The following is a 72,089-nucleotide window of genomic DNA, read 5'->3' on the forward strand; positions in this document are numbered from 1 at the left end:
AAATACCAGAGGCTCCAAATACAGATCACAAACATACAGTCATGTGCATGATCGGGACTGGCGTCCAAAGAATTTGGTTTCTTTCACACACCTTTTGTCATTTATCTTCAGACTGGCAACATGGACAACACCGCAAAACTGTTTTAAGTAGCTTGACGTGAAGAATTTTCTTGACTAGTCTTCTCCTCGGTTTATACTAAAGGAACAGATGCATGTAATGTATATTATCATATGTACAGTGGCATATTAGTTCAACCCCTACAGCATCTGAATCATGCAATTCTGTGGACTTTTACTATGTATGTGATTCAGAGATCCATCAAATGTTCATCAGATGAAGTTTAGCTTCAAAAAAAAGCATCGCTGCTCAGGTTTAACAGCAATCCATCACTCTCCGGCTGATGCTTCTCCAACGCAAAGTCAAAGTCAAACACAAAACCAATGCGTTTAATTGGTGTTACATAGACGAGACTACACCAACAACAACAGTAGAGAAGTGTCTTTGACAGCAGTCAAGTAAATGTGTTTTGATAATATTCCTGTTAAGTTCTTAATGAAGGCTTAATGAAGGTTCAAAATGTCCAGTATTTAAAATGCTTTAATATAAATATAACATTCCTATATATATATATATATATATATATATATATATATATAAATGAACACACCCTTATGTACAACGCAGATCGTGTCTTGTTCGGACACAACAAGTTCTTTTCTTCTCTGAGAGACAAAAGCAGGTGCATCACTGAGCAAAGATAGCACACTTACGTTAGCAGTGTGTTCAGCAGTCAGTGAAGCTGCTCGGGCCTGTCAGAAACAATAACACAAATACTAGAATGAGCATGAAAGACATATCTCTGACACTGTGAAAAATATGTCAGACTTTAGCCAACTGTCTTCATTCACAAGACTATAAAAAAAAAAGGCTGAACTGTAGGGGGGAAAATTCATAAAAATTGATAAGGGACTGGTTATTTCCATTATCCTTTAAGTGTTTTAACCAAAACAAAATTATTACTGCTAAATCTTTCAGAAATTGAGTTCATTTATCTTGTAAATGCACAAAATGTGTCACTTATAGATTAATTCTCTCAGAACAAATCATGTTATCATAATTTTACTTCATATTAAATTAGCTTAAACAATGTTAGAAAGCAGGATGTAAATAGCCGAAGATGATGTGTTTTCGTTGTAAGCCTCTTCTGGATGTTGTAAGAACGATCAAAGATTGCCAAATATCCTGATTATGCAAATTAGGGAATCTTTGCAATAAGAGACCAAAACTGTTTTGGGAGGGATGATGCAACTGGAGTTCAACTATAGAAAGACAAATATTATCTTTCAAACGTCATGTGTGGCTTTTTGATTGAAAACAACTTGAAAGGTTAATAAATTAATAAATAAATAAATACAAATAAAACATCCAAACTACACTGACAGATGTTTTGGCTCAACTTTGCTATTTCAAAGATAAATAACACAATTAATTTCAAATCCATCCACATGAAGTCAGAAAGTATTAATATTACAGACTAGAGAAACTAGAGATACTGGCAGGTAACAGTGAAGAGACTGGGTCATGCTTTCTTCCCATGAAGATTCACATTATGAAGTTTCTTGCGTCCAGGAAATGACTCAGCACTGATGGAACACAGTGATTGTAAAGCTTGGATTAACGCCACGAAACCTGGAGACACACCTCAGTGAAATTCACATACTTGATTCTCCACTGATCTGTGTCTGATTAAAATAGAAATAAAGTGTGTCCACACCTGCAGACGTCTTCACTGACTCATTTGAAACTAATAGTCGCCAGATAATAGAATTATATAATTCCTTTGACAATTAATATGAAAAGATATCTTCAGTTTTATATGCAATTCAATTTAATTATATGTTCCATAATGTATTCATTTTAGGTTACGTCATTTTTAGAGTACATGCAATATACAGCTTTTACTGAATACTTTCATTAAGTATTGTGATATACAAAAAAATCATTTGAAAATCTGACAGCAGAAGAAAAAAACAACAAAAACATTGTGCAAATCTTTACTTAAAGCTTTTATATATAATTGGTGCTGGGCAGATTATTTACATGTCGGGTGAATTGCCCTAAAGTGGGATACTGTCTAATGTGGGACACTTAAGGTTTGGTGTTTGCGCCTCACAAATGTACATTCATAAATGAGGGTTGAGGAATCATCAAACTGTGTGGACACCACCCAAAGGTCAGGAGTTTTGACAAACTTGATATGAAGGAGTATAAATTCATTTTAAACAAAACAATCCTGCTACTTGTTGTCCTAGTGTGCTTATTATATGTTTGTCCATGTATTTTATATTTTAATCACATTTCCTGCTGTCCCACTTTAGGAAATATGGTTTGTAAAGTGGGACAGTATGATTAGCCTAATGTAGGACAGTACTTCAGTCACTCAAAAATGTGTGGAGGGGCATGGTTGATGGGGCAAATATGATGATTTACAGGGTTTTAGTGTTATTATGTAGTATTAGAATGGTTATCTGATGTTCTATGTGAACACCATTCTAAGCTTAGAACTGCTGAAAGGGTGTGGTGCAAGTCCAAAAATACTACTGTCCTTAATGTGTATCAGTCACTCCTATCTTCCTTATCTGCTAATGTCTCCACTGCTAAAATTACATACTACCATAACAAAATTAACCATTTGTCTAACTCTCGCATGCTTTTTAAAACATTTTCCTCACTTCTTTGTCCCCCTCCTCCCCCTCCTGCTTCATCTCTGATAGCTGGAGACTTTGCCAAGTTTTTCATTAATAAAATTAAACACATTAGTGCATAATTTCCACACCACAATCAGTCAAGCTCATATCACCAGCAAACATACACTCATTTACATCCTTATCTTCACTCTCTGAGGCAGAAGTCTCAAAACTCATCCTTTCTAATCACCCTACTACTTGCCCGCTTGATCCTATTCCATCTCATCTCCTTCAAGCCATTTCTACTGGAGTTATACCTGCACTCATTAACACATCCCTTCACAATGGTGACCACAATGGTCATCATTTAGACATGCTCGTATAACTCCACTACTTAAGAAACCCACCCTCAACCCATCTCTTTTAGAGAACTACAGACCAGTTTCCCTTCTTCCTTTCATTGCAAAAACACCTGAACGAGCTGTGTTCAACCAAGTCTTTGCATTTCTCACACACAACAACCTCCTGGACAACAACCAATCTGGCTTCAGAAGTGGACATTCAACTGAGACGGCCTTGCTCTCAGTTACTGAAGCCCTGAGACTAGCAAGAGCAGCTTCAAAATCCTCGGTACTCATCTTACTGGACCTGTCTGCTGCTTTGAAACTGTTAATCACCAGATTCTCCTGTCCACCCTCAGAAAGAAGGGCATCTCTGGAACCGCACTCCTGTGGGTTAAATCCTACCTCTCTGACAGATCCTTCAGTGTGTCTTGGAGGGGTGATGTTTCTAAGTCACAACACTTTGCTACTGGGGTTCCTCAAGGCTCAGTACCTGGACCACTTCTCTTCTCCATCTACATGACATCTTTAGGATCTGTCATTCAGAAGCATGACTTTTCTTACCACTGCTACACTGATGACACCCAACTCTACTGCTCATTCGAACCAGATAACCCGACGGTAGCTGCTCGCATTTCAGCCTGTCTGAGTGACATTTCTAGCTGGATGAATGACCATCACCTTCAGCTTAACCTTACAAAGACAGAACTCCTGGTGATTTCAGCTCACCCATTGCTTCATCACAACTTCTCTATACAACTGGGTTCATCAACCATTACTCCCTCGAGGACAGCCAGAAACCTAGGAGTTGTGATGGATCATCAGTTAAGCTTCACAGACCACATTGCTACAACGACCCGGTCCTGCAGATTTGCCTTATACAACATTAGGAAGATTAGACCCTTCCTGTCAGAGCAAGCAACCCAACTTCTGATCCAAGCTCTTGTTCTCTCCAGACTGGACTATTGTAATGCTCTCCTGGCTCTTCCTGCATGCACTGTCAAGCCTCTGCAATTGATCCAGAATGCAGCAGTGAGGGTTGTCTTCAATGAGCCAAAAAAGCTCACGTAACTCCTCTCCTCATCAGGTTACACTGACTACCAGTAGCTGCTCGCATCAAATTCAAGCTTTGGATAAAGGTGTCTGCTAAAATTATTAAATGCAATTGTTGTATTGTGAAGAATTTATGGAAATATGTACAGTAAGCATAATAACCTACATAATGAATACATTATGTGTAAAAACTTCAGGTTAGTGTTATCAAATATTGGAAATGAAAATGTTTAATGACTATAAATGAAAAAAAAAAAAAAATAATAAAATAAAAACATCTCATTAACGTCTTATTTCATAGAAGGTCACACCTTTTCTTGTCAGTGCTGATCATGTGATCACTCAAACTTGTTCATGATTGAAGAAACGTCTTCTAGTTACTTGCACCTGGTTTCTGGGTTTGATTGCACTTACATGCATTTCAAAAAATGTGACTGACCCGGTCTAATGACAGTATTCCATAACTTCAGTGACTCGTCTCTAATTTGGGTCAGAAAATTCCCAGAACATGAATGCGACAAAAGTACTTTATTTTTGCATTCAAGAGCACTGGACTGTGATGCACTCAAAACAGGTTTCAGGTCAAGTATATGCTCATACAGTACCTTTGAGATCCACATTTTATGTTGGATTAAAAATAAATATTTTACATGAAAGAGTTTTCAGTTTATTTGTATAGCACTATTTACGATACAATTCATTTCCATGCAACTTTATAGAGAATTAAGTTTCTACATTATTTAGTAGTAGCTTATAAGTGGTGACTGTCAGTTTGTGCACATATGACAGAAATTTTCTGAAAAATGAATACAAGACGTAGTCAGCCAGATGATGAACACTATTAACAGCAATTATTATATGATGCAGTCACACATGTAGCAATATCTGTTAGTTCTGTTTGTTGATTCAGGGTTAGCATTATCTGAGGTCTTCTGAGGGTCAGCATCATCTCTTCTCAGGTGTCCTTATTCCATGTTGTCTTTGCTTTGTGTGTTTGTGTTAAAGCTTTTATAGTTCAATGGAAAATAGTTTGCCACACCTTTATGAAAAAATAAATAAATAAAAATCGTGCAAATTTGCATGCTTGTTTTTTGCCTATGTGTGTGTGTCTATATATATATATATATATATATATATATATATATATATATATATATATATATATATATATAAGGGCCGGGACTCAATTAAAAAAAAATTATCTAATTAATTAGAGGCTTTGTAATTAATTAATCGAAATTAATCGCATTTTAATCGCATATAAATATTTGACCTGAGAACAGTGAGAAGTTTTTTTTTTTTCACATGGATTTATAGTATACCATTGAATAATGACTGAATACATAAGCTTAAGCAACAAAATATTGTTTATTTTTGTTCAACCAAGTCTAGCAGACCAGTGCAATTTTTGACATTAAGTGTAGCAATAGCATATTTAGAAACAATTTAGAAATAGTACATTTCAGAAATTCAGGAAGCTTATAGGTGCTGGAACCTTCTGTAAAGTGTTTTTTTTTTTAAGTAAAACACAATACTGTCAATTACATTCAGAACATTGGAAACACTGACTATTAGAACATCCCATAACATACTAAGCCCAACTCTCAATAACCTTGGTCAAAACAATAAAGAGTTCAACATAAACTGTTGCACGAACAAAATAATACATAGTTCAACATAAAGTGTAAAGTCCACGCTAGCTGCTATATGTTTTGCGTTGAGGTGACACTTGAGGCTCGATGTGCTGTGGTGATATGCGAACGCTAGTTGGTGCTCCAGTATAATCGGTCCGCCGAAACTCATCCAGTGAGAAACGTTCCGCGGTGCAAAAATACGTTATTAAAAATGCGGGATTTTGTTTCTGTAATTAATTAATCTTAGTTAACGCGTTATTTTTTGTGTAATTAATTAATCTCAATTAACGCGTTAAAGTCCCGGCCATAATATATATATATATATATATATATATATATATATATATATATATATATATATATATATATATATATATATATATACATACAAATAAATAAATAAAAGCCTACTAAAAAAAAAAAAAAAAAAAAAGAATGCCATCTTTAATCTGGCACCATTTATTATTAAAAACATAATGTTCTTACAATAAAATAGTTAATTTAATTGGTAGTTGAAGTGTTAATAAGGAAAACAATTACAACATTACATTTAACCATCACCATGATCAAAGAAAAGAATGTTTATATTAAATTAAATTAAAAGCCAAACAGTAAAGACGCATTAGTGAGAAATACAGTCACAATGCAGTCTCTGCTGTAATGTCATGATCTTAGACAAGAGATCAGTTTATAAACTGCTGGAAATACAGGAATAGTTGGTCAAACCTCATCACTCAACGATATCACCGCACCCTTCTCACTAACCAGAATATCTCATTTCAGGGATGTTCAACACCCTGATTTCCTGGAAATAAGTAACAAGAAAAAAAAAATTAATTAATAAACTGATTTAAAAAAATAATAAGGTAGAAATTCAATCTTGAATTTATTGGCTTCGTTCGGACAGACACGTTCTTGTGTTCACAAAACGAGTGGACTGAGAACAACAGAAGATGTTTGAAATGCCGACTATTCATTGTAAACTATTTATTTTATTTTATTAACTTTACACAATGTCTTTTATAACCAGGTGAGACAAAGGACACAAACATCAGTCTGCATGAGTATATGAACCACAAACCACATAAACACAAAAGACCTGCCCTGTGGGAAGGAGCCTAAATTTAGATCGGACCGACTGAACGACCCACAGAGGAGGGAAATAAACTACTATTCACTTCTACAAAGATCTGATCGGATGAGAACAAAACAGAATACAACTCAATACATATATGTGTGCGTATAACACACACGCACACGCACACACATTTCTCCATCTTCCTCATTTAACTGCTTCAACTCGTTCCATTCACTCCAACCTGAGAAATAAAACCCATTTCTGCGAACTCAAAAAAGCTTCAAAAATATTTTCCACAGGGCTCATTTATCCCATCAAACAATCTATCAGCACCTTAAAATGTGTGAATTAACAAGCAATCGAGGACTAAACTGACATGTTAACACACATCTCCATTATCCAGAGGGTTTCTTTCACTGGACCTAAACACATCTGTTTCTGCTGTTTGAACTTCAGAGTTTATCTGCTTCGATATCTTACAATATCAAAAAAAAAAAAAACATAATTTTATACATACATATATATATATATATATATATACATTTTTAAATAAAACAATTGCTATTTGAACAATTAGACGTTCTTGCACCATAAATGTGGCAATAATTGTTTTTAATGAATTATAAAGAATTCCAAGCACCACAAAACTGCTCGTCCCTACAGCCATAAACAGAGAGAAAGTGCTTTATTTTTTTGTCAAAAACAGGGTTTTCTAACATTTGAATACAATAATGTATTCATAACTATCAAATATGATATAAATGGCATAATAAAACAAAATGCTGAATAGATATTATAAGATATATAATGAAAACATTGGTCCGCTGGAGTTGACTATGTTTTAAAGATCTATGGAAACAAGGCCTAAGTGAAAGCAATGTGCATCATTTAATGATTTAATGATTTTATGTTTTAATCATTCCCATGATTATTCCAGGATCCTTAAAAGTAAAATGTAAAAAAAAAAAAAAAGAAACATCCAAAGCCATCACCATTATTGATAAAAGAATGTAACTCAAAATACAGTATTAAAGGGGGAAACAAGTATTTCAGGTAGTTGTGACATATTAGAGTTAAATGTCTATACGTAGAGGATTTTTGTATTTATATTTTGTATTGTATAATCACTAAATAAATTGGACAATAATGTCAACAGAAACTTATTTTACCGACCTCAGCGCATGGTGTAAATGAGTCTCATTCTCATGTGATGATTATCCATTATGACATGCAGGCATTTCTAGATGTGTAGCCTACACAACTATATCATTTTACATTGTAATCCTTTGTAATTATATATATGTTTTTCATATTTGGCATGCTTGTGTGCTGCGGTGTGTAATAAGCAGCGTGCATGCTTTGTGGAGCCGCCTATACTAACGCGTGCTTTAAATAACAAAGAAAATTTTTTTTTTGATATCTAATATATAAAATTTCAGTATCTAAATCCAGACTAGACCAGGTTTGAGTTGGTCTATGGCCCAGTCTATTTCAAGTTCTTCAACATATCAACATGCCAACAATGCACCTGAACACACCTCTGTGTAGCCCAGCACACCCATGGGTGCACAAACGTGCAGGACGGGGGACATGAGAACTAATAAAAACACTTGAGCCAGATGTATGATGTAAATGTATGCATGAAAAAAAAAGTCTTTAAAGATTTGCATTATAACTAAAATCTACAGTTGCACATAGTTGAAGTCATTTTGCAATAAATATACAAAAAAAAAAAAACAACAACGGAAAAGGAGAGCTACTGTATATTGCGATGCGCTGGGAGTTTGATGAATTATTATGTATGGACTAATGCATGTCACTAGGCTGAAAATCCAGTGTGCATTTGATGTGGTTTTTAACAAAAGGATTAGTACAGCATTATGGTGTTCTGGGATGGATAATTAGCTATTCAGCAGTCCGGTTTCCCTTTATTGAGGTTTCAAACCATGAGCTTTTGAATCACAAACCAGAATGTTCAGTCAGAAACCTTTCAAGTGAAGATGATTTAAAGGGACAGAGTTTCTGCATCGCTCCAGTCCGTCCTACTGAACAAACACTTAAAGGTGCTGTAGGGGACTTTTGTAAAAAGATATTTTTTACATATTTATTAAACCTGTCATCATGTCCTGACAGTAGAATATGAGACAGATAATCTGTGAAAAAAATCAAGCTCCTCTGGCTCCTCCCAGTGTCCTATTGCCATTTGCAGAAACTCCATCGCTCTCGGTAAGAAACAACCAATCAGAGCTGCGGTCCATAACTTTGTTTGTGTTCAAAATGTAGAAAAATGTATATAATAAGCGAGTACACCATGAATCAATTTTCCAAACCGTGTTTTTGGCTTGTCCTGAATCACTAGGGTACACCTATAATAAGTGTTTATATTCGGACTATTTTAGATTGCTTCGGGGGTACCACGGCGGAGTAACCCAGTACCTTTGTGATTCTTCATAGACATAAACAGAGAGAAGTAGTTCCGGCTACGATGTTCTTCCGCAAGACGCAAGCACTTCTGTTTATTAACCGCTAGAGCGTCAAAAGTTCCCTACCGCAGCTTTAAAGGAACACGCCACTATTTCTGAAAATAAACTCATTTCCCAACTCTCCTAGAGTTAAACAGTTGAGTGTTCCTTTAAGAGGCCAACAGTGACACCAACAGCAACCGCTTTTATTACAGAAAACATGAAACACTAACTGGTTAAACCGGAAGATCCACTCAGGAGGCTGTGTGAATGCTGGGTGGAACATGGGCTTGGAGTTGATATGTTTTTCTTTTCTTTTCTTTTCTTTTCTTTTCTTTTTAAATTCTGAATTAATTTAACCAAAGGTCTTTATTAAAATACTTAGTAAACATGAACACGTAACACTATGCAAAACTTAAAGGTAAAGTGGAAATACCGGCTCAAATCTCAATTAATTATATTAATTATAATTATTATAATTATATATAATATATAAGTATAGTAATGGCTCCTGAATATTAATTAGGCTATATAGGTAACTTTAGGTCATATTGTGGGACAGGAAACTGGGACCCTCAATAATCTCAGGGAAAGAATGGTGTAAAAACGCCTTTAAAAGAAGTTAACTTCTGACAAATTTAATAATGTTATGGTTTCATATTCAGTCTTGAGAATGCAATTATTTTTGTTCTGTTGACAGTACTAGTTTTGTAGACACAAATAAAAGCAAGGTCAATAAATGTTTGTACGTGTTCATATCTCCTTCTCTGCATTGATACATATATTCCTCTTTCAACTTCCTCATAAATGATTCAAGTTTAGTGACACAAAACACACCAAACACGATGCAATCTCAACAGATAATGCTCACCTTGCTATGATTGTGACTGTCTTCTCTTTAAATTATTTTCCAAAAGAAAACAAACAAACAAACAGACAAACACATTAATACAAACACATAACACTGCGTTCTTCAATATTCTTAAAACATTTAAAAGCAGCTGTTACATTCACAGTATCTCCGCTGAAAACAAACAAACAAAAACAAAAAAAAGATGCAATAGAAGTCTTCTTAAAGGTGCAGTGTGTACATTTTAGCGGCACACTCTAGTGGTGAGGTCGCAAATTGCAGCCAGCGGCTCAGCCCCCGCTTTCCTCATCTCTTAGAGAATCTACGGTGGCCGACGCAGATAAAGATGTCATTGGTCAAGACAGAGAGCAATTAGATTCCTTTACACAAGTTAAATCAAAGAATTATATTTAATTAAATATGCAATCCATCGATGGAATTGTGAATGTTAAAGTACTTGTTCATCATTGTGTCAGTGTTTTATTCACAATAACAACACGCAAGTCACGAAACGCGCTGTGTAGAGCAGTTTGTCCCTTCATGGCTACCGTAGAAACATGGTGGTGACTTCCATTTAAAGGGACCCACTGTGTATGTAGATAAAAATAGCTCAATCTAAAGTAATAGAAACATAACGGTTCATTAAGTTCTTTATACACGTCTGAAAAGTTTTTTGGGGGGAAGTTTTCATGGTTTATAGGGTTAAATGTACACTTGATCAGCAATGTTTTTCATTCACCCACACCGCATTTTTTTTTTTTTTTTTTTCTTATTGTTTTATTAAAATATCTCCATGAACATAATCATCAATTCATTGCTGTATTGCACAACATAATGTCAAGACATGAAAGACTGTGTGAGTGTGTAACAGCTTTAGGGTTGTTAATGTGCAAAATAAGAGCATACATAAAAAAAAAAACATTTCTTCCAAAGCGTAAAATCTCCTAGGACATAAAAGTAATTAGTCTGTGGCTTCACTCTCAGCATATGCAGAATAGAATTGTGAATAACAATGTGTAGAGTAGGATAGAAGTATGTGAGCTACAAACCAGCTTGTTTATTACACATAGCCTACATTTATGCATTTAGCAGATGCTTTTATCCAATGCTACTTACAGTTCATTCAGGCTATACATTTTTTTTTTTTTTATCAGTATGTGCATTCCCTGAGAATTGAACCCATGACCTTTTGCACTGCTGATGCAATGCTCTACCACTCTTCTTTATGAATACGACTATACAAAATAATAAAATATAATAAGAAATACCAGTCTGCAACATCAAGCAATATCACAAGTTATTAAACTATTAAAATAACTGGACGTGAATGAACCCAAACACGTTCAAATTACAAATGGCAGCGGACAATGTTACAAAAAAAAAAAAGGCAGATTAAAATAATTTTGAAGACTATACTGTTCTCAGGTTGTACAGCCATCGTGATGGGAACCACACAGTAAAACACAACAGGAATTGAGGTTCAAATGGGAAAACATTATCTGAAGAATCTTATAGATCATCAGAGATCTCATTACATGAGAACTCAATCCAGTTATGGTGAAGTTGTAAGATGCGTTCACACTGACAGTGATTTGAATCAACAAAGCAGCTGGACTTCATTTGATCTCAAGAGTAGAAACCTGCTGAGAATCGCCATTCCACTTTATGCAAATGAGCAGGAAAGCACTGCCGCGACAGCCAATGGGAGTGCAGACAGCTGAACCAAAACTTTGACATCTACTAGATGTTTCCGCTGGCGTCGAGCAGCTGTTCTCTGATGGAGTTGAGCTCCGCTAAACCTTCGTGGAGATGTTTGGCCAGACCCCGCACCTCAGCCGTCACCTCCTTCTTACAGCCCTTCTTCACCTCCTTCAAGTCTTTAGTGAAGTACTTGTCTATTCCTTTCTGCAGACTGGCTAACTTGGCCAGTGTGTTGCGAATTATTTCTTCAGCCTGATCTACTGGGCCATCAACTAAGCTAATGGTCTGGAGTGCGCGGCGTACCTCCCAGTCTCCGGTGTAGTAGTTGTTTCGTCGCAGAAGTGGATGAGAGCGCAGTCGACAGAGACCTTCAATGATGAACAGCAAACAGCGCTGCATTTCCACCAGCTGCGCCTCGTAGTCCATGATGATGAGCTCAATCTTCTTACGGTCCTGCAGAAATATGTTTAAAATATGTATTTATATGAGAACACATAATAGTAAGTTCACATTAATTGATGTTATTTAATGCATTAAGTGTTAATGATTTATTAATCTTTGTAAAAAAAATAAAAACATAAAAAATATTAACAGCGTTTACATTTTGGCATTTAGTTCAAGTGGCAATGCATTGGTCAAAGGCCATGGGTTCAATGCCCTGGCAATGCAGGAACTAGTAAAGTGTATTTACTGGATAAAATGCACAAATGTGCATGTAAATATATTTCTGTACTAAGAAATATGAAGATATATAGTTGAATCTTTCACATTTAAACAATAATAATAATGATAATACAAAAAGCATTGCCAGTTTGGGTCAAATTGGCCTCGGGTTTATTGCAGTTTTGCAATGCAACGTTTTTGATCAAAATAAATTAATAAATAAAGGTGTTCATGGTTTCTGCAGGTTTGAAAGATTTTAAGACCTTTATAAGAGCTAAGAAATTATTATTTTTTGTCTTACAGAGAAAATATCAGTTATTTTTCAAAAGAAAGTGAGATTGTGATTAAAACATGAAAAAATATCTGCCAACAGAGACAGAAAAATATAAACTTAATTCAAAGGGAAACAATTTATGATTCCTCGCTGTCTTCAACATAATCTCACTTAATTTTTTTTTTATACATTTATCAGAAAACAAGACTTCATATGTTCCTGTTGCATCTCAAGTAAATGCATCTTGATTTAAGGATGTTTAGATATATTTATTGGGTAACACGTCCAAATTGTTGAGGAATACATTAATTGTTGTGCAGTTTGTGTATCATTTAATTCCATAACTGTATGAATTCAAGACTTTCTGCACGTAATAAGACCTTTTAAAGTCTTATTTTGTGGAAGAGGAAATCAAGACTTTCTAAGACCTCATTAAGTCCCACATAAACCCTGATCCAGCTCAGCCTACTGTTACTTTTACTTCAAACTAAAATTAAACTGCAAAACTCAGCAATTATACAGTACCTTTTAATGCTGACAACCATGTCATGAGATAGAAAGAAGTTTGCACGATAGTGTTCCAATAAGCCATGTTAAAACTACTATTTAACTATTTAATTGTGTAATATATGGATGATTATTTAACCCAACCGCTGGGCCAAAACATCCCAATCGCTGGGTTTATCCACAGTTTATCCAGCGCTGGGTTGCATTTAACCCAGCATTCTTTAGAGTGTTGTAAAAAAGATTGAAAAGGATTAAATGGATAAGTGCAAGCATTTTCTTCTTTTGTGATCTGATAAATAAATAAAATGAGCCTAACGTGGCTTTAGAATAGCTTCACGTTGCCTAATTAAGCGCTGGGCATACGCACGTGCATGTTGTTGATGGTGTCTGAGATGGAGGCCGAAGCGGCTGTGATGCCGCCCGCTGTAGCCACGCCGAGGCCGATGGCCGAGATGATGACGGACACCCCGAAGGTGACAGGAATCAGCGCCAGCCCCGCGATAGCTGTGGCTCCTCCCACCGCGGTGGTCGTTCCTCCCGTGATGTTGGCGATTTTAGTGCGGTGGTGGAAGTTGCTGAGGTCGTCGGCGATGCCGTATAAGATCAGCACGTGCTGGTAGAGCAGCTCGGCGCGCTCCATGAACAGCTTCAGATACACACGGAGACTGCGGTGGACCTTATCAGCGACCGCTTTAAACGATCTGACAGGAGACAGACACAGACTTCATGAGTGTTTGACTCCTGGAGCACCAGATCATCCGATGGTGGATCAAAGTATACAAATCAAATGAGAATAAACTTGATTCAAAGGCCAAAACAAGATTGGCAGACATTTTTAGCTATTATAACAATACAATTATATATATATATATATATATATATATATATATATATATATATATATATATATATATAAAATCTACTTATTCATCAAAAAGAGAGAGATTTACTTTCCCTTTGCATTAGATTTTTTTTTTTTTTCATGAGCATAAAATCAATTTCTCAGAGGATAAGACTTCTTATCTTTGAATATTTTTATGTTTTAGTTTCTCAAGTCATTATAAATCTACTTTATGTAAACTGACTATTTGTTTGATTTATTTTTTTCAGCATGTAGATCACTGATGAAGTCTTACACGGTCTCTTCTTCTTTAGATCTGATCGTCTCAGGGGTTATTTCATCCCAGTCTGAAAACAGGAAGATTGACTGTTAAACGAGTCTGATCTGATTTGTGTGTGTGTGTGTGTGTGTGTGTGTGGTGAATTAGTGGATGATTGAATGCACTCACAGTCCACTGTGTTCCACCACTCCATCAGACTGTCAGTGTCCTGCCAATGAAACACACATGTATGACACCAGACTCAACATCACATCGACACACAAGGAATGGAAGGGACTCAGATACATAAACATCATCTACAGACAGAGTAAAGTAATCATGATGAGGTATGTCCGGTCTGACTGACCCCTTCATCCTCCTCTTCCTCCTGCGGCTGCTCTTCCTCCTGAGCTCTCAGTCGTCTCATGTCCATCTGAGCTGATATCCACTCAGCCTTACAGAGAAAAGACATCACGTTTAACCCATGGCATCAACAGTAAACGCAGTCTTGGTGAACAGAGACACTTGTGAACGGTGATGTACTGTGTGTACCTTGGCAGCTTCAGACAGGTGAAAGTCTCCAGACGTGGCTCCTGGAGGATCCAGAAACTCTTCAGGAAACACCTTCATGTCTTTAGTCTATTAAAACAGGGTATATTTCTATGAGATGATGACATTGTGAATGGTTTGATTGTGGATTGAGATGAACGCACACTCACCTGTGGCTCTCTGCGATGTGTGTCAGTCTCTCGAGGTTTCTGGGGTTTGTTATCCTGCGCGAGAGGAAACTTCAGCGTTAAACGTGTTTGTGTGAACGCCAGCGAAAGCATGATAATGAAGTGATGGAGTTACCGGTTCGTATTCCTCCCAGCCTTCGTCCTCCGCCTTGAACAGATCTGCTCCCTTCGCAGGGAACTCGTGGTCCTCAAAGCTCTGCAGACATCAGTAACAATATCATCTCAATCTCAATCTGACGATCAAACTGAGTTCAGAAGAAGCAGTCGCTCACCTTCGAGTCTCGATGGGACAGAAGAGGAGGCACTTTCAGAAGAGGAGGCTTCTTCATCTGAAACATGTACACATTTAGTTACAGGAAAGGGACTACAATCAACACAAATCCGCTGCAGAAAGAAGTCCATCACCTCTGAAGCGTCACGATCTTTGCTCTGCTTGATCTCAGGGGTTTCAGCACTCTAGAAAACACAGACATCAGTGATCTCGGTCAGCTGTGTGTTAACTAAGAAATATCAATTACTGCTACTGTAGATCATTTCATATTCAATAGATGGTCAGGATATTTTAAATAATCGAAGCAGTCTGAAGCAAAGTTTACAAAACGATGAAAATGTCAAGAACAAAAAAAAAGTGAGTGTGCGGTAAAACTAAAATGAAAAAGTTTATGAATGAAACTTTTAATTGTAAATGTCTCTTTCTCTCGGCTCGGAGTTTGACGGTTTACCTTTAATTGTCTGCGAGGAATGCGAGGGACTTTAAACTTCAGCGATTTCTTCTGCACAGACAGTGAATAAAGCAAATTAAAATGCAATTAAAATCATCAGAGCGATCATAAGAGCATAAACTCACCGGTCGACACTCTGTCATCTCCTGATGTTTCTCAAAGCTGTCTGACCGACTGAAGACATCTGAGGATTTATGGACATCTGTCTCCAGATCAGACGGCTGGAAAAAAAAATATGATAAACATATAAACACCCTTAGAATGAGCAGAACTGCTGGATTTCTGAGTCTTGTTTCTGTGGTATGTTTAATCATCATTACCTTTGAATCCCATGATGCAGGACTCATAAAGCCGTTAGAATATGAACTCTAGAAAAGACACATCAGTCATATAAGCAATAATCTCACCAGAAGTGAGCAGAATATGAGACTGTGTGAGAATAACGCTTCTGAACCTGAGCGTTGTTGGGTGAATAACTCCGTCCAGCTTCAGTTTTCAGTACTGTGTCTTCCTGAAAACAGATGTATTAGATGATATCAGTGAACAGACACACAAACCAAAGCATGCTCTCATGAAGAAGTCTTCTTTACCTTCAACCCGTGAGCTGTGTGACCAAACGCTCCCTTCAGATCATCAAACCCGTCATCATCCTAAAGCACAGTTAATGTTAAACATTCGGACACAAAGAGGAGGATCGATCTACACGATGATGAAGATCTACACGACTCGGACAAACCTTCAGATGTTGAGGAGGAGTGAATCCATGAGCTCCCTTCAGCTCAGAGTCATCACTGTCCTGTAACACACACACACACACACACACACACATCTACTGTAACACACACACACATCTACTGTACACTATACTGACGTGATCAACAGCAATGTTTGCCTAAATAAACATAAAAAAGATGATGCTTGACATCTGCTTCACTTAAAACATGCATTAAAATTAAATAATGATAGTAATAGTAACAGCAAACATGCATTTACAACATCCTGGAACACACAGTTCAGAATCCGTTTATTGAAATGTTATGATATTTTTGTTTGTTTTTAAAGACTGCATTCATAGTTTGACAATATATAATAAAAACTAATACAAAACTATAAAACAAACAGAAACAAAATGTGTTTATATAAATAAAATAAATAACATTTAATTTAAAGAATTAATAAAATAAAAAAATATCAATGATTGTAAAATAACCACGGAAGAGGATTATGGCCAAGCAACTTTTCTCACATTTTGAGAAAAAAATAAATAAATAAAAAAACATTTTCAAGAAACAAAGTAGAGATGTTAAGATAAAATATTTGAGGAAAAAAGTTTAACCCTCATGTGGTGTTCGGGTCAATTTGACCCGGAGAAGATTTTCTTTTTCCCGAAAATAATAGTTAATGTTATCCCTTTGGACTGAAACTTAGTGACTTTGTTCCCAAAGGGTATAACTAAAATAAAAAAAAAATTGGGAAATTTTCTTACTTTTTCGTGGGGGTTTTGTTACCTTGTTACACTTGTGGTGTTCCCGGTCAAAAATGACCGGCCTATAAAAAATAGCTCATAAATCACTCATTATACCATATTTTCACCCAATCTTGGATTCAATCTTTTTGTCAACTTGTTCTCTTTCAATTAGGACTGGTTTTATATTTCTGTTCGCATCTGATTAATCGTGGGCCTCATTTATCTGAGAGTAGGCATCTCATTTTTTGAGTAAAAAACAAATAATTTATGAGTAAATTTGGAAATATGTAAAAAAATTATGAAAAAAATGGCTACTGTTGATCACACTAGTCTACTCTAATGTTTCACCAGGAATTTTGTTTTGAAACTTTTGTTTTGTAAAAAATATGGCACATAGTCACACTTGTGGTGTTCCCGGTCAAAAATGACCGGCCTATATAAAATAGCTTAGAAATCACTCATTATACTATATTTTCACCCAATCTTGGATTCAATCTTTTTGTCAACTTGTTCTCTTTCAATTAGGACTGGTTTTATATTTCTGTTTGCATCTGATTAATCGTGGGCCTCATTTATCTGAGAGTAGGCATGGTCAAAAATGGTCACAATGGCCGACCATTGAAAGTGAATGGGAGAGACTGAAAATAACAGAACAATTTAGTTTTCAGGAGCATGTTCATTATTTTCATGTACACATATGAGCATATGTGCTTGCAAATATCGAGCCCTTGGACCTGTGCATGTATCGATACATTTATACACACGCTACCCAGACACACACACGTTAAAACACACAAACTTTTTTGAGTATTACACAAGGAAAACCTTCAGGAGGAGGCTGTTCCTAGAAGAGCTGGGGAAATCCATGGTGACCCACCTGATACAGAGGCGCCAAGATATACCCAGAGCACTGCCCTCTGCTACATTGGTGAGAGACATACAAACACCAGAACCAGGTCCTTCAGCTGGCACAGGCAAAGGAGAGAAACAAAAGAGATGCACTTTGTGTGCCCCAAAAGATGTGAAAACAGGCACTGTCTGTTTCAAATGCAGAGTGCACATTTGCAAGGCACATACATTATACTGTTGTCAGTCATGTGCATAAGTGACACAAAATGACCAATTGCAAGTTACCTTAAAAATGCTTTTGTTAGTCACTTGCATGAGTTCACACAGAGACCGTCACAGTTTCTTATTTTGGTTAGTTAATAATTTGGAAAACTGAAAGAAAACGAACAGTGTTTGATTTGTGTTCTCTATATGACAGCGTTAATGTGTTTATTTTTTGTATGTCACAATGGTCAGATTTGTCAGGGAACAGCACAAGTGTTACTGTGCACCCCTTTTCTGAAAAATTAAAGCATTTCAAAATACAAGCCCTGTGTTTTGTAATCTTCTCCATTCACTTTCAATGGCCGGCCATTTTTGACCGGGAACATCACAAGTGTGACTTTGTGCCATTTTGTACAAAATAAAAGCATTTCAAAAAAAAATCCTGGTTAAACATTAAAGTAGGCTAGTGTGATCAACAGATGAAACTTTTTTTCACCTTTTTCACAATATTGACAAAATTATTAACAAATAATGCTTTTTTCACTCAAAAACTGAGGTGCATAAGCTCGGATAAATTACTCCTACAATTAAATAGTTTGAAAATTAAATGCAAAACCAGTCCTAATTGAAAGATAACAAGTTGACAAAAAGATTGAATCCAAGATTGGGTGAAAATATGGTATAATGAGTGATTTCTAAGCTATTTTTTATAGGCCGGTCATTTTTGACCGGGAACACCACAAGTGTGACTTTGTGCCATATTTTTTACAAAACAAAAGTTTCAAAACAAAATTCCTGGTGAAACATTAGAGTAGACTAGTGTGATCAACAGTAGCCATTTTTTTCATAATTGTTTTTCATATTTCCAAATTTACTCATAAATTATTTGCTTTTTACTCAAAAAATGAGATGCCTACTCTCAGATAAATGAGGCCCACGATTAATCAGATGCGAACAGAAATATAAAACCAGTCCTAATTGAAAGAGAACAAGTTGACAAAAAGATTGAATCCAAGATTGGGTGAAAATATGGTATAATGAGTGATTTATGAGCTATTTTTTATGGGCCGGTCATTTTTGACCGGGAACACCACAGGTGTTATTGGGTTTTGAACACCACATGAGGGTTAAATAAAATATTGAGAATAAACTCTTTAAATTATTGAACATTTAAAGAAAATAAAATTTTCATTTTCTCAAAATTTACCTTTTTTTTTTTTTAAACATGACTAAAATTTTATGAGTTTAATCTGAACACTTTATTTCAACTTTTTTTTCTTGCAATTTAAAGAGTTTTTTTTTTTTTTTTTTTACAACTTTAACCTCAGGATGGTTTTATTTAAAATGTATTCATTTATTTTCTAATCAATTTCTGTAAACAACTCTGCCACATTTTACACTAAAAAATAAAATAAAGCGTATCCAGTAAATATTAAACAAATAATACTCTGTTTAGAAAATCATTCTACCTTGAGATGTTGTGTTTCCTCCTTTCTTTCATGATTAGCCTTGTCAACCTATTAGCAGATAAACAACAACAACACAATTACTATATGTAAAATATAATGTAAGCTTAATAATTATACTAACACACCAAGTGTTATAACAGAGAGAAAGCATCCGGTCTCACCTTAGATAAACCGATGACAAAGCCTCTGTGAGGAACAAACTTAACTCGCACTTTCTTTCTCTGTTTCTGGAAAACATATCACAATAACACTAACAGTGAGTAAAATAATGATTTATGATAAACGAAAGACAGAGCAGGAAGATCTCGACCTGTGCGTCAGTCTCTGTGTTTCTCTCTTCATCCTCCAGATGTGTGTCCACCTCTGGCATCTACAGCAGAACATGATGAAGATATCAGCGTGTGGAAAAAACATTAGTATTCTACAAAGGTAGAGTAAAGTAATCTATCACACGCGTGATTCACTTCAAAACTACTTTGATTGATTGAGTGTTCTGAAGCTGTTGAATAGAAACACACTGAGGCCATCTGCTGGACACAGACCTGCACTGACAACATCCATCACCATGCATTTCTACTCGTTTTGATTGTTTTACCTGTCAGCATTAGTATACAGCTTTGGATAAATTTGTCTGCTAAATGGCTAAATGTGTATGTGTGTGTGTGTGTGTGTATGTGTGTGTCAATTACATCAAAACTTCATGAATTTGGTAAAACTGTAGAAACACAGTTAAATACTCAGCTTTGGTAAAAGATGTACAATTCTGAATAAGAAAGAGTTACGGAATGATTTCATTGGGTTTATTTTTTACACAACAGATTCATTTATTGTAGATTTAATTTAAATTTCCAGATTTGTCAGCTGTAGACAAGAAATATGAATTGAACTGCTCTGATTTCCAGTATTTCTATGATGTGAAAGGTCTCAGCGTGTTGTTTTGATGGGTTTGGAAGGAATGCTTTGACTCATGACCACATGAGCTGATAACTCTTATCAGACACGCTCTTAATGCAGGAGTGTGTGTGTGTGTGTGTGTGTGTGTGTGTGACACAGATCACGTTCCGTCAGAGAAACAAACACAACTAGGAAACTGCTTCACCTGGTGACTGTCTTGGACTGAAGCGCCGACATCCACATCACCTTCCACAAAGGGATCTTTGGAGAAGGACTGCAAAAACACACACACACACACACACACACACACACATAGTTTTCAAATTCAAATAAGCTTGAATAAATATATAGTTATATATATTCTAATTCTGCAAAAGACCAGTGGAAATACCCTTGCCTCCATCAGAGGAGGACCGCTCATCTAAACTTTCAATTAGTCAAGTTACTGATCCAGTTTGACTGTAAGAGTCCTGTTTAATTTCCTAACAAAGATGTCGAAACATGACTACAACTTGATTTCTCTTCATGAAGCCTGCGATGAAGACATGATTGAGGAGATTGAAGTGGACCAGGCTAAGACTATTGAGGACAAGGCCATGGATAGAAGAAGAAGAAGATAGGGTTAACTGAGACCACACACTGATAAAAAAATAAAAAACCTTGCGGGTCAGAGAGAGGAAGGCAAGAGGAGATATGATCCAGATGAGGCGTTAGCGTTTTTCTTCTGGATTAGAGTGATACTTGAGTATCTGCTCATTCCCCTCAAGGGTTTAAAATCTGCCTTCTCTTCTCTTCCTAATTCCCCTGTAACCACCTTCTCTCCACCTGAACGAGGGTAGGTTTCTTCAGGTCGCTTCTTGACTGGGGCTCCTGTGCATTGCATTTACCAGTATGTGTGTTCCCTGTACCTCGAAAGGGAACGTCTCAGGTCACTTATGTAGGGAACGAGACACTGCATCCCCGGTTACATAAGTAGCCTGAGACTTTATTTCTGTACTTCCAGACAAACTAAAGTAGAAACTTTGTCTTTGCAACTGGATGAAATACAATAATTGTTACAATAAATGTTTTCTTTATAGTTCTTTTTTTTTACATTTATATATAGCTTATATTAATTTTATTAAAAAAAAAAACAAACAAAAAAAAAAAAACATAGGAATTGCCAGAGCAAAGATGAAAATAAGACGTATGCAGATTAAACCTCCATTGAGGTATCCTGTGTATTTTAATTCCTGTATGTTTTAAGAATGGGTCTCTGTTGGTTTATTGATATGCAATCTAGTATTTAAGTCTATATTTCTCATAAACATGCAAACACAGAATAAATTACCTTTGACGGTCGTCGTGGCACAGGAGGCTTGAACTTCTGCAGCTTCTGTCAAAATAAATCAGTCAAAATACAAAACACGTCAACCACAAACAGCAATGTTCGACCTGCTCTCACCGGTGTGCAGTCCACATCTTCTGCTTTCTTCTCTCCCCACGCCACCAGATCCTCATGTTTGGACGAGGACGGTAAATCATCCTAGTATGAGAATGAAACGAGTTTAAATGTTGCTCGTCTGATTATTAAACTGATTATTGAAGTACAGTCGCTCTAAACAAACCTTATAGTCTGGAGAGAGTTTAGCTGAAGCTTCAGCAGATTTCACCTGAAGATGTAAATGAACAGCATCTTCAGTAATAAATGAAGCTATAATACATTACAGCGGGCTTGACAATATAATAAATCATTATCCCATCAGCCAATAATTATACAGTTCAGGTCTCTTGTGTGTAATGTTATTAACAATCATTTATCTGGAAGTATTGCTAAAAGTGTTCAATGAAAATATAAACTGCTTCTTATTATAATGATTTAAATTAGCTGCCTTTTGTCTTAGGGTTAAACAAACATATTTTTATAGATGTTTAAAGTTATGCATTTATCAGATGCTTTTATCCAAAGTGACTTATTACAGTATGTGTATTCCCTGGGAATCGAACCCACAACCTTTTGCGCTGCTAACACAACGCTTTACCACCGAGCCACAGGAACTGTGACACCAGAATATACATTACATACTTATAGCAATATACAGACATCAAAATATAATTAGACTATATGAAATGAAAGTTAAATAATAAAGTAAAATAGGCCTTTGCAGGATCAATTCTGTAATTAAATTTAATTAATATTTATAAAATATTATATATTGTTTATATCGCAATGTATAAATTACAAATTTCTACATTATATATTTATAAATTATTATAAATTATTAAACTATTACATAATACTTATGTTATTCATTTGTAATTTAGTTAAAAATCAAACTTTTTTCGTTCATTATATAATTTTAAAAGTATTTAAATTATTTTATTATTTGAAAAGTATATATATATATATATATATATATATATATATATATATATATATATATATATATATATATATATATATATATATATATATATATATATATATATATATTAAACTATTAACCAAAAACTATCATAACTATTAACTAAAAACAAAACTACTATACAATATTATTATCTTTTTAATTTTTTATAAAAAAAATATATTTATGTAAAATATAAAAAATGTTTAAATACAATTAAAATACAAACTTCCGTTGGCTGTAACGGTAAGGTTTTACCTTCGATCCTCTGCGGTGTGTGATAATCTTGGGTCTTGACTTCTTCTGTTGAGAGAGAGAGAGATAAACATCTGAAACACTGAAACAATCACTGAAACAACCAGGATTCAGGAATAAAGCGCTTCATACAGGTTTGTGCTCGGCAGCTCCGTTCTGTTCTTCTTTTTCTGGAGTGAAGAACTCGTCTGTGCCATCAATGAGCTTCAACACCATACAGAAAGAATGAATATGATCTGGAATCAAACACTGAAGCTGATCCTCTTTTATTATCTGAGATGAGATGAGATGAGATTCACCTTTGAGCCTCGATTCAGTGAGATTGTGTTCGTCTCGGAGATCTTCAGTTCATCTCCAGTTATATCCTGAATCAGAGATACTGAGATTCAGCTCTGTCATTTCTTCACATCACACTCTTAAGAAGCTTATCTTCGGGGAAACGTGACTTTGTGTCGCACAGTTCAGAACTTTAACTTTCTCACAGTTTATTTCTAGACATTCTAAGTGAAAGTGAAAGTGAAAGTGACATGACATATAGCCAAGTATGGTGACCCATACTCAGAATGTGCTCTGCATTTAACCCATCCGAAGTGCACACACACAGAGCAGTGAACACACACACACACACACACACACTGTGAACACACACCCGGAGCAGTGGGCAGCCATTTATGCTGCGGCGCCCGGGGAGCAGTTGGGGGTTCGATGCCTTGCTCAAGGGCACCTAAGTCGTGATATTGAAGGTGGAGAGAGAGCTGTTCATGCACTCCCCCCACCCACAATTCCTGCCGGCCCGAGACTAGAACCCACAACCCTTCGATTGGGAGTCCAACCCTCTAACCATTAGGCCACGACTTCCCCTTAAATTTATTTAAAGTCACATTTCTGAATTAATTTTATTGCAAATCTGAGTTTATTTCTCACAATTCAGACTTTTCACTTTCAATTCTGAGGAAAAAATATCTGAGATGTGAGAAATGTTTAATTTGTAAGATTTAAAGTTGTTTTCTTTCTTTCTTTCTTTCTTTCTTTCTTTCTTTCTTTCTTTCTTTCTTTCTTTCCTTGTTTTTCTTTCTTTCTTTCCTCCTTTCTGTCTTTCTTTATTTCTTTCTTTCCTTCTTTCTGTCTTTCTTTCTTTCTTTCTTTCCTTGTTTTTCTTTCTTTCTTTCCTCCTTTCTGTCTTTCTTTATTTCTTTCTTTCCTCCTTTCTGTCTTTCTTTATTTCTTTCTTTCCTTCTTTCTTTCTTTCTTTCTTTCTTTCTTTCTTTCTTTCTTTCTTTCTTTCTTTCTTTCTCTCTTTCCTTTTGTCTTTCTTTCTTTCTTTCCTTCTGTCTGTCTTTCTCTCTTTCTCTCTTTATTTTCTTTCTGTCTTTCTTCTGTCTTTCCTTCTTTCCTTCTGTCTTTCTCTTTCTTTCTTTCCTTCTCTTTCTTTCTTTCTGTCTTTTTCTTTCCTTCCGTCTGTATATCTTTCTTTCTTTCTTTCTTTCTTTCTTTCTTTCCTTATGTCTTTCCTTCTTTTCTTTTGTCTTTCTCTTTCTTTCTTTCTTTCTTTCTTATTTTATCTTTCTTTCTTTCTTACTTCTGTCTTTCCTTCTGTCTTTCTCTTTCTTTATTTCTTGCTTCATTACTTCTGTCTTTCTTTCTTTCTTTCTCTTTGTTTCTTTCCTTCTGTCTTTCTCTTTCTTTCTTTCTTTCTTTCTTTTTCTTTCTTTCTTTCTTTTTCTTTCTTTCTTTCTTCTGTATTTCCTTCTTTCCTTCTGTCTTTCTCTTTCTTTCTTTCTTTCTTTCTTTCTGTCTTTTTCTTTCCTTCCGTCTGTCTTTCTTTCTTTCTTTCTTTCTTTCTTTCTTTCTTGCTTTCTTGCTTTCTTGCCTTATGTCTTTCCTTCTTTTCTTTTGTCTTTCTCTTTCTTTCTTTCTTTCTTATTTTATCTTTCTTTCTTTCTTACTTCTGTCTTTCCTTCTGTCTTTCTCTTTCTTTATTTCTTTCTTTCTTTCTTCTTTCTTTCTTTCTTTCTTTCTTTCTTTCTTTCTTTCTTTCCTTCTGTCTTTCTTTCTGTCTTGCCTTATGTCTTTCCTTCTTTTCTTCTGTCTTTCTCTTTCTTTCTTTCTTTCTTTCTTTCTTTATTTCTTTCTGTCTTTTTCTTTCTGTCTTTCTCTGTCTTTCTTTCTTCCTTTTTTTCTTTTTTTCATTCTTTCTTTATATCCGTCTATCCTTCTTTCTCTCTCTCTTTCCTGGGCCGAGGCAAGCTTCTAGAAGTGTATATCTTATGATTGTGAGTTATTTATAGTCAGATATAAACGCTGTGAGTTAAAGGGTCACAGTTGTTCTGAAGCAGTATATGTTTCAGTGTCAGAGGAATTGTTGTTAAACAGCTGAAGTCCTGATGGAAATCCCCGTCCATGTTTAGTTCTGAGCCAGATGGACTTTACCTTCGAGCTCCTCCTGATCAGCAGCGAGTGTCTCAGTTTCCTTCCCAGAGTCTGAAGATCAACAGAGACACAATCACAGATGAAGAAGAACAAACACCTCAAACTCTCTCAGAGTTCAGACTCACGCTGTACCTGCTTCCCGTTCCTCTTCACCGTCCCATCAGCTGCTCCATCAGACGCGTCTGGAATCTGCCGGAGTGATTGTGAGGATTGTGAGAGAGATCTTAATAACGTGAGAGATGCTTGCTCATGTCTTCAGGACAATGCTGTGTGTTTGATAATGCTATTTCTGTTATTTTTGTTATTTGTATGGAGGATGAGAACTCCAAAAACAATACATTAAATATGCAACTAAATAAATGTGTGTATAAATAACCATAATCTTGTTTAAATACATATATAAATAAACGTGACTAAATTAGCCAAATAAATTAAATAAACTGATGGGCAAATGGAAATGATTAAGGAAATGCTAAACCCATCCTAACTCTTTTGGTTTAATTCCTCATTTATTTCTGAATGTAGTTTCTCATTTATTTTTCCTCTGCACAACATGCTAATGAGATCGTGTCATAGCTGGGGGCGTGTCTTTCCCTTTGACAGGAAATGCATTTAAATCCAGGTTAACCTATGTAAAGTCACTTTTTCGGAGCAGAGCAAGATACCGTATTGCCTGTGCACTATCTGTGGCTTTACAAACGACTCAACGGACATTTTTGCAGGCCTCGTCCTCCATAGTTTTGCGTCTCCATGGGGGAAGTGTTTAGTATTATTTATATACTATTATAGTTTTTATAAATATTTTATATATTACATTTTATTTTTATATTTTCAGTTTTTAATTTCCCATCTTTACCACCAGTTTTCAAATTGACATTATGTAAACTATTAAATCAATTAATTGATCACTTATTTATTAGTAGTACTATTGTTAGTATTACATTTTTTTATTATTACTCAATTTATTTTTTATTTTATTTTATTTATTTTTATTTTCTATTTGTATTTTTTTTATTTTATTGCAGTTATTAACTAAAACCATTTTTTTTCATTACTTGACTTAAAATAAACATTAACTGAAACAAAATAGATTATTAAAATGTGTACTAAACCAGGTAAAACTAAATACACAAAAATTAAAACTCAATAAAACTATAGAATAATACAACTACAATTATTTAGACTAATACAAATAATTGCAAATAAATGCAAACAAATAATTAAAATACCAACAGTTGAACTACAATTAAAAATAAAACAGAAAATAAACAAATAAAAAAATAATTCAAAATAATCTAATATTTATCTAAAATATAAATAATACCAAAATAAAAACCATTGAAGTTCTGGTTTGTGTTCATTTCCAGAATGTAAACAGCTTGAACTCTGATCAGTCTTGACTTCACGTTGTTTGTAAGCAGCATGTTGCTCTGAATAAGCTCTTCATCTACTGTTTTAACTGTTTTCTCTTCTGTGTTCAGACAGAGCCGTGACTCACCTTCACAGAGTCTCTCCGAAGCCTGATCTTCCCCGTCTGAAACACAGAAAGTGTGAGTGTTTGTGCACCGTCCGCTCTACATGTGTGAGATCAGCAGAACTTACAGGTTTCTCCTCTGAAGAGTGTTCAGGCCAGTCCTCCACACACCTTTCCTGAAAATCATGTTTGAAGAATGTGTTACCATGTGAAGAAATATGAATCCGCATCAGGGTGTTTCTGATACTACAGGAATTCTGTTTACCTTTTTTTTTTTTTTTTACTTTTTTTTTTCCCCTACATAAAAGTCAAATTAAAAAGCATCCTGGAGACTTTTCATCATGCTTGCAGAAATGCCTCTTATTTAGAGAAAGTATGAAAAATGTCTAAAAAAATTATATGGTGATTTTATTCCACAAGCAGTTATTCATATATATATATATATATATATATATATATATATATATATATATATATATATATATATATATATATATATAAAAGCCACGCAGCTGGAGAAAGACAGGGCCTGACTGGAAACACACACCTGACCGATGAGAAGAACGTCCTCAAACACCTGCAGATCTCTCTCGGTCTCAGCCGACGTCATCTGATCATAACAACACATCACTGAGCTAACATTTCACACAAATTACATACACATTATACACACATAGATATAGACTTCGATATCAACACACATACAGCACGTGAAGCATCCCAGATTACATTTACTCTAGATTCAAACATGCAAAAAAACTATTTTCAGTGATGTAAATAAATAGAAGACACGTGATTTCATCGAGGATTGTTAAAAGTGGGTATTTCATGTCAGAAATGTTTGACCAGTGAATTTCCATGATTTGATGTGATTACTAAACAAAGGTGTTTTTTTTTTCGAAAGGCTGCTTTACCAACACCGATGTCTGATTTGACTGTTTAACCAAACTAACCAAAAGCACACCGCATGAGTTTTAAAAGCAGACCAGATGATTGAATAACATCATGAAAACAATCATCGGAATAATGTGCAATGACCGACTGTGCACAATAAGACCAGAAAAGTGTTAATACTCAAATCATATTATAAATAAATACATGTGTGTGTATATTAAATCTGATTTAATAAATATATATGTTTTACTTGCCCTTCATGTCCCCTGTATTTTTGTACTTTAAGTTTTAGTTTATACCATGTATAGCAATATCAAATACTAAAATCAACCAGAAAATGTTAAAGAAAGACAAAAAATGTACATAGTTTTTTTTTTTTTTTTTGTAGAATGAAAAAATGAATGACAGAATGAACGCATCTTGATCCGATCTGAACTCCAGCAGAAGAATGAGTCGTGGCACAGAAGTGAATATTATCAGCAGATAGCATCAGAGTTAACTCTCTCTCACCGAAGGACGATCCAGGAAATGACAGGCCTGAAAGGGAAACTGAAGGAGCCTACAGTACCTGAGAGAGAGCAGGAGGCTGGGGGGGGATCTTCGGGGCTTTACTGCGAGGGGCAGCTTTGGGCGGGAGCCTCCTGAACATCTACAACACCAGAGGTCACAGTTAGTTTAGCCGAAATGATCTGAGGAGCACACATTTCCTTACTACAAAATATAATTAAAACTATAATAGCTAAATACATATACAACTACTTCCAAATATTAATACAATTATAGGGTCATTTAAGGATAATGTGGCAATTTTCTCCAGCCAATAGCAAAAAGGTCCAAATTTACCTGAATTCACATTTACTTAAATAACACTTACAATGATATGAGTATAAATTATAATTTAGTTTATTTTCTGGAGAATATATATGTTCAAATCCATCAAATACAGACTAAAATCGTGTTGTCCTCATTAGAAAGATGTTCTCACCAGGTCTCCGTTTGAGACGTTTGTGAACGGTGTTGTCTCTTGAACGCCTCCACTGAGCAAAGCATCATGGGACATGCCACTGTCTTGTTTTGCATCTTGACGGGTGAACAGCTGATGATACTGGCTCTTGTGTTCGGACGGAGCTTGATTCTGAGGGTCAAACAGAGGATCATACGTCTCGACGTCGGAGACTTTGGTTCCTGCGGTGGACGTCCTGAAAACATCTTCAGACGCTGGGCTTCTGTTAGAAACGAACGGAGAGGTGGAGAGCCAAGGAGTCTGGAAGAAACCGTTCGTTTCAGAGGATGTTTCTTGGAAAGCGTTGACGGGACCGGATGGTGAAGCTGGGGAGGGCGTGGCTTGGGATTTCTTCTGTCTGGATAGGATGAATTCCAGGAGAGGATCCCTCTGATTGGACGAAGAGCAGGATTCTGTGTTCTGATTGGCTGAGCTGCTGTGCGTCACATCAGGGTCTGCTTTCTCTTTAAAAGGCTGGAAAATGTCTGTGTCTTCGCCCCAAATGTCTGATGTAGATGTGGTCTGGAACCCATTGGGTGTGCTGTCACTATAAAAATCAGCTGGAGGAAACAACACCCAGTCTGGAGCTGGGAAGGGGTCGTCTAGAAACTCAGGCATCTGATGAATGCCGTTGCTTCTGGTTAAACTCTTTACGTCCGGCCACACATGGTTTTCTCTGATTGTGTTACTAGCATCTCGATGATCTCCATTCACTGGACTCTGAGAATCAGAGAATCAAAGTATTTTACCGTATGCAAGAAAACAGATCCATCTAAAATCTTGAAAAATGAAAATATGATGATTTACTGCTCAAGAAACATTTCTGATTTCTGATGTTGAACACATATAAATAGGCTCTACGCTGTATATGTTAGTGTCTCTGTGTGTGTGTGTGTGTGTGTGTGTGTGTGATTGAATATTATGCATATTCAACTTAAGAAGTGAAAATGTTTATTTTAGCTGTGTGTGAAATGAACTGGCCGGACTTTGATTTTCACGAAGAGAGAAGTTAATTATTAAATTAATAATAATAAATAAAATAAAATAAAAAACACAATCCAGATCAGAATCTCACCTCCATAATCAGACCTGAGACACCAAACAGCGAATCACCATCCTGTGAAAAACACAGCACAAATTATAATATCCAGAACATTAACAAATAAAAAGGTACAGTTACTGAGACAGATTATATTGCACTTCAGCTATTTGCATCTTTGATTTTAATCACATACATATCTCTAAAAGCCTCTTTTTTCCAGAATGAGTTTGTTTCTCCACTTCAGCAGTACTTTCTAACATCAAACCTCACAGTTTCTCTATTCTGAGGGGTTTTATAGAGGGGCGTCTTCATATATCATTCAGCATGATTATAGATGTAAAACATCAATAATAAAATCAAATAAATAATAATAATAAACAAATAAAATATTGCAAATATCAATGCAATCAATCAGCTGGGGTAGTGTGGTGATATCTATAAGTTGAATAGTTTGTACTCTATTCAGCTGGTAGTGTTGTTGTGTCTCTCCTCTAAATGGTGTTTATCCTTTAATCACGAAGAGTTGCAAAAGCAGTCATATTTCAGCTATGTTAGCATGACGACGCACAGAAAGGCACAACACGTGACGTCAGTGATGACGTACACAAGCCTTCTGTACTTGTGTACTAGTCACCATAGATAACGTGGAGATACATTAAACTATAATAGCCTATACATTAGGCCTGCATTGAAGACAATCGAGCAAATTAAACGAATGAGATGAATTTCACTCAGATTTATTAAATAAAGCAACATCAGCACTCATGAGACGTTTCCCACGCAGCATCTGCAGCAGTTTCAGATAGCGAGCTTCTGTGTGTGTTTGTGTAAACTCGACGCCCGCTGTGTTTAGTAGAAATATTGATTTTGTAAAGAAACGCGCGCGGTTATGTTTTAAGCTCGATATTTAATTAATTCTGCCTGTTTGAAGCATGTAATAAAACGAACTTACCATGTATGCTGTGAGGTTTCCACAGAGTCTTTCTGGAAACTTGTGGAAGAAGTGAACCTCTCGCCAAACTTGTTATAAGAAGACGAGCACGCGCAGCAGGTGAGTTTGCGTCTAGCTCGCGCCTCCTTCAGCTTTCACCCGAGTGAAACTATGTTGACCTACCTGTCCTGTCTCAGGTATGTCATATGTCACAGCCCTGTCAACCTACAGACTCAGATGAACCCGGGCAGAACAGAAAACACGAGCGGACCGGATGAAGCAGTTCAGTTCTTACAATAATAATAACACGCGACGCGATGCGATGCGCTCGCGAGCTTCAGAACCACTGCGAACACTTCAGGATCGCGCGTGGATTTAAGCCACCTTGCCTGGTGATGTTTGCCCAGCATACAGATTAAGTATAATTAAGAATAGGCCTACTCTTCTTCTTTATTATCAGAATCATTATCCTGAAATCTGAGATCTCAGCTTCAGGAATAAACACGTTGCCAACCCAGATCATCTTCTGAGGCTTTCTAAATGCATTCTTGAGCCACACATCTGAAAGTTATTCAATGTCATCTGATCTCAGCATTCATTCACTCGTAATCCAGATCTGGTTATGGTTAAAAACTGGTGTCTAGTTCGCATTGATATTCACCTGTCTTTTAACATACTTCAGACACTTTCTCTGTTTAATCAAGAGGGCAGTTAACAAACACTTTCTACTGGAAAATCATCTCTTAGATCAATGCTGATGATGTTATCATGGCCGTTTAGCTGGAAGATCAGCGAAATAAATCAACAACAACAACATGTATTGATTTGAAGATATTTTAATATTGAACACAACATTATTTTTCTCATTCTACCTTGTTAACGATTTCACTTATAAAGTAACCAAGATTGGTTTCCACAACCAGAAAGGAATCATGCAGTTCATTTATTTTTGTCTCAGTTTAATGTGAATCAAGTATTTCTTAAAGTGTATGTTTGTCAGGTTTACACTAAATTGCATGGACAAAGGGAGAAAGAAATACATCTCACTATAAGCGAAAGACATTAAACCTACGTTATACTACAGGGTTATTATGATAGTAATATTATAAGATATTTAAACCATGCCGTGTTTGAATGATTGCTCATGCTTCGTGTGTGTTTCTCTGCTGCTGGAAGATCTGTCCATCAGGCTGGACTCTCCACGTTACGCTGGACCCAGACATCTGCTGATCTGAGAGGATCTGGTTCATCTGGAGAGCAGATTTCAGCTGTGATTAGTGAGCCAGATCAATCCACTGAGAGTAAAGGTGCATCTCACCTGCTTCTCTATGGCCTCCATCACCGCAGATTCATTCAGAGATCCAGAAGATGTCACTGCAAACCTCACAGTCTGTGTTTTCATCCGTTTCGCTTACAGAAACACAAACATGCACATATTTAAAAGAGAAAAAAATGCAAGGACAGCATCTGACTCCGTTATATAATTTGTGTTATCACATCTTAAAGGACTGAAGCAGAAATGAAACTCACTGCAGAAGAAAGGTAAGGTATGTGAGCATCCATCGTCCCCAATCAATCCAGTCTCATGGACAAACCCGCACTTTTCATTGCCACTGGCATTATCCGGCTGTCCGTCGGCCCATTTCACAGACAGCCAGATCACTTTGCTCTGGTCCGACCACAGCCACAGGTTCTTGGACAAGCCGATCCAGGCCTCATACTTAAAGTAGACGTATTTAAGCTGAATTTCCAGGGCGTTGTTATCGCTGGAGTCACTGATGAAGGCCAGGTCTTTGTACTTGCTCCTGCAGTATCGCTGAGCATCACTCCAGCTCAGACTGTTATGGTTAAAAATAAATTTGCCTGACATGCTATTTCCTGTAAAGATTTTGTGTTTTAGTCAGAATGGGAAAAAAATGCAGTTTGAATGCAATGCAACTCATTTTATAGAAAAGTATCCGCCAAATGCATGAATGCAAAGATGTTTACAAATGCAAATCTTACCTTGGTAGCAAAAAAAATGTTTTTGTTCGTCACAAGAAGCAACATGCCATTCCCCGGAGTTTCTGATCAGGCCACACATCCTCTGAGTCCTGGAGCTGGTGTCTTCCCCGGACGCCCAGTTACTGTATGCTAGGGTTTGATCCTGGTAAGACCAGCGCCAATCAAACAGACCATCATACAGTCCCATCCAGGCCTTGTTTTGGAAATTCCCGGCGGCTGCGACCTCCTGTATCTTATATCTGTCCTCATCGCTCTGAATCGTGGCCAGGTCCACGTGATACTGCTTGCAGTACGATTGGGCTTCGGTCCAAGTCTTCGCTTCTTGGATGAGAATGAAGTAGCACGAGGTCTTTGAGAAAAGGCCTGTCGACAGCACAGCGTTCACATAAACAGCGGAAGAAAAACACAAGAATCACGTCTAGTTTCATTTTGTTTCCATCCTGGCACATTTCTGAGTTGTTTTTATATGTACATATAAAATATACATGTGAAGCAAACTCACCCAGTAAAAAAAGTAAGAGAAATGTTTTCGGGATCATCTCTATTGCTCACAGCTTTGTTCACTGAAATACATAAAAATATAATCATTGAAAAATAGTAGTTTTTTTTTTTTTGGTTGGTTGGTTGGAATAGAAAAAAAAATAAACATATTAATATGTCCTTTAATATGACTCAAAAGTATAAAATGATGAAAACTTTTCAGTGCACTAAAATTAAAAGTCTCAAATTAAACTCTTATGAAAAAAAGACATCTTGAATGCAATTGAATGACAAGAATTGAATGTTAAGAACACACATTATAAGATTATATGGTAAAGATGACATTTTGCAATCATGTCAGTTTTCAATCACAGGTTACATGAAAACAAACAAACAAAAATGTTAAGTGACAAACGAGCAAGAGAGACATATACAACACGATCTCCATCACAGCAGATCATCAGAACAGCTGTGTTCCTGATATAAATGTTGGTTACCTTTGCTGGAAATCTGGTCCGGAGCAGTAGTTCAGTGTGGAGACAGAGAGACTGATTTCCATTCTGACTTTACTGCGACATGAGGGTCTTTATTTAAATGGCAGAGCATGAAAATCACCAGTAACTGAACTCTGCCATAGGAAAATCCAGCATTTTTACATACTTATGAAAATTGCATTTTCCTGCTGTTTTCTTAACAAACGTCACTCATAACAGAATGAAATCCTATCGCAGAGGCACGGTCATTTCTGAGACCTTGTCACAAATCCATTGTTTTTGACATTTTGTATTATCTTGGCTACTATGTTCACACTAAAAACTGTAAAAAAAAAAAAAAAAAAAAAAAAAAAAAGAGAAAAAAGAAAAACAGCTTGTTGAAAACTTGTTATGAGTCTTTACTGTGTTTATTTGCCTTGAATGGATAAATGTGAAAAAAAGTGGTATGAATGACTATAGTGTGATTATTTTTTTGCAAAATATTTTTTTTTCTTTATATGATATATGTGTGTGCTGTGTATATTTATTGTGTTTATATATAAATACATATATAAAGAGTATATTTAGAAAATATTTATATTAATGTAATATATATGTATATATTTAATACATAAACATAACATACACACACACACACATATACATTATGTAAAAAAAAAAAAAAAAAAAAAATACATGTCATAATTTGTTTGACCGCACTACTATTGAACCATTTTCCCTCAATAACTGTTAACAAATTTCACAAATATTACAAAGAAGTGGCAAGTAACACAATTGATTAAATGTTAAGTGTCAAGCGCACATGTAAACATACGAATAAGCATGGGCATAAACACATGAAACATAAAAAAGGTATCTGAACATACAACCTATACATCTACAACATGTAATCTATTTAAACAAACCTATATAAACCTACATAGCTAACCTTAACGTGATACATACATACTGAGCATAAAACTTGAGATGTACAGTGGACAAACAGTGCTGAGGTACAGAATATACAGAGTACAACAGAGACATTCAGGACAAAAACTTGTACAGTTCAGTAAAATCCACCACTGTCCTGTTTTGTGCAAATAAATTATTCAACATTCCATCACTTTGATAAGAAAAACTTATTTTCCTGGTTAATATTGACAGGACTTCTTTTAAGAAACAACTTTATTCCCAGGTCGTTTGTTGTTGTTGTTATTATTATTATTTGTATTTTTCAATTGCTGTTTTGTTCCTCATGAAATTCTTGACCTTTGCAATTACTGTGTAATTTTTAAATGATGTCACTACAGGGACAGCAAACATAATAGCTAATAATTGGTCAAATGCAAATGCATTATGCATATTTAATGTCACCATCTGAATGATTTACTGGTTATTTTCATGCTCTGCGATGCTATTTGAATAAAGAGCAAAAGTCCAAATGGAAATCAGGCTCTTTGTGTCCGTACTGAAACATTTTGCATCTTGAGAACAACACAAAGATTTGCATGAAGGGTGATAAGGCACTTCATCTGTGGAAAGGACATGAACCTTGGTAAGGAAGGAAGGTCAAATGTGGTTCAATAAAATATATTAACAATAAAACAACAGTAAATATATAAAGTTGCATAGACATCATTGTAAAGGTTGCAATTGTATCACAAACAAACTGTTCAAGGGAAATGATTCATCAGTGAGTTAAGATCTGCACACAACAATCCACATCACATGACCTCAAGAATGCAATAGTAATGATATTACATCCATCAAGATCACACTTTTACACTTCACCTTGACAGCTCCACTCAAATGATCGAAGTCTGAGGGCACTGTAAGAATCAGGGATATTCTTTTATTCACTACTAGTAAAATGGCATTTATAAAAGCAAACAGATATTTAATTGAAGTTCTAAATTACAAATCGTTTGTCCAAATGTCTTGATTTGAAATTAAGCAAGTGAAAATATACTCCTTACACTATCTGTAAGCAGAATACCAGAATCAATTCCTACCATTGCTACCATCATATACCTCTCATACGGATATACTCACCTGCATCACTTCCCCGTCTGCTTATATACCTATTTTAACAAATTCACTATCAACTAACCTTCTGTTCCCCAGTCTGTGTGTTAAAGAAAGATGACAGCGGCTGAGGACAGGCTGTGGGCGTTGCGGCAGAGTGGTCGGATGTTGGAGGGGTATGTGGAGGAATTCCTCGAGCTTCCCAACTGGGTGAGCTGGCATGACTCTGCTCTGTTGGGGCTGGATGATGAGTTATCCCCCTTCCATGGATAACTCCAGTTTGTCAGCCATTTATATGGCAAGCCAAATTTACATTAACGTGGCAAGCCTTCCAGTACCAAAGTGCCCTCCAGTGCAAGCACCCCATAAGTGCATCCCTGTTCCTGGTGGGCCCAGGGCAGGCTCCTGTTCCCCAGTTAGGAAATGAGAGGGTGGAGGATGAACTGCCCCTCCTCCTCCCTCCAACGCCTCGGCTGGTCCCATCAAGTCCTCCTTCATCTCCTGTTCCCCTGTTATGCCCAGAAGAAGCTCCTGAATCTCCTGAGTCTCCGCTGGTTTCGCCCAGCAGTAAAGATCTTCATGAACTCTAGACAGTAATGGTGGCAATCTGAATAAAAATCCGGCATCCTAGTTTTCCTCATCTACTTTGTACTTTGTGATCAACAAACAAGGTCTGCACGATAAATTGCATGCGACTGTCATGCTCTATATTACATTCATTACAAGAATCATGTTCAATTATGAATGTGATATTGCATAGCTTGTCAATGTTTTTATTAATACCATTTATGCTATTGTTAATACAGCACTTAAAACTAGTTAACTAAATGAATATAGCATGGCAAAGACGAATTCACTTTTGGAAATTGAATTTAAGGGAAATATCATTTTGGAATTTGTGTGGTCTAATGTGATGTTGTTTGTGTTCTTGTTCATGATGAAATGTTGTTTCATTGCTGTAATTAATTTTTAACATTAACAAGATAACACATTATATTAATTTTGGATGCAATGACCGATGAATGTATTTTTAGTCAAGTCAAGTCAAGTCACGTTTATTTATATAGCTCTTTAAACAAAATACATTGGTTCAAAGCAACTGAACAACATTCATTAGGAAAACAGTGTGTCAATAATGTAAAATGAAAGTTAAAGACAGTTCATAATTGAATTCAGTGATGTCATCTCTGTTCAGTTGAAATAGTGTCTGTGCATTTATTTGCAATCAGTCAACGATATCGCTGTAGATGAAGTGACCCCAACTAAGCAAGCCAGAGGCGACAGCGGCAAGGAACCGAAACTCCATCAGTGACAGAATGGAGAAAAAAACCAGGTTCAGTTGGGGTCAGTTCTCCTCTGACCAGACGAAACCAGTAGTTCAATTCCAGGCTGCAGCAAAGTCAGATTGTGCAGAAGAATCATCTGTTTCCTGTGGTCTTGTCCTGGTGGTCCTCTGAGACAAGGTATTTACAGGGGATCTGTATCTGGGGCTCTAGTTGTCCTGGTCTCCGCTGTCTTTCAGGGCAGTAGAGGTCCTTTCTAGGTGCTGATCCACCATCTGGTCTGGATACGTACTGGATCCGGGTGACTGCAGTGACCCTCTGATCTGGACACAGACTGGATCTGGTGGCTACGGGACCTCGGAACAAGAGAGAAACAGACTAATATTAGCGTAGATGCCATTCTTCTAATGATGTAGCAAGTACATAGGGTGTTATGTGAAGTGTTCCCGGTTCCGGTTTACCTAATTAATGCAGCCTAAAAATCCTTTAACGGATTTGGATATTAAAAACATATTAGTATGTTTTAGTCCAGTGCCTGTATATAAGATTAGTATTGACCAAGTTCAAAGGCTGTCATATGTGCATCAACTTGCTATGTTGTGTATTTTCATCAGTTTCAATATGAAAAATAACTTTCATATGGATCCGATGGACTTATTGCATTTTGAGAAAAAAAAAAAAAAAAAAATAGTACAACTTTATAATAAAACTTTGAAAATCAAAACTGGATTAAATTTTTTTATGTTATTGTAACTTATTGCTACGTGACAGTTTGACAACCAAATTCTTCATTCATATATATATATATATATATATATATATATATATATATATATATATATATATATATATATATATATATATATATATATATATATATATATGTGTGTGTGTGTGTGTGTGTGTGTGTGTGTGTGTGTGTGTTGTTGTTGTTGTTTTTGCCAAAATTACTTGTCTGACATCATTTTTAAGGAATTAAAAACTGTAAGAGAACTTAGAACCAATAAAGTCCACAAAGTCTAATAAAACATGGAAAACATTTCACTCTCACATTCACCAGATGGAGCTATAAAGCAAGGGATGGATGGATTATGAGCCAGACAAGTCATCATCATCATCATCATCATCATTATTATTATTATTATTATTATTAAATTAACAGATGTTCTATTCATAAAATAATGATATATTTACTGAAAAAAATAGTTTATAAAGTTTTTCCAGAATTTGCTAGTAAATTTCAGGAAACATTGCATTAAATATTCAATTCTGAAGTTAAAATCATGTTCTTGTTAAATATGCTACAACAACCTTTGCTTTTTTATAACTTCAATTATTATTATTATTATTATTTTTTTAATTGTCATTGCTGTTCAGTATTTCGCTGCAGGCAAACACTTAGGCTACACATGCAAACTTGTTTCCTCCTGAATATTCTAGTCTGGCTACTCTAACCTGTGTCATACCTCCACTGATGACACATCTGGAATTTATGAAAGAATCTATTGTAACCAGTTTTTTTGTTGTTTTTGTTCTTCTAAATATAGTCTTGAATTAGACATACTTAACTTCCTGGAGTGTGTAACCATGTTTCTTCAAAACAGTGAGGTTGCATATTTTAAAACATCCAAGATCAGATTTCAGATAAAAATCAGACAAAAAGTTTAATTTGGAACATATAAAATAAAATGTAAGTATTTTGAGCAAAGCAGTTTTAGGCAATTCATGTCTCGCATGTGAATTTAGATCATACCGTAAATGCTGAGTTATACACTTATTTTTTCAAGCATACATCTAGCTTTTTCTTTTAATGTAGAGAAACATGATTGTGCACCTTTAATTATTACAAAGACCAGATATCAGAGATTAGTTTATTTCCATGTGAGCACAGAGAGTGTTTACTGTAACTCTCAGAGATAACTGGATGCCACTCGTCCAGTCACATTTTTCAGCTTCCAGTTAGAAAGACATCTTGACAGCTTTGTAAAGCCATCATTCAACCTCATTCATATTTTTGCACATATTGGTATGTTCTTGAAACTGAATGCAGTGCGAATTTACCAACAGCCATAAAAATTATATATATAAAAAAAATATCCAGCATGACCACCACAGATGAATGTTCAATTATCATAAAGATGATCAGAGGTGAAGAAAAGATCATTATTCACCCTTATGTTGCTCCAAACCTCTACACTCTCATTTTCTGTGAAACAAACTTAAGTTTTTGTCAAGAAATTTTGCATAGGGGCTATTTTTCACTCCAAACTATGCAAAAACCTGGTGACACTTCTGTCCATGCGCAGTATTTAAAACAAGCAAGATAAAAACATGAGAAGATCAACCAATCAGAGCATTTTTGTGCTTGAGTGTACTTTGTTGTTTATGATGGAAGAATTCAGTCAGCAAGCGCACTATGAACATAAAAACTCAGGTGTCTCAGCGATGACTCATCTGAACGCCTCTGACTGGACATTGCATTCATAAACTCAACATACTCGTGTGTGATTGGATATAATGCAAAACACTGTAAAAAATGCAGAAAAAGAATCATGGTGCAACACTGAGCATATCTAAATTTATTGCTACAGTCAACACTTTTCTTTTTAATTTCATCTTATTCGCGACTGCTGTCATGGATTTAGTTTAACTGTATAGCAGCCTTTTTGTCCACATATGTTGCCATAGTTTCTAAAAGGGAAACTGATAGCATGGAAATTACATCATTGATAGGCGACAATGAACCGGGAAGAGCCATTATTTAAAATGGAAATTTCTCTGGATTTACAAATAATTGGGAACTTTTCAGATAACATAAGTACACAACTGCATGAAATATATAACACAGTGCAATTTTATTTTTATTTATATTTATTTTAACTTTCATATTGTGCCTTTAATGTTCTCTGTGAATATCATCATTCAAAGCATTTTTTGTCTTCAATAATTCGGCTAGACTTTAGCTGGATGCTTTTGTCCAAATTAGGGACTGCTTGGGGCATCCCGAGTTATATTTCTTCTGTGATGCATATGTGGATTTTCTGCACGAGGCTGCCCTCAGGTGTCCAGAATGAATGAAACAGACTTCATATGTGTATGTAGCACTAAATAATGGCCAATCCATAAAAATAACACTTTTCTCTAAATAAATTTGAAGTAGACATATAATAAACAATGTTTTTATACAGTATAAATAAGTGTACACAAGTTTTAACAAAAGTGTACTGTTTTTACTCCTTTACGTTAAGTAGCATTCTGTTCGGTGTTTCTATCTCTAAGTATTATGTTTATGATGGCATTCGTTGACCCTTCCGTCTCTGTGGATTATCTCTGTATTGGATGTTATTAAACTACATTAATTCAACCATTGTACCTTCCTCGAGACAGCCATGACAGGTCTAAAGTAAAAATTAATAATGTTGTTTTAATGCAACAAAAAATCTTTCATTTGCAAGCATAAAAAAAAAAAAAAAAACACATGCACACATAAACATGTGTATCCTATCATTTTATTGAAAGCCCACTTGACAGTTTTCTTGTTAAACGAACCAGTATTTCTTTTAAAGCTGACATTTCATCCAGAAACTCAACGCAGAGACTGATGTGTAAGAATAGGTATACATTTGTTTAATAGCTAAAGTGCATCTCTATTTTTTTTTTTTTTTTTTTTTTTTTGACAGCTAATACTTCTAATAAATTCTACTCTTCTGCTGTTACGCTTCAAAAAATTAATACATAATACATAATTTTACAATTTCAAAATATCATATCACTCAATAAGGAAATGAATTATTTTGCTGTTTTACCATTATGGATTTTACTTTATTATTATCATTGTTACTAGCTGAACAATTTTTTCAAATATATATCACATTTGTTTGGGGTTTTTTGTTTGCTTTGTTTTGTTTTTCCTGTAGTATTTACTTCACCAAATATTTTTTTACGGCACTATGTGAATGAAGTTTATTGTAAAATGCTTTACTCCAGAATAAAACAACTTGACTGAATTCATCTCAGTCTGTATTCATCTATTCAACATTCATCATTTTTTTAAAATAAAAGTAGAGAAACATAATTCTGCAGCTTTAAAGAACAAAGGTCAGATATCAAAGATGAGTTTGTTTCCTTATAAGCACAGAGCGTGTTTACTGTATCTCACAGAGATAGTTTGAGGTCACTCATCCAGTTGCATTTTTCAGCTTCCATCTACAAAGAAATCATGCAACTGCTGTGTTTTGGTTATACAACTTTTTTACTTCAGCAATCCAGAAAATCAGAAAGTCATAGATTAACAAACAGATTTGTTATATACAAAACATATAACTTCACATAAAAAAAAAAAAAAAGTACACTCATGGTAATTAAAGGTTTTTATTTATTTTCCTGTAAACAGACTGCAGAGTGAAGGCAAAGTTCTTCTGCGAGGAACACATTTAGTCCAGTGATCACCATGAGTGTTCAGTTAGTGGAAATTCATGTGCTTCCCCACGAAGCTGGATGAAATGAGGAGAAACGCTGAAGCTGAAGAAGTCAAAAAGTTGGTTTGACAAAACTTTTCCTGACTGGGAAATAACTGAATCTAACAGAGTGAGCAAAGAAAGCAGAAACCTGCTGCTTACAATTACTGTCTACACAGATGTTCCTACAAAACTTTAGATTTCACTTTATACTTTTCTAACATAGGTATAATATACTTATACTTTCATAACGGCTTATATTTTTCATTAAAACTGACATTTAACAACAACAACAAAAAATAATAATAAAAAAGGCAGGGTTGTGATTTGTCATATTTAATTTCATTATACCCAGAGTGAAGATAATCAGACTATTATGTGGAAATATTGCCTAAATCACATGCATTTTAAAAATGAAAATGAAAAGAGGGTTGCAGCCTATTTAAATATAAAAATATATAATAGTCATGGTTTTAGCAAATATCCACTTACCAAAATCATGACAACATATATTTTTGCTATAAAAATAATTTCTAATATAGTATGACCACTTAAACTGTGCTGGGAAGTGGCATACATTAGAAATGGCATCCCCATTTGCAGGAGAAAGACAATGTTGGGCATGTAGATATGTTGACCCAGAAAGAAGGGGGCGATATAAGAGGGAAACAAAAAAATACAATTTTAAGGAAATGTATCCCTTCAAATGTGTCAAAGTCTTCAACCCCATCACCCCTTGTCACATTAATATATAAATTAGAAAAATTATGATAAATGTTACAATTGTTAACATTAAATTGCTATGAAAGACACATGAGCAGCAGGCAGATGTTTGTTTTTATAACAAGTTTTGTGTAAAATCCTTTTTAAACCAATATAATTTTATCTGTTACAGGGTTGAAAAAAAAAAGGTATTTAATGAAGTGGGGAAATATGATTTTTGGAGGTTTGATATAATGTTGTAGGGTAGCCTATTTTAGAAAATTAATCATATGTAGTTAAAAAAAAAAAAAAAAAAAAAAATATATATATATATATATCCAGGTTGAAATGTCATTGAATCCCAGGAATGACCCAATTACATTTCCTGAACTATTTTATTATTATTATTATTATTATTATTATTATTATTATTATTATTATTATTATTATTATTATTATTTCAGCTATAAATATGTTTAAATGAAAATGAAAAGAGGCTCTGGTGTTTGAGACTTTATTTAATAACTGGTGTTATTAACCTTATTGTAAATATACTGTGCATACAGTGAGGATAACTGGAAAGGATGACGAAGTACTTACAAAGTAAGTCCCAACTTTACGTTCTTTTATTGAGTATTTTATTAGTATTGAGAGAAGGCCACATTGATGTGTGTGTGTGTGCATGTGAAAATCCACAGTTTCTGAAGCGCAGAGGGAATATTATATAAACGTTTTCCTCTTCAGGTGATGAATGTTCATTGTCTTATAATGAAGAAAAGACTAATTGTTGAATTACTACTAGTTAGTACTGTAGCCACTTACTGTCTGGTTTCACAGATTTAACAAAGTTAGACAAATAAAACCAGCCTGCATATTATTTTTAATCACGTGACAGACTGAACTGGTTTTACTGGAAAAACAGAACAGGAAAGAGGTTTCTATGATAGTTGTGACATTTCAGATATGAGTCAAAACTCTGCTGTGAGAACTCACAACAACATGGTCTCAGATGGGGTAAGTAGCCTAAGCTATTAATGCATGCTCTCTCACAAACAAAATTTTCAATAAATAGTTCAGGAACACATTTTAAAACAGGCTAAATATACTTTCATTTATGTGAAAATATTTTTCTTTCTTTCTTTCTTTCTTTCTTTCTATGGCTTATGCAAGCTAGTTGAGTAGAAGTTGAATTGATATTTATGTGGATTTTTAATTTTTTTTTAATTTTATTTATTATTTGTAAATTGTGAATTTAAATAAAAATATCACTATACAGGCTGCAAAACTAGCTTTACTAGTAGATACAGAATTTTTTTTCAGAATTTTGCAAAAATAAAAAATAAAGACACAAGACATTGTGAGAAGTGTGTTTTATATATGTTTTTTTTTTTTTTTTTTTTAGGTTTGGAACAACATAAGTGAAAGTAAATGAAATCATGATTTGCATTTAAGGATAGACTAACATTTTAACCCCAGCAACAATGGATTTATCCAGAAACCGCTGTCAGCGCAGCAGCAGCATGAGTGACGGTCCTAAAACACAGTGAGAGAATGTTCTAATGGATTATTTGAATAATAATAAAAAAAAAAATGGTTGTATTAAAGGGGTAGTTCACTTTCAAATTAAATTTTGATATGTTTTAGCTTACCTCAAGGGCATCCAAGATGTAGGTGTCTTTTTCTTTGCAGTATTTTCCATTTTGATATTTTTAGGTCAAACTGTTCTTGTCTGTGAGTCATATAATGCAGGTCTATGGTCACCACCTCAAAGAGCATGCACAGAGAAAACTAAATTAAACAATTCCCCATCGTAAGTACACATTGATGATCTAAGACAAGAAACGAGCGGTTTGTGTGAGAAAATGAACAGTATTTATATTATTTTTACCTCTTATACGCAACCACGTCCAAGTGATCTGAGGGCGCGCGCGTTTCCTAGTGTTTGACGTGTGCGCGTGTTCTGGCTTAGTCTGCGCAAGCGCCAGAAAGCACAGGAAGTGATCTCTCATGCGTGTACGTCACTCATTGTTGACACAGAGATTTCCGAAGTGTTACCTTTCACTGTGAAGATCTGCACATATTTAGACACGAAGGAAATCGCAATGGAAGAGGATTTCGATATATCAATAGACAACGTTGAATTTTTTTCACAACCATATTTATTTGAACCAGAATACACAGATCAAGAACTCAGAGCGATGGAGGAAGCATCCGCTGCAGCAGCACGTCTTCAAGCCTCAGAGAGACAGAGATCTCTTTAAAATTATTGGTGTTTTAGTAGCAAGTGTTGTGAGATGCCAACCGAAGTGGAGAGCATATGTTGTCACGAATAGAACATAGCAATGCCACAACTACAAGACGAGGACATTGACAGTATGGCATCACACACCTGCCTGACTGAAGATCATGAGTTTTCACCGCTGTTGAGCCGCAGCATTTAGTGTTTAGTTTGCCAAGGCCAAATGTCCCAATGGCACGTTGTCTATTGAGTGAGGTGTTGTATTTTTATTAGTATCGCAACGATATGGCTTGCGCAGTCTAAGCCAGAACACACGCACACATCACACACCAGGAAGCACGCGTGACCTCAGATCACTTGGACGTTTTCTCACACAAACCTCTCGTTTCCTATCTTAGGCCACCAATGTGTACTTATGATTAGGGATGCACCGGTAGACCGGCCATAAATGGTAACCGGACGGTTTTTGCTTAAAATATGCGATCGGCAATCGGCCGGTTTTTGGTCTTTTTTCAGCCAATTTTTCAGAAAGTGCGCCCATGTGCACATACCACACTGTAATCGTTTGCTATGTCATTAGTGTAGAAGTATTTTGAAATCTGTGTGCAGGACACGGGAAGCCTTTTAGCGCTGGAAGAGCAGAGCTACAAGTCTGAAGCACAGATAGCAGGAAGTGATCAGCCGTTGGTGTACTGGCGCACAAATAAGAGCCCCTTTACTTCGCGCACTAAAGCTGCGTGTCACGAGCATATGCAGTACCGGTCCGCGCACTGAACACGAGTACACCATGAAGAGATGTTCAGATCAACTTCTCACGTGTTGGATGAGAAACAAAACGGACTAAACTGTGACAAAACTGATTTCTTTTTTTGTATTAGACCTTTGTTTTTATTTAAAACCAAATTCAAAAACTAAAATACTGAATGCTAATTAAGAAACATCTTATTGAATGTGTATTGATTGTGTTGTTTGGACTATAGAACTATGCAGTTATTGCCTTTAATTTCACATGGTTACAGTTAATCTTTTAATTTAAGGCCAGTTCTATGTAGTTTCAACCCAATTCAAAAACAAAAGCTGAATGCTGATGTCTGTACCATCTATGTTTGTATTGAATGTACTCACTGTTCTCACAGTTACTGCTGTTGATTTCAGATGGTTACGGTTATTGTTTTCAATAGCCAAAAGCCAGTTTGGGCTATTAAATACCAAATACACATCTTGTTTATGCATACTGTCCTTCTTTCTTGTTTGTTGCTTAAAGATAAAAAAATAATAATAATAATAATAAAAATTGGAAATCGGTATCGGAATCGGCCAGTTTGCTTGTAAAAAAAAAAATAAAATCGGTATTGGAATTGGCCATGAAATATCATGATCGTGCATCCCTACTTATGATGGGGAATTGTTTAATTTGGACTTCTCTGTGCATGCTCTTTGAGGTGGTGACCATAGACCTGCATTATATGAGTGACATACAAGAACAGTTTGACCTAAAAATATCAAAATGGAATCTACTGTGGAAAAAAAAGACACCTACGTCTTGAAAGCCCTTGAGGTAAGATAAAACATACCAACATTTCATTTGAAAGTGAACTATCCCTTTAAGGCTGGTCTGGCTGGAGGTATATGTTGAACTTGGACATACTGATTATATTTGTGAGGACTTTTTGGATTAAAACAATGTTTCTAGTAATTGGAATTCAATGTTCTTGCTCAAAATTAATGTAATGTTTACATTTTAAATCATTACAAAATGGTTGTTGGGTATTTAGAGTTAATTTCTTTTTCACAAACACTTTTTGACTCTATTTTAAATTTACAGAAAGCCTAAGCTGCCACAACGCAGGTTTTCTCTGCTTCAGAGAGGTTCTCCAAAGCGATTTCGTCTACACACAGAGAGGAAAGTTATTGATGAAAATGGAAAAGTCAGAAAATGGACTTATAGGAAAAGAGATGCCAGCAAACCAAACAAAATCATTCTGTTGGTGGGAGAGACTGGCGTTGGCAAGACCACCGTCATCAACACTATGGTCAACTACTTACTGAATGTGAAGTTTGAGGATCAAATATGGTATGAAATCACAGAAGAAGCACCCAGAGATCAATCAGAATCACAAACCTCAGAAATCACTGTGTATGAGGTCTTTCCTGTTAAGAGTACCATGTCTCTCACCATCATTGATACTCCAGGCTACGGAGACACTAGAGGACTGGACAAAGATCTGGAGGTTGCTGAGAATTTAGCCACTCTGTTTCAGAGTAATGATGGAGTTCATGAAGTTGATGCCATCTGTTTCGTGACTCAAGCATCCAAGAATCGTCTCTCAGACAGACAGCATTACATCATTAGTTCAATTCTGTCTTTGTTCGGAAAAGACATTGTGGACAATATTGTGTTTTTAATCACACACTCTGATGGTTTGCCACCAAAAAATGCCATCAGCGCCATTAAAAAAGCTAAAATCCCCTGCAGAAAAGATAAAAATGGTGATCCTGTTTATTTCTCATTCAACAACCGGCAGGCTGAAGATCGTCACACCAATGAACGTCACGTTCGTGCTCAAAGAGATGCCTGGGAAGACAGTGTAGACGGCATGAAGGATTTCCTTCAGACTCTGAATGAAATGAACAGGAGAAGTTTAGAGCAGACATCAGATGTCCTTACCGAGCGCATTAGATTTGAAGCATCCATCAGCAACTTACAGCTACGAGTTCAAGAGAAAGAGCAGAAAAAGGCTGAAAAAATTCAGATTCAGGAGGCAGTGATGGATAACAAGACAAAAGTTGAGCAAAGTATAAACTTTAGTTTTAAAGTAAACAAGACAGAAAAAATGAAGGTTCCGATTGAGAGCAAGTCATGGAAGCACAGGAAGGCTACGACCTGCACTGTCTGTGAGGAAAACTGTCATGAGTTTGACTGCTGGTGGAGTTCAAATCCCAGTAAATGTGAAGTCATGAAAAACGGGTTCTGCACCGTGTGCTCAGGGAAGTGTCACCACAGCAAACACGTCAAGGAAAATAAGAAATACGTCATCAGAAACTCCAGCATGCAGTTTGAATTTGATTCCATAAAAAAGGAATATGAAACATCCAAAGAACAAACCAAAACATATTTACTACTAATGCAACACCTTGAGAAAGATCTCAAAGAGATTGAAACCCATAAGTCAGTTCTTTTGTGCGAAGCTTACAAGACCATCAAGCATCTGTCTCAGATCGCATTAAAACCAGATTCTGCCTTCACTCTTCAGCATCTGGACTTCTTCATCCCCAGAGCGAGGGAGGCTGGGAAAGAAAACTGGGCCCGAGAGCTGGAGGAAATGAGGAGAAAAGCTGAAGCTGAAGAAGTGAATAAAGATGCTCTGAGTTATCTTAAAGCTGGTTTGACAAAACTTTTTCTGACTGCAAAATGATTGATTCCAGACCTTCTATAAACTAAAGTTGCTTTTCAGTCTCTAGGTTACACAAACCATTTGGTTAACTAAAAAATTTACAATTGTATACTAAATGTAGAAACGTCTACTATGAAACTGTACCATCAAATTTTGAAACATGTTGTACTATTACATAAATGAGTATTATGTTTAATGTTGTAGGATACTGTGTTACACACCTATGACAATAAAATAAAATATTAGTAATTTTCCTGTTTATGCTCTCAAACTGCAAACTGACAAAGGCATGATCCTGTTTTCAGGTAGCAGCAGTATAATCAATGTAATTACTTTAAACTAATTAAATGACACAGACAGACTACAGTTTTGCCAAATGCCTTACTGATTAATCATTCAAATGAGTTGCTTAAATGAAAAGATAAGATAAGAGCAAAACATCAATCGAATCTGTAAAATGTCTACCTTTTTTGGATACAGACATAATAACAATAAATCTTTGTGCATTTATAAAATAAAGAGAACAAACAAGGTGTGCTGTCTGCAGCCTTTGTCTGCGCTGAACTTCATTTAGACACGTCATTAAAATGAACTGTAACTCCGTGAATACTCACCGGAGAGACATGAGAGATATCTATAGATACCTTGACATGTCTACTTTTAAACTGCTGAAAACAAATATTCTGTGATCAAGTAATCTATATGAAAACAATGCGATGTCCGTTTTTCACATCTCCTTTCATTATCTTCTAATGTGACCAGGGGCGTAGCAGCCATTTTAAAAGTGGGGGGGACAGCTGTATGGTGATTTGACCCAAAGCTGATGTTCATAATAAATTCTAAATAGAATACCAATTGGCATTTTACTTTTTCAAATTTAGGAACATGACATGATAGCTTACAGGAACCTATTTTTGTTAAATCATACTCAAAATTTAAAAATACTGCAGTACTTTGAGACCAATGGGAGACCATCTATAATTTTTTTTTATTTTTTATGAAATAAAGATATTTTATGATATTTACAATATTTCTGTTGCACTACATATGAACAATAACTTTTTTTTTTTGGACAGTTGGACAAAAACAGGTGTTACATGAGTATACAGATTACATCTACAGTAATTTTATACAAACATACATTTTATGAAAAATATGAGACAGATGATCTGTGAAAAAATCAAGCTCCTCTGGCTCCTCCCAGTGCTCCTATTGCCATTTGCAGAAATACATCACTCCCGGTAAAAAACAACCAATCAGAGCTGCGGTCCGTAACTTTGTGTGTTTTCAAAATGTAGAAAAATGTATATAATAAGCGAGTACACCATGAATCCATTTTCCAAACCGTGTTTTTGGCTTGTCCTGAATCACTAGGGTGCACCTATAATAAGTGTTTATATTCGGACTATTTTAGATTGCTTCGGGGTACCGCGGCGGAGTAACCCAGTACCTTTGTGATTCTTCATAGACATAAACAGGGAGAAGTAGTTCCGGCTATGATGTTCTTCCGCAAGACGCAAGCAGTTCTGTTTATTAACCGCTAGAGCGTCAAAAGTTCCCTACCGCAGATTTAAGATAGTCAATCTGCTTTTTTTATACAAATCTCACCTGTACACATTCTGGAGAGGTTGAGCAACTGACCCCTCTCTCTGCCAGTGACGTCACAGCCTGCCTTTCCTACAGACTAGTTAGGACATAAAGTAACAGTTATGAATTAAAATAATAAAATTTGATAAAGTATTTTAAGATATTCGTTGCAAAACAAATATGATTTATTGTGAAATTATAATTTTACTTCGCGAGCAGCACGTAGACAAACAAAGGACAGCAGAAACCAATAACATTGTTACGTCTTATTTAGCAGACGCTTTTATCCAAAGTGACAATTAGGAGAGCATTTAACACACTGAATCCGGCGCGACGTGATTCATACGGGTTCAATAGGTTAAATCATAACATGAAAACTTTATCGCGCGATTCGTGTCATCGCGACATACTGTAACATACTTACAGTGTGTGTTTGAAAAAAGGATGTAATCGTCCTTTGCTTTTTTCTGGGGTGCATTTTATCCCAGACGGCCTAATAGCAAACGAACGAACGAAAATTCAGAAGAGCAACAAGAGATTTGAAGCTCATAGCAGACGCGCCCAGGAGATGATTCGCTCTGTGATTGGCTGAATGTTACTTCACTCAAATCTAAGTAACAAATCAGAGAACACTACAGGAAATATTCACGCTGGATCCTAAAAAAAAAAAAAAATTTGCAGGGGTCAGAATCACCTGTTTCTAAAAGTGCGGGGGACGTGTCCCCCCCGTCCCCCCCGGTTGCTACGCCCCCGTGCTGAACGCTAATGTTTCACTGAAGCGCGGCTAGAATACGCCACACAACAGAAGACAACTCAGAGAGACTGTTCAAGTTTTTATTTTACTGTTTGCTTCACAATGAGAGGAATAAGACATAAGTCAAGCAAAAAAGATGTGTTGTGTATTACCTCAGGATTTGAGATTTGGATTTCCTCAGAAAAAAAGAATGAAGCACTTTATTCAGCAGAGATCATAAACATGAGTCTCTTTTTATTTATTTATATACTTGTACTAGTTTTCACGTAACATGTAAACATTAGACTTTTTCCAAAATAAAATTCCTGACTTAATGTATAATCAAGTGAAACATTATGAAGTTTCAATAACAATTTACAATACTATATCATTCAAAAGCTTGATGTAAATAATATAAATGTAACAAACAAATGTTAATGCAACAAATGTAACAAACAATGCTGTTCTCTCACTTTATCCCCCCAAAAACCTGAAAAAAAAAAATATTCTCAGCTCTTTTCAATATTATTAATAATAATACTAATAATAATCTTTTTTTTTTTTTTTTTTTTTTTTTATAAAATCAGATTGTTAAAAGGATTTCTGAAGGATTGTGTGACTGGAGTAATGATGCAAAAAAAAAAAAAAAAAAAAAAAAAATCAGTTTGAAAGTCAGCTTTGATTGTTCCTAATAAACTGTTTAACTGCACTTGCAAGTGGATATTAAATTATGTTGTGGGATAATTAAATATATTCTAAATAAACTACAAACCTAAAATTATATAGATTTTTTTGGTCATCACATTATTTCTTGTAACTCCTCCCTCTCAGTGACACAGCTGACTGAGAGGCTCATTATGCAGCTCATTATGCAGGCCTTTGTCTTATCAGGTGTAAATCACAATGATATTCATGATAGTTGACGCCTCCTCACATATGACTTTTACCAAAAAAAAAAAAAAGTGTCTTGGGACATTTAAATCAATATATTGCTTTCTGTAAGTGAGTAAACAAGATGATTTTCACAATTTAGAAAGAAAAATTCTAGGCTCCAAGCTCCAGTCCTCAAAATTCCCAGGAACAATTGTGCTGTATGCATTTTATTGCCTTATGCAAGTGATTTAACATTTTTAGTTTTTCACTAACCACACTTTTTTTTTTTTTCTAAAAAATGCTCACATATTATTATAGCCCAGTATGTGCTGATAACAGTGAGATTAGACTTTACCCATTTTGATATTCATAAGAAACTGAAAAAAGCACAAATGTCAGGGCATGACAAAATTCTCTAGGCCCCAAGAATACCCTTAGACTCCAGAGGGTTAATTCTGGGGCCACACCCTTCCCTCAGTGAATCCTGTGGTTGTTGAATTGCAGAAAGACAATATTTAAACGTTTTATTTTTCTTGTATGGTGCTGTATGTTCATTGAGTTATAATGAAGAAAAGCTTAATCACTAAAGGCAACTGAGTACTAACTTTATTATTTCAAAGATAAGCTAGATAAGCATCCCACTCATATTCCTTTTAATCATGTGACAGACTAAACTGGTATTACTTGAAAAAAAAAAACACAACACAGAGTAGGAAAGATGTTTCTATTATTATTCTCTTCCTTGAGATGTTTCACAGATATCTTCCGTGAGAATTCCGCGATGATATGGTTTTGAATGGTACAGTATAATTAACATAGCTACATTCTCACTCAGAAACGTAAATACACAAATTAAAGGGTTCTTATGATTATTTTGTGTATTTTGTGTAATAGAATATAAAAAAAAACACATTATTGTTCAAAAACTGTACATTATTGTAGGTCCTCTATGCCCCGCCTCTCTCAAACGAGTAGTTTTAGACAAAGTCCCTCCTTCTGACAAGCACAGTCTGCTCTGATTGGCCAAATTGCCTATCCATGTTTCTATACCCATTTTGTGCATTCACAATGTTTAAAAATGAAACCACAGGGCATTGTGATAGGCCAAATCCCCAAGCACTTGTTGAAAAATGTAACTCCCCTTACCAAAATCGTGAGCTTCATCTTTCAGAATAAATCTTCATCTTTTAAAATAATGTCCTTAGTTTTACCATCAGTTCAAGCCCGAATGGTGAACAGAGTGGCATGACAGACAGAGTGATGAAGCTCGTATGTGTTTACAGAACACACGGAGAGTTAAGACAGCTGACTCCACTGTGACCGTCTCTCTCGCTTTCACTCTCTTTCGCTTTCATTCTCTCTCTCTCTCTCTCTCTCTCTCTCTCACACGACTCGCAAAAATCTGCATTTGAAAAGTCAATAGCAAAAATATTTAACTAATAACAAAACATTTAAAGAAGCTGATTCAGAAGCACCAGACTGTTGTGGAAAAGTCAGAATAACCTGCTCTCCTTGGTTCATGGTTCATAAAATGCATTCCTGTTCTGTCGTAAGTAATCTTAAAGACTCCTATATGCATCTACATTTGGAAACCCAAATAAAGAGCGTTTTGATTTCTCCTAGATACACACACATCTCATGAATGCTTCAACACTAACTGTGTTACTGAAACCACACCTTCTTTCTTGGCATGAACATTTTTGCGGCATTACTCATATATTTCCACATAGTGACGTAGACATATGGGGGTGTGTTTAAACAAGGTGTTTTAGGTGGGTTTGGCAGAGTCTTAACTTTGATAAAGAATATCTATTTGGATTTGAGACTTTAGTATGTCCCGATCAGGTTTTTTTTTTGCCCTCGAGACCGAGTCATTTGATTGAGTATCTACCGTTACCGAATCCTGATCCGATACATTTACATTTAATCATTTAGCAGATGCTTTTATCCAAAGCAACTTACAAATAATAACAATAGAAGCAATCAAACCAACAAGAGAACAACAACAGTATACAAGTGCCATGACAAGCCTCAGTTAGTCTAATACAGAACACCTAGCCAGGTTTTTTATTATTATTATTATTATCATTATTATTATTATTATTATTATTATTATTAAGAATAAGATACAAGAAAAGAAAAGGTAAATACTAGTATTAGTTGGATAAGTGCATGGCGTAAAAGAGGAGTTTTTAGATGTTTCTATAATACATAAAAAAAGAATAAAGTAGAGCGAAAAAAACAGATCCAGGATGTTCTTTATTTTGTATTTAATTCACCTTATTTTAACATTCAACAACTCTGTTAACAAACAGAGCACTTCTGTGAGGTAGCTTGAACAATCAAGTAATAACATAAATTATTCACTATTGGACTTTAGTGCAACAGTAAATATAAAAAAAAGTCTAATATAAAAACAAATAGCACCTCAACTTAAAATACCCGGCAGGCATGTAAACAAATAGAAAATAAATAAAAGTGCCACAGTGTTTGAACAGCCAGTATTGTGCTTTTAGGAACTACACTCCTAACTCTTACTGTCATCACAGTGGTAAGTTTCACAGAAGGAAATTTATGTTTTTCTTAATGAAAACTAAGATCTCTACCTTGTCAGGTTTGAGCCTGTTTCTGTTCTCATCAAGGATGAGAAGCACTGAAAAGTCTCTCACTGTCCACAGAGCTGCAGGGGGCATCAACTTTATAATACCTCCAGAACGCAGACATACTTGCACTCTCTGCTTCAAGCTGCTTCCGTGTTCTACTTTGCTGGCATTTAACCAATAGTGTCTCTGCAACAAAGTGATGTATTGCCACACACGTTGCTGTTTCTGTGTGTCAGAAGGGTCCAACTCTGTGCCACTGCATAACTATTGATGTGTTAAAAAAAATATATATATATATATATATATATATATATATATATATATATATATATATTTAAATGAGTCCTGATCGGGAAGTTATGTCAGATTCTGATCGAGTCTGAAACCATGTGATCGGATCTGGATATCCCTATTTGAAACTTTACAGATCTTCATTGTGCACCAAGAACTGGTACCAACTTTGAAATTGCATATGAGCCCTTTAATAAATAAAACTTAAAAAAAGTTCATTTTCACTACAGAGTCTACTAAGTAATGTATTACATATTACATTATACATAAAAGGTGATTCTGCTCGACAGAAAAAATCAGCAACAATATAAATGTTTTTTTGTTTTTTGACTCATTGAAGAACCGAGAACTCACTTGTAACACAGATTAAATATTGCTAGTAAATTAATCCTAAACATTTAGGCAATGTGTAAACAATTACACACACACACACACACACACACACACAATGTCTACGAAGAAAGAAGAATAATGCACAAAAGTTATTTTGAGAAATGCCTGTGATTTTTCTACATATGATAGTCAGTGGAGTCCAGTGTTCATTCTTCAGATATCTCATTTATCTCCACAAAAGATGCCAGTCATTCAGTATTTAACTATCATGAGAGTAATTAAATGATGATGTAGATTTCTGGTGGAACCATTTCTTTAACCCCAGCAACAATGGAATTAAACAATAACTATCGTCGGTACAACAGCATGGATGAACCTTCGAATTTGCAGTAAGAGATTGTTCTCCATCACATGATTCAATGGATCATAATAATATCTAAAAAGCACAGCCAGGCTAGCCTTTTTACAAAAATGTAATTATTAGCAATAACTTTATTATAAAATATAATAACAACAATAATAATAATAATAATATTATACAACTACTACTACTAATATACACTGAACAAAATTATAAATGCAACACTTTTGTTTTTCCTATGAAGGCAAAATAATGGCAATTAGATTTGCATATGCAGGGTAGGAGTTTAAAAAAAGCTCAGAGAAATGGATTTAATTGGTTAACAGATGTTCGGGAGCACGGACAATTCCTCCAATTCACTGTTTTAATCAAGCATGTGGTGATTGGTTGCCAAATGCTAATTAGATTTAATCTTTTATAGTAGTTGTAATCAGTATTTATTATCGCAGTGCATTTATTTGTTTGTACCTTTTGCATGGTACCCAAAACCCAGGATTGGTGCAAACTAACCTGAAACTTACCTGGCTAGCCAGCTAATCTAGCTTCATGGTACAGGCCCCAGGACCGACGTTCACCACCCCTGATCTACTGCATCACCTTTAAAGTGATTTGAATATTCATTTAAAGCCATTTACATCAGTCAAATTGGTGACCCAACACATCACTAAACTGATTAAACATTTAAAAATAAACTTCTTTATATTTTGTGATTTTGTTAAAGATTGCTGAGAATGAGGAAATGTCAAACAACCTGTTAATGTTGCATCTGTGTAATTTGACACTTTTGTTTGCTTATTTAGTTCTTAATGCCAATCCAGCATCTACAGCTATATTCATGACAAGTCTTCAGACACACTTCCAGGAACATTTCAGAATGTCCCATTAACTGCATGTCTATTGTCAGAAACCGAAGCACCTGTTGTAAACCCTCGCTGACTCAGACTGCAGTGGCTGTTGTCTCACAACAAGAAGGTCCCTGGATCATCCCCCAGCAAGGACAGGAGGCCTTTCTGTGTGGAGTTTGCATGTTCAGTCTGAGAGCTACAGCCCTGCAGAGTTTTGCTTCAACCCTAATCAAACACACCTGAACAAGCTCATCAATGTCTGAAGGGTAATTAGATAGCTACAGGCAAGTAAAAAAAAAATCTCCTGCCAACATTCGCTGAAATAAAATGTGTAGAAATAATTTTCACTCAGAAATTGGTTGTACATCTTATAATTAACTATAAAACAAGACACTGAATTTATCTCCAAAAAAAAAAAAAAAAAAAAAAAGCACCACAACAAGAAAACCTTTTTTGCATAGGCAAAAAAGGCCTAGTCAAATGAACTGCACAACCAAGCTCATAGGAGACAAGAAAAAATGCTGAAAGATCTAAGGATCCTCAGATGCAGCCTGTGTGTGTTTTGCTTAAGTGAAAAACAATACATTTGTGTTGTGTTTTACTGTCTTTCTTTCAGTTTCGTTTATTTATATATTCTGCAAAATACACTTTACTGTTTAGCTCTAACCCTAATCAAACACACCTATGCCAACTAGTGTCTTCAAGATCATTAGAAAATCACAGCTGGGTGAGTTTAATCAAAGCTGGAAATAAGAGTGATATCACCGTCTGCAGGCTAGTTCAGAGATCTCGGGGGAAGAGTGATCTTCGTCAATGAATACTTTAGCACATCAAAATATATTTTCAGCAGAGGTCAAAGTATTTTTTTTTCTTTTTTTAATGTTAATTCATATTACTTTTATATTTGTATATGTAATATGTAGTCCATTTTAGATTGTTAAATTAGCTGTATTAACCTCAATTAGATGTTTTCTATTTTGTATTTAATAAATCCATTGATTTAAAATCCCTTTGCATACTGTACATTTTTTTGACAATACAGACATTAGTGATCAGTTTCAGATGTATAATACATGTTGGTGTTTTTTTCCCCCCAAAATCTTAAATTGTAGTAACTGAAACATATTCATAGTGAAACAGATTTATTGTTTTTGACTAATAGTACAGGCCCTGTGCTGGCAGCCCGCGTGGGGCCTTTGGCTAGCCCTAAATTGCGCTGTAAAGGGCCACCACAGGCTTGTTTGCAAGGTAAGATAGTGGGTCAAATTATATAACAATTATGGATTGTTAACAAGATGAAATAATTAACTGACAACATCTGGAAAGGCATATTTAAGATGCAGAAGCAGTTAATAAAACTTGCTTAATAGTTGGTAAATATAAGTAGTGCTCTCATTTTAATCTAATGGCAACAGAAAATCTGTAGGGTATTAATTTTTTTTTTTTTTTTTTTTAGTTTTTAAATATATTTGTCAATCAAAACAGAAGGCTAAATTAAGGGCTGTGAAGGTCAATAAAAAGTTGTTGGTTAATCAGTTGAAAAGAGGACCTCTAAAAGTTTGTTTTTTTTCATGGTCAAAGTAAGGGATGAAGTAGTGGAATATGGTTTTACACTTCGGGGAAGAGTTTTAACAAGAGCTTGATAATGTTTGTGTTTGTGTGAAGAGCACATCACTAACACTTGGGGAAATAACTCCAAAGGAATTGTTTTTACTGAAACTCATCTTGTTTGCAGGTTTAGATGGAATATCGACATTAGCTTCACTGTCAAATTATTATGATAACTGCTAAAGATGGAGCATGAGCAGAGAGTGCTAGCCTTAAAGCCAATGTGAGTTAATTACTGTCTAAAACCTCCAACAAAACTGAGTAAGTATATTAATATTTTATATAAGTATTTATAATAATATCTGTTATTAATTCTGGAGTGATTTTTCAGGTTGAAGTTTGATGACATGAAACTAGTAATTTTTAAGAGATTTCTAGGACACCAATGGTTTTTAGTAATTGACATTGCTAATGGACTTCTATCAATGCTACTAACTGTTTTGGGGGTTTAACAATGTAAGCGCTATTTCACCAGAAGATTTTGATTGAAGACCTTATTGGCGTATTAGCTGTTGTGAGATGCTAGGACACATCATTTCCAGATAGGCAATGTCCGACACTAGTGATTCTGATGGCAAATACACTTACATGGTCAGGTATGTCAGGAAATCTGTGGACTTCATTGGATTAACATAGTACCATCAATGACAACGTCATTTGAGACTGACATAATTTTTTGGCCAAAATAAACAGTTTATCCTTAAGAGGTTTGAGCCTTATCATAGTGGGAAGAGTTTGCATCAACAGCATGGGCAAATGAAACTTCAGAGAACTTCAGAGAGAGACGGATCTTCAAACTCAAGATGGTTCTTCTGGAAGAACAGAACAGGCTACTGAGACACTTCATGGATAGAGGCGTCCTCAGCTACAAAAGAGTTATCAGTCATTTTATATTGCTGACATGAGACAAGCTGTATTATTATTGAATTCTATATATCTTCAGAGCAGAGAGACATGACTGGAAAAATACCAAGACACTAACTGTTTTGAATTTTGTGCTTTCATTTTTAACATACAGGGGTGTTTTTAAGTCATTTATTTCTCATAGATATATAATTGTCATGCTCAAAAGTCTGGTCAAGTCATGTGATCAGTATTCAATGATTTATCCATGGCTAGGATAAAAAAATTAAATCTTCTGCTCTTCACTGGATTTTTCTCTCAGTCAGCTTCTTCTCTGATAGAAGACTGTTAATACAGTTTTTGGTACAAGACGGGGTTGATGGGGTTAATTTTCTGGCATGAAGGCGTGATCTAACAATGGTAAGCAGACATGTGTAAGCAAGTGAGATTTGTGGCAGATTAATGTACAGGTAGGTGAAGTTTGAAAATTGAAAAGCCCAAGATGCCTGGCACAGATGCAGTCATAGGCTGTTTCCTCACATGTTCATGCTCTTCTAAGTAAACAATTTGGGAACATTTCCATATCCAGTTTTTGGAACATTTTTTAAGCAAATGATTTAAACAAAACATGCTGTGAATAAGAAAAAACAAATGGTTTTCTTAGACACCAGTAGTACAAATGCAAATTGCATAGAGTGGCAAAGATGCTATAGGAGCTAATGTGAATATTCACATTTTAAAGATAGCTTTGCATCTTCTAGAGACAGATCCTCTCATCATGTCGGAAGAGATGGTGTAGGTGTGCTTTCAGGGAGATTTGACAGGTGTCCTTCATGCATAAAATAACAAATGTTTATTGAAATTGAGAAGTCTATAGGATGGGATAGAAAAGACACATTTAAAAAGAGCAAGGGAAACACAAAAGATGAAACAACGTAATATCCCATATAAAGGTTGGGAAAACATATAAACCACTTCTGTGGCGCCATTATTATTATACAATTTTTTTTTTTTTTTTTTTTTGGAACTTTATTTTTGTGTGTGTAAACAAATATATTTTCCAGCTCCAGAAAGAGAGAAAAGTGGGTGGAGAACTAATCATGTGACTCTGACGTTACTTGAACTACTATATTTCTACCAGAAGCAACATTTATTCACACCTCCAACTCCTCAAAAAAAAAAAAAAAACAGACCGAATCACAAATCGCCTGAAATGAACATGAGAGTTTTCTACAAGAGTCTGTTGTTTTTACTGGGTGAGTAACACATACAATTGTTATCATATTTTAGTGACCTACCGTCCGTTTTCAGCTTCTTCTTTCAGAAACATTTAAGAAAAACAGAAGAATCTATTGTTTATAATTTACATTATCTAAACACCCTTAAAGAAAATAATTTTACTGGAGAAGCTAAATTATATAAGACGCATACATGAATTTAGAGATTATACTCAAATTTACCTAAATAGAAATATTTTTAAAGAATAAATCAAACAAAGTATAGGTTTATGCTAATAAAACAAAAAACAAACAAACAAAAATTTGAATTGCTAAATACTGAGCACCATTCTGTGATTGTCATTTCAAGGGTTTTTCTCAGTTCAGACGAAGACAGAAATAGAAGGTGAGATTTTGTGAGATTTTTCTTTTTTTGTGTGAGTATACATAATTGTAATAAACAGTTGTAATTGTACATAAGGTTCTCTCTTGAATGTATTACAGTGAATGTAGCAGCATGGGGAAAAGCCGATCAGTCGACAACATATGAAAACTGTGATGCTCAAAGAGCACTGGATGGGATAAACTACACTTTTACTCATACAGAAGAAAAGAGTAACCCGTGGTGGAAGCTGGACCTGACGAAGACGTACAGTGTGAACAGAGTGACCATCACTAACAGACTCGACTGCTGTAGTTACAGGATAGATGGGGCAGAGATTCGGGTTGGAAACGAATCTTCAGATCTTAACAGGAACCCAATGTGAGTGTTTCTGATATACAGTAGTCTGTGTGTGCCTCATATACTGACTATTTGCAGGTGTTTTGACTTCTGTATGTTACCAGTGGTGTTTGCAGTCCAGTGAGTAAGTCAGTGAAGGATTTGTCTTATTGATTCTAACTGGTCGCTCTCATCTTTTTTTCATTTAGATGACTCATACAACTCATTTGTTCCTGAATCAGACTAGGCTTGTGTGTTTATTCCTTAACAGAAAGAGATCATAAATATAATAATAGCAGTAAAAATAATAAAAATAGTGTAAAACATCTGTTACATAAGCTGGGGGAAGTATCCAGTTGTAAAATATGCATTGTATTTTAAAAGAAAGAGTTATGGTAACACTTTAGAATAAGGTTCCATTAGTTAATGTTAGTTAACTACTTTCGTTAACATGAACTAGCAAGAACAATCCTTCTACAGCATTTATAAGTCTTAGTTCATGTTAATTCCAACATTTACTAATGCATTATTTAAATCAAAAGTTGTGCTTGTTAACATTAGTTAATGCACTGTGAATAAGCATGAACTAACAATGAATAACTGTATTTTCATTAACTAACATTAACGAAGATGAATAAATACAGTAATAAATGTATTATTCATTGTTTGTTCATGTTAATTAATACATTAACTAACATTAACTAATGGAACCTTATTCTAAAGTGTTACCAGAGTTATTTATATTAAACACATTTAGGGATATGAGAATAAAATACAAGTGAAAAGTTATACTTCTAATGAGGAACAATCACATGAAGTCACTCTTTCTTCTTCATCTTTCTCCAGATGTGCTGTAGTTTCTACTATTCCAGCAGGAGCTACCTACAGCTACTCTTGTGGTGGGATGAAGGGACGTTACGTTATTGTGGATATTCCTGGAACTTCAAAGATTCTTACTCTCTGTGAAGTGGGAGTCTATGCAATTGGTGCGGTTGGTGCATTGAAGAACTAAATTTTAATATTAGAAACAGTTTTAGTTAGATGCCAGATAATTATATTAGCCCATATTGTAAGATATTATTCTGGATAATAATTGTTTTAAAATAGATAATGGTTTTCCCATGATTCTGAAAACAAAATATTAGACAACCATACAGAATATGTAGGCTAATTTACTTGAGTTCCTGACAAAATGTTTTATTTAATGTTGTATATGTCTAAAATGTTATAAATTAGTCTATTATACATATATATTACAGATTGTTCCTTTATTTCAATTAAGATATTTTAGTTCACAGTTTAATTCACAGTTTTTGTTTGGCAGCCGTAGCTGCCGATCATTTACCTTTTATTTATAATTTTTTTATGAGATGTTTTTACAGTGTAGTGTACTGTGCAATAAGACCGTTTGTGAAGCTGTTTGAATCATAAAGCTCACATGCCGAGATCTGCTCTTCCTCTGGATCACCGGCAGCGCAAAATTAGCTTTAAATATTAAATATTCTGATCCAAAATGTGATTCACTGTCATTTAAAAGGTTTATGACAGCAGAATTGTCATTTAGGAATAAGATCACATGTATTTTAATCAAGATCGCAATCTTTTAAAGATTAACCATACATACATAAGAGCCTATAGCTTATGTATAGTTTTAGCCTATCATAGACTATTTGCACCAGAGCTCAAAGTTAACTCGGCCTTGACTGATAATGTTCTTTGATAAGGTTCTTTGTTCTCTTTCTGTAAAATGAAATAGCTATTATTCGTAACTTATAACGTTTTTTTATTATTATTATTATTAAATTCATATTAAATGCAAAGACAGTCATATTAAAAATATTTTATGACGTGACACCCATATCTGGTACTTAACTAACAAATATTTGAGAATCAATATATTTCATTATATAGATTACACGGCTGGAAATATTTTGAATAAAATAAACTAAATAAAAAATAAATGAATAAAACCAATTAGCCTACATCAGTTTAAGTGCTGCGGATATTGTAGACTTGATGCATGTTATGTTTCTATTGTTTGCATTTAGCATTTGCCTTTCCCTTTTATGCATTTTCACCCTTGTGTGTACTTTTAGGTCCATTTTCCGAAGAAGACTCTTGTGAAGATGAAACTTAAGTTTGAGTCTGTCTGAACCTCCAGCTCCAGTCACCGGAGAGAGAGGGAAACATAGAGAAATCTGAAATCAAATCACATTGATTCCAGTTTTAAAAGATCTGCTCATTTCCGCTTCAGTCTGTTTTGCTGGAAGAGGGATTTCTGACGTGAAGAAAGAGATGATGATGGTGATGGGGGAACCTAAATTCTCTTCAGATCAGCGTTGATGTTCTTAATTTAAATGCTGGAATTTTCTCAATTCCTCAATGTTGATCACAATAAAGCTGTATGTAATGATTGAAACGACTGATTTCTGATCCAATTTCCAGTTTATACGTGGCAAACTAAACACAATGTGCAAAACAAAAACTCAGGATCTTTAGTCAGGCAGGTGTGTGATGCCATACTGTCAATGTCCTCGTCTTGTAGTTGTGGCATTGCTATGTTCTATTCGTGACAACATATGCTCTCCACTACGGTTGGCATCTCACAACACTTGCTACTAAAACACCACCAATTCTGAAGAGATCTCTGTCTCTCTGAGGCTTGAAGACGTGCTGCTGCAGCGGATGCTTCCTCCATCGCTCCTGAGTACTTGATCTGTGTATTCTGGTTCAAATAAATATGGTTGTGAAAAAATTCAATGTTGTCTGTTGATATATCGAAATTCTCTTTGATTGCGAATTCCTGTATGTCTAAATATGTTTAGATCTTCACAGTGAAATGCAACACTTTCGAAATCTGTATAAACAATGAGTGACGAACACGCATGAGAGATCACTTCCTGTGCTTTCTGGCGCTTGCGCAGACTAAGCCAGAACACGCGCACACGTCAAACACTAGGAAACGCGCGCGCCCTCAGATCACTTGGACGTGGTTGCGTATAAGAGGTAAAAATAATATAAATACTGTTCGTTTTCTCACACAAACCGCTCGTTTCGTGTCTTAGACCATCAATGTGTACTTATGATGGGGAATTGTTTAATTTGGACTTCTCTGTGCATGCTCTTTGAGGTGGTGACCATAGACCTGCATTATATGACTGACAGACAAGAATGGTTTGACGTAAAAATGTATGCACTATGTTTGCAATCAGTGTATCGCTTAATTTTGTCCTGTTTTTATTTTTCACATTCTCACGGACTGCAGAAAGATCACATTTGCCCTCATCATGCAAAGGCAGGATGTTAAGCTTGGTTCATATCTTTCTCCCATACATAAGTTCATGATGACACACCTGTAGTAGCATGAATAGTTGCCCGGTACACATGAAGCCACTCTGTGACAGCTCTGTTCCATGGTTGTGAGTGCAGAATTGCTGTCTGGATGCAGAGCGCAGTCTTGTGGGTGCCCCCCGGCCTGCGAGGGGCGATGGGGGTATGTGGCGAGTGGGGTTAATATTTCATTTTGACCCAACTTTAGTCATCTTCTCCATATTTATTCTATATTGATTAAATTCTTCTCTGAACTCTTCTCAAAGATTATTCTCAGTGTAGTGATACTGGTGCTCAGGTGCCTGGTGAGGTTGAGGATCAGTGTTTTGATATTGCCCAGCTTTGTGATGATGACGTCCAGCCATCATGGAGAATGCTTAATTTGTCAGAGAAATTAGCTGTAAGTCTAAAAAAAAAAAAAAGAAAAAAAAAAACATATCTGTAAATCTAATTATTTGTGAATGTGTTAAATCTGAGATCATAAATGGATGAAACATACTTCTATTAAATATGTGTTTGCTGTGTTAACATATTGTTGGGTCATCCATTCATTGTTTGTAATTGTGTAATTCATTATTTGTATTTAATTTTCTTCTTATTTTTTTCTTCTTATTTACTTTTCCAGATAATTGATTATTGTATTTAATTTTATCTATTTTTTTTTTTTTTCTAAAATGAGTATGCCAGACCTACATATTTCACTGCTTGTTGTATGTCATTTAACTTGTACATGACAAATAAAATCTTGCATCTTGAATTCATAGATATTTAAAATTAGGATAAAATAATAATTTGACACTGTAGATATCAAATGCTTCGGTGCAAAATAAATCATATAAATAATTACTGTGTTTAATTGCTATGGTGTGAAATTCTAGAGAAGAGATTTACAGCCACTCAAATCACTTGGGACAAGAGCAAATTCTTTACAAAAATTACAATATTTTAGTTTTAAAAACATCACCAATTAATATATATTTTTTATAATTCAAAGTTATTTTTGTTTGTTTTAGTTTTTGCTGCAATACAGTATTGATATATATATATATATATATATATATATATATATATATATATATATATATATATATATATATATATATATATATATATATTTCCCTTTCAGTCGGTCACTCTCGACGCCACGTCGGATGACCGACGAATATGGGATATCGCTTCGATAGACCAATCTACTTCGAGTGTAAACTAAACGAGCCAATGCACATTGGCATGCAATTATTGCATCCAGCTGCCGCTGATCACTGCGTGAGTATAAGAGGGCAGCAGGTGCAATGCATACCAGCTTTTCGCTTCGGAGCCGAGCGTTAGTATCGCTCTGCTCAACTGTGTCTGCTGTGAACTACGGGTTCAGCACGCTCTCGGAAGCTTCGTGTGTTGGCGAGACGGCGCTTCAGCGGCGGTCGTTCCTGTGTCGAGTGGATTTGCACACTTCAGGTTGCACTACCCCTGTCGTGTTGCAAGCGGCCATCTCCCCTGTGCGCCTCAGCACTGAAAGAGCATTTCCTAAAAGAGCAAATTCTCTCTAAAAGAGCTTCACGGGTGCGTCTTTGTAAAGACGACGGATCGTCCTTATAAGGATGCCGTTTCACCCGTGCGTTTCTGGGTGCGGTCGTTACCTGGCACCGGGTGATGGTCACGATCGCTGCCTCACGTGTCTGGGCGTCGAGCACGCTGAGGTGGCTTTCGTGGATGAGTCATGTTCTCACTGCGGGAATATGACCATCTCGGAGCTGCAAACCAGGCTCCGCTACCTTCAGGGGGGCGGAGTCCCGTTGCCGCGGCCGCGATCTGGGGCTCGTTCTGGCGGCCGACAGACGAGAACCACTTCCGGCAGTAGCGCGAGTGGTTTGAGGATCACAGTGGTGGCAAACCCCGCAGGGAACCAACCCTCTGGGGACCATCACTCCTCTAGCACCTCCGATCCAGTGGAGCAACCCACGGAACGCGCTGGGCCCTCTTCAAGGAGCGTACCAGCGGTATCCAGTGGGACTCCCCCCGACCAGATGTCGATCTCAGCATCGGAGGGAGAGCTGTCGGATCACGGTTCAGTTGCGCTACCGTCCTCTGGGATGGTGACAAAGCCTGATTCGGATCCCGAAGTGGCAGCTATGCTTTCCCGGGCCGCCGAGAGGGTAGGGCTCGAGTGGAATCCCCCACCGCGTCCCGAGCCCTCACGGCTGGATGATTGGTTTCTCGGGGTGGTGCGCGCTGGTTCTCAGCGCCCCACCCCAGTGCCTTTCTTTCCGGAAGTGCATGACGAGCTCACCAAGTCGTGGATGGCACCTTTTACTGCCAGAAACCAGCCGGTGGGCTCCTCCTCCCTCACCACCCTCGAGGGCGGTGCAGCGAAGGGGTATTCAGGAATCCCGTCGGTGGAGCGGGCGGTAGCGATGCAATTGTGTCCTAAGTCCGCCGCCTCCTGGCGTGGAGACCCGGTGCTCCCTTCCCGGGCCTGTAGGCACTCGTCTGGTCTGACCGGCAGTGCCTATGTGGCTTGCGGGGAAGCTGCTTCCGCCTTACACGCTATGGCGTTACTGCAGGTGCACAAGGCTGAGGCACTGAAAGACCTGCACGAGGGTGGTCACGATCCAGCGCTTCTGGAAGAGCTCCGAACCGCCACTGACCTTGCGCTTCGAGCGACGAAGGTCACCGCGAGTTCGCTGGGTCGTGCGATGTCCACATTAGTGGTCCAGGAGCGCCATCTGTGGCTGGGTCTGGCAGACATGAGGGACACCGACAAGGTCCTCAATGCCCCTGTGTCCCAGACCGGCCTCTTCGGCGACGCAGTCGAGATTTTGGCCCAGCAATTCTCGGCTGCCCAGAAGCAGACTGAGGCGATCCGACACATCCTGCCCCGGTGGGCAGCTGCTGCTATCTCCACCCACCCGCCGGCTGCAGTGCCCCAGCCTGCTCGTCGCCGAGGGCAGCCCCCTGCATCCGCCCCTGCTCACGCGTCGCATCTGCAGCAGCCTCCAAGTGGTGCCGTTGAGCTGGGCACAGGCAGGCTGCCCCTCCCGTCCTGGCCCCCGTCAAACCTGACGGTAAGCAGAAGAGCAAGAGGCCCTGGGACGGGTGACCCAGAGAGAGGTAGCTGCTTTCTGGGGGATGGTGTAGGCACCTCTCCCTCCCCTGGAGGAGGGCCAGGCGGAGAATTTGGAAATCTCGACAGGAGAGTAGTTTCCTCCCTCTCTGGGTCCCAGGAGGGCACGGAGAGTTGCGGACGGCCAAGCACCGGACCTCACTCATCCTCCTCCTTCGCCAGATGGCAGCTTCGGGCGGTTCGAGAGCGTCAACAAAGGCCCTACTCACGCACCCTCTGCCAACCCGTGGAACCAGGTGAGCCCTGCACCCCACACTCGCACCACACTCCGGCCTGCTCACAAGCCGCCCGAGTTGGGCCCCTGTGTTCCACCTCGCTGCCCCACTGCGGGTACGGCTGTGGTTCTGCTGGTCCCGCTTGTACGGTTCTTAGGCGCCTGGTCAGCGCTACCCAGCCCGTCTCGCTGGCTTCTGCGAACCATCAGCCTCGGCTATGCGATTCAGATCGCCCGGCTTCCCCCCAAGCTCTGCGGTGTCCGCTTCACTACAGTGGAAGCGTCCGATGCCCCTGTCTTGCGGAAAGAGATCGCAGTCCTACTGGCGAAGGCCGCGATAGAGCCGGTCCCTCCAGCCGATATGAGGAAGGGGCTTTACAGCCCGTACCTCATTGTACCCAAGAAAAGCGGTGGGTTACGACCGGTCTTGGATCTGCGAGTTTTGAATCGGGCCCTCTATCGGCTACAGTTCAAAATGTTGACACAGAAACGCATTTTCAGGTGCGTCCGTCCCCAAGATTGGTTTGCAGCGATCGACCTGAAGGACGTGTACTTTCATGTGTCCATACTTCCGCGCCACAGACCTTTTCTGCGGCTTGCGTTCGAAGGACTAGCATATCAGTACAAGGTCCTGCCCTTCCGGCTGTCCCAGTCTCCCTGTGTCTTCACGGAAGTCACGGAGGCAGCTCTCGTTCCTCTCAGAGAGCAGAGTGTTCGCATTCTCAATTGGCTGATACTAGCACAGTCTCGAGATCAGTTGTGCGAGCACAGGGATGTGGTGCTCCGGCACCTGAGCCTGTTGGGCCTTCAGGTCAGCTGGGAAAAGAGCAAACTCTCACCATTGCAGAGGATCTCTTTTCTCGGTATGGAGTTGGATTCGGTCGAACAGACAGCACGCCTCACAGAGGAACGTGCGCGGTCGGTGCTAGCCTGCTTGAATACGTCCAAGAGCAGGACGGCGGTCCCACTGAAACTCTTTCAGAGGCTCCTGGGGCATATGGTGGCCACAGCGGCACTTACACCGCTCGGCCTATCACATATGAGACCGCTCCGGCACTGGCTTTATGGCCGAGTCCCGAGGTGGGCGTGGAAGCGCGGCACTCACCGGGTCCAAGTTACACCGGCCTGTCGCCAAACCCTCACTCCGTGGTCAGATCTGGCATTCCTATGGGCAGGGGTGCCCCTAGAGCAGATCTCCAGGCATGCTGTGGTTTACACGCATGCCTCCACCACCGCCGGGGGGGCCACGTACAACGGGCATGCAGTCTCAGGGGTTTGGACGGGCCCGCAGCTGCAGTGGCACATCAATTGCCTAGAGTTGTTAGCAACGCACCTTGCCTTGAACCGTCTCAAAGGTCTCTTACGAGGCAAGCCTGTGCTGGTCCGATTGGACAACACTGCGACTGTTGCGTACATCAACCACCAAGGTGGTCTGCGCTCTCGTCGCATCTTGCAACTCGCCCGCCACCTCCTCCTTTGGAGTCAGAAGGTTCTGAGGTCACTTCGTGCTGTTCACATTCCAGGCCTGCTCAGTCGTACAGCCGACGAGCTGTCTTGAGCAATGCTCCCGGGAGAATGGCGACTCCATCCCCTGACGGTCCAGCTGATTTGGAGGCGGTTCAGAGCCGCTCAGGTAGACCTGTTTGCTGCTCCAGAGACCTCTCACTGCCAGGCTTTCTACTCCCTGACCGAGGGAACTCTCGGCACGGACGCACTGGCACACAGCTGGCCGCGGGACCTACGCAAGTATGCGTTTCCCCCAGTGAGCCTTCTCGCACAGACGTTGTGCAAAGTCCAGGAGGACGAGGAGCAAGTCTTACTAGTAGCGCCATATTGGCCTACTCGGACCTGGTTCCCCGAACTAGTGCTCCTCTCGACAGCCCCTCCTTGGCTGGTTCCTCTGAGGAGGGATTTACTGACTCAGAGACGGGGCACCATTTGGCACCCGCGTCCAGACCTTTGGAAACTCCATGTTTGGTCCCTGGACGGGACGCGGAGGTTCTAGGTGACCTACCCCAAGAGGTAGTTAACACCATCACTTCGGCAAGAGCACCGTCTACGAGACACGCCTATGCCTTGAAGTGGAACCTGTTCGTTGAGTGGTGTTCTTCTCGCCGAGAAGACCCCCGAAGATGCCCGATTGCGGCCGTGCTATCCTTCTTGCAGCAAGGGTTGGAGCGAAGGCTGTCTCCCTCCACCCTCAAAGTCCAGGTTGCCGCTATTGCTGCGTACCATGACCCTGTGAATGGGAAGTCTTTGGGTAAGCATGACCTCATCATCAGGTTCCTTAGAGGGGCCAGGAGGTTAAATCCATCCCGGCCCCCCTGTATACCCTCTTGGGACCTGTCTCTAGTGCTTAAATCACTACAGCAGGGCCCATTCGAGCCTTTGCATTCAGTTGAGCTAAAGTTTCTTTCATTGAAAACTGTGCTCCTGCTTGCACTGGCCTCCATCAAGAGGGTAGGGGACCTGCATGCATTTTCGGTCAACGATTCGTGCCTAGAGTTCGGGCCGGCTGACTCCCAGGTAATCCTGAGGCCCCGGCCTGGCTATGTGCCCAAGGTTCCCACTACACCCTTCAAAGACCAAGTGGTGAACCTGCAAGCGCTGCCCCTGGAGGAGGCAGACCCAGCCCTGGCTTTGCTTTGTCCTGTTCGAGCATTAAGGTGCTACGTGGACCGGACGCAAAGCTTCAGGACCTCAGACCAGCTCTTTGTCTGTTACGGAGGCCGGCAGAAGGGGAATGCCGTCTCTAAGCAGAGGATGGCCCACTGGATTGTGGATGCCATAACCCTGGCTTATCAGGCTCAGGATGTGCCCTGCCCGTTCAGGCTTCGAGCTCACTCAACTAGAAGTGTTGCATCCTCCTGGGCGCTGGCTCGTGGCGCCTCGCTGACAGATATTTGTAGAGCTGCGGGCTGGGCGACCCCTAACACGTTCGCTAGGTTCTATAGCCTTCGTGTAGAGCCGGTATCCTCCTGTGTTCTCACCTCAAACGGGTAGTGGCACTGAGAGGCCCCGGTTAGTGTCGGCTTGCTAAAACTGCTCCAGAGTGTCCGAACTGTAGACCCTGTTGAGTTCCTCCATCACCCTAGGCAGCTGGACGCGGCGGAACGTCCGGCGCCAGGCCTTCATGATGAATCCGTGAGAACCATGGAAGGCTGGGCTCCATATTGAGACCTAGCGGTACTCGTATGTGTATAGTCCACGGTATAGCCTTAGAGCCCGTGTTTCCCCGGCAGACTTCTGCCTTCCCAAGAGGGTTTTAATCACCTCAAATTTCTCCGTATACTCCTAAACGGATGCTATATGTGTATTTGCCTCCGAGACCTCCTTCGGGAAGGATGGGGCTTCCGCAGCGTCCCGGCTCCAAGCGGACCGGGTACGTTTTCCCAGTGTTATCCAATCTCACCCAGTGAGGTAGTGCTTTGACAATGGTGAGTGGAGCTACTTGTTCTGAGCCCCGGCCTACACCTAATAGGGGCGCAGGCGGCTCGCACAGGGCACTGGAAGGGGCAGCACCCATGGCGCTTTGATAGGGATCCCATATTCGTCGGTCATCCGACGTGGCGTCGAGAGTGACCGACTGAAAGGGAACGTCTCGGTTACGTATGGTAACCCTCGTTCCCTGAAGGAGGGAACGGAGACGCCACGTCCCGTCGCCATGGTTGCTGTACCGCCGCTGAGCTGCCGGGTTCCCGGCTCGGCTCCTCAGCGAAAAACTGGTATGCATTGCACCTGCTGCCCTCTTATACTCACGCAGTGATCAGCGGCAGCTGGATGCAATAATTGCATGCCAATGTGCATTGGCTCGTTTAGTTTACACTCAAAGTAGATTGGTCTATCGAAGCGATATCCCATATTCGTCGGTCATCCGACGTGGCGTCTCCGTTCCCTCCTTCAGGGAACGAGGGTTACCATACGTAACCGAGACGATATATATATATAGAGAGAAAAAAAAATACATACTGTTAACACATACCTTCTATTTTCCTGTGAAGTTGTTTTTACATGTAAAAACCCATCTTATATACAAGCACAATACTTTACTTTTGAAAATACACACCCTCAAACATGCAAAACATAAAAAGAAGAAGAAGAAAACATATCAGGAATGTCATTTTAAGTTACACCTGGAAGGTATTTTGGGACATTTTTAAAATGTTTCCTGATATCTTCACATTACTGCTCTGACAATAACATGCCACTCATAGTATAAGTAGCCTTAACTGCACATGTGAAAAGAAACAAAAATGAATAAGTAGCACGCATATTGGTGAAAAGTTTCAGAAAGAGTCACCATACTGTATTTAGTGCTGCAAATGAGGAAAGTATAAAGCAAAACTTTTTTTTTTTTTGTCAGTGTACCATTGAAGAAAAACTCCAGTAAATCCTGCTATACACAGTTATTCATTTTAAAACTAAATTATTTTAAATTTACAGTATATTACTGGTTAGTATAGTAATATAGTAGATATTCTCGTTCGCAGCTGGCTACACGATGGACGCGTGTTGACTCTGTCTGGGACCTGAACAAGGCTATCTCCATGGCAACTTGCTCTGACGCTATCACAATCTGCGGACAATCTGCTGAGGCACCTAGATTGAATCGCAACTCTCCAGGCCTACAAATACACGAACTCTAATACACACAAAGATACAAATATGCATTCACGCCCAACCTCCCCCCATCCCTCGCCTTCGACGCTTTGTACCGCTAGTCTGTCAAGCTGTCAAGCTGCTTGGAGAGCAGACGTCAAGATGCATACAGCTTACTAGAGCTGGGTGATACTGAAGGGGCGTTCGTGGAGTTCCTGCATTAGAATGTATCAAGTTTGATCTTCGTGTTGTTGGTGTACTCGGTGGTGAGAGGGTGGCAAAGATGAATGTGTTTGCTCTTTCTTTCCTCGTTGTAGTTTTTTGTACCCGTTATATCTTTTTGGGTTAATTCAATTGGTAAATAAAACACCATATTTACGGAAAAACAGTTTCCTTTGTTTCTTCAACCCAAAGTGTTTTTATTTTTATTTTTATGTTTTTATTATTGTTCCCAACCTTCTCTGGACTCTTCACTGGAGGTTCGTAACAATTTGGGGGCTCGTGCGTGATCTGGTTTTCCAAACACTTTGGGTTGCATGGAACAAATTTGTAAGTAGTTGTCGTTGGTGTTGCAATAGTTTTGTGATGGGGTTTCACTGTTCACACAATTTTGGGTAGGCAGGTCCTGTGGGTGGGTTATTCTTT

General features: G+C 37.3%; 4 protein-coding genes across 5 annotated transcripts; 2 read left to right on the forward strand and 2 right to left on the reverse strand.

Annotated features, from left to right (window-relative positions):
• Positions 1 to 10,454: 10,454 nt before the first annotated feature.
• LOC127962226 (uncharacterized) lies at positions 10,455 to 31,360 on the reverse strand. 2 transcript variants are annotated; one of them, XM_052561748.1, is made up of 35 exons: positions 31,129 to 31,360; positions 30,210 to 30,251; positions 29,117 to 29,854; positions 28,700 to 28,780; positions 27,785 to 27,847; positions 27,366 to 27,413; positions 27,262 to 27,297; positions 25,896 to 25,952; positions 25,764 to 25,814; positions 23,633 to 23,698; positions 23,466 to 23,537; positions 23,337 to 23,381; positions 22,302 to 22,346; positions 22,139 to 22,219; positions 22,025 to 22,066; positions 20,900 to 20,968; positions 20,111 to 20,170; positions 19,962 to 20,027; positions 19,801 to 19,848; positions 16,547 to 16,606; positions 16,401 to 16,460; positions 16,265 to 16,321; positions 16,131 to 16,178; positions 15,936 to 16,031; positions 15,811 to 15,861; positions 15,494 to 15,544; positions 15,361 to 15,417; positions 15,204 to 15,284; positions 15,071 to 15,124; positions 14,904 to 14,990; positions 14,719 to 14,805; positions 14,541 to 14,580; positions 14,388 to 14,439; positions 13,619 to 13,952; positions 10,455 to 12,260 (listed from the first exon to the last, which is right to left on the reverse strand). In XM_052561748.1, exons 1-35 carry the CDS (start codon positions 31,129 to 31,131, stop codon positions 11,847 to 11,849), a joined length of 3,342 nt encoding a protein of 1,113 aa, XP_052417708.1. In that variant the 5' UTR covers positions 31,132 to 31,360; the 3' UTR covers positions 10,455 to 11,846. The 2 variants fall into 2 exon arrangements, with proteins under 2 accessions (XP_052417708.1, XP_052417707.1); XM_052561747.1 differs by having other exon boundaries at positions 22,025 to 22,069.
• Positions 31,361 to 31,981: 621 nt separating this feature from the next.
• On the reverse strand, positions 31,982 to 34,414 carry LOC127962260 (macrophage mannose receptor 1). Its single transcript, XM_052561809.1, has 6 exons — positions 34,089 to 34,414; positions 33,614 to 33,674; positions 33,112 to 33,474; positions 32,638 to 32,985; positions 32,426 to 32,517; positions 31,982 to 32,357 (listed from the first exon to the last, which is right to left on the reverse strand). Exons 2-6 carry the CDS (start codon positions 33,648 to 33,650, stop codon positions 32,250 to 32,252), a joined length of 948 nt encoding a protein of 315 aa, XP_052417769.1. The 5' UTR covers positions 33,651 to 33,674; positions 34,089 to 34,414; the 3' UTR covers positions 31,982 to 32,249.
• A 9,598-nt stretch (positions 34,415 to 44,012) lies between these two features.
• Positions 44,013 to 48,329, forward strand: LOC127961825 (uncharacterized). The gene is made up of 2 exons (XM_052561098.1): positions 44,013 to 44,074; positions 46,596 to 48,329. The coding sequence occupies exons 1-2, from the start codon at positions 44,013 to 44,015 to the stop codon at positions 48,184 to 48,186; spliced, it is 1,653 nt and encodes a 550-aa protein (XP_052417058.1). The 3' UTR covers positions 48,187 to 48,329.
• Positions 48,330 to 59,461: 11,132 nt separating this feature from the next.
• LOC127961826 (fucolectin-like) lies at positions 59,462 to 61,192 on the forward strand. The gene is made up of 4 exons (XM_052561099.1): positions 59,462 to 59,498; positions 59,842 to 59,865; positions 59,964 to 60,222; positions 61,027 to 61,192. Exons 1-4 carry the CDS (start codon positions 59,462 to 59,464, stop codon positions 61,190 to 61,192), a joined length of 486 nt encoding a protein of 161 aa, XP_052417059.1.
• The last annotated feature ends 10,897 nt before the right edge of the window (positions 61,193 to 72,089 follow it).

The sequence above is a fragment of the Carassius gibelio genome, chromosome B7 (assembly GCF_023724105.1).
Source record: "Carassius gibelio isolate Cgi1373 ecotype wild population from Czech Republic chromosome B7, carGib1.2-hapl.c, whole genome shotgun sequence".
Lineage (NCBI taxonomy): Eukaryota > Metazoa > Chordata > Actinopteri > Cypriniformes > Cyprinidae > Carassius > Carassius gibelio.

Bases quoted from the DNA above. Each gene is read 5' to 3' on its own strand.
- LOC127962226 (XM_052561747.1), bottom strand. The intron at 16,179-16,264 runs GTTCAGAAGCGT...TGTCTTTTCTAG, and splicing joins ATTCACCCAACAACGCTCAG to AGTTCATATTCTAACGGCTT. The intron at 16,032-16,130 runs GTAATGATGATT...TTTTTTTTCCAG, and splicing joins CTGCATCATGGGATTCAAAG to CCGTCTGATCTGGAGACAGA.
- LOC127961825 (XM_052561098.1), top strand. From the start codon at position 44,013: ATGGATTTATCCAGAAACCGCTGTCAGCGCAGCAGCAGCATGAGTGAC. The intron at 44,075-46,595 runs GTGAGAGAATGT...TTAAATTTACAG, and splicing joins AGTGACGGTCCTAAAACACA to AAAGCCTAAGCTGCCACAAC.
- LOC127961826 (XM_052561099.1), top strand. From the start codon at position 59,462: ATGAGAGTTTTCTACAAGAGTCTGTTGTTTTTACTGG. The intron at 59,866-59,963 runs GTGAGATTTTGT...AATGTATTACAG, and splicing joins GACGAAGACAGAAATAGAAG to TGAATGTAGCAGCATGGGGA. The intron at 60,223-61,026 runs GTGAGTGTTTCT...ATCTTTCTCCAG, and splicing joins GATCTTAACAGGAACCCAAT to ATGTGCTGTAGTTTCTACTA.
- LOC127962260 (XM_052561809.1), bottom strand. From the start codon at position 33,650: ATGATCCCGAAAACATTTCTCTTACTTTTTTTACTGG. The intron at 33,475-33,613 runs GTGAGTTTGCTT...TGCTGTCGACAG, and splicing joins TCTCTTACTTTTTTTACTGG to GCCTTTTCTCAAAGACCTCG. The intron at 32,518-32,637 runs GTGAGTTTCATT...TGTTTCTGTAAG, and splicing joins TACCTTACCTTTCTTCTGCA to CGAAACGGATGAAAACACAG.